The 67,189-nt window shown below is 41.6% G+C and overlaps 2 protein-coding genes across 2 annotated transcripts; one reads left to right on the top strand and one right to left on the bottom strand.

Annotated features, from left to right (window-relative positions):
- Window positions 1-26,996: 26,996 nt before the first annotated feature.
- Window positions 26,997-35,485, bottom strand: dohh (deoxyhypusine hydroxylase/monooxygenase). Its single transcript, XM_070832555.1, has 6 exons — window positions 35,436-35,485; window positions 34,163-34,269; window positions 32,932-33,099; window positions 31,046-31,122; window positions 29,595-29,847; window positions 26,997-28,088 (listed from the first exon to the last, which is right to left on the bottom strand). Exons 2-6 carry the CDS (start codon window positions 34,266-34,268, stop codon window positions 27,778-27,780), a joined length of 915 nt encoding a protein of 304 aa, XP_070688656.1. The 5' UTR covers window position 34,269; window positions 35,436-35,485; the 3' UTR covers window positions 26,997-27,777.
- A 1,915-nt stretch (window positions 35,486-37,400) lies between these two features.
- Window positions 37,401-55,252, top strand: cherp (calcium homeostasis endoplasmic reticulum protein). The gene is made up of 20 exons (XM_070832553.1): window positions 37,401-37,561; window positions 38,662-38,835; window positions 42,564-42,602; window positions 43,895-44,061; window positions 44,424-44,561; window positions 44,676-44,827; window positions 45,018-45,129; window positions 46,119-46,208; window positions 46,732-46,939; window positions 47,243-47,406; window positions 48,601-48,855; window positions 49,034-49,229; window positions 49,353-49,597; window positions 50,181-50,314; window positions 51,233-51,319; window positions 51,585-51,737; window positions 52,153-52,266; window positions 52,364-52,458; window positions 52,629-52,814; window positions 54,238-55,252. The coding sequence occupies exons 1-20, from the start codon at window positions 37,537-37,539 to the stop codon at window positions 54,273-54,275; spliced, it is 2,772 nt and encodes a 923-aa protein (XP_070688654.1). The 5' UTR covers window positions 37,401-37,536; the 3' UTR covers window positions 54,276-55,252.
- Window positions 55,253-67,189: the final 11,937 nt, after the last annotated feature.

The following is a 67,189-nucleotide window of genomic DNA, read 5'->3' as shown; positions in this document are numbered from 1 at the left end:
AAAGAAGTCTAAGTCTAAGTCTAAGTCTAAGTCTTTGTGATAAAGCTTGGACCAGCCCCTAGTTCTGCTGCTATAGGCTTAGACTGCCAGGGAAGTTCTGCAGCCAGTACGCCTGGCAGCATGGTGGTGCTGTCGTTTGAACCCGATGTCTCTCTGGGTACTCTGACTTCTTCCCACATTCCAACTTTAGGTTAATTGGCTACTCTAAATTGCCTGTAGGAGTGAGTGTGAGCATGAATGGTCTCTATGTGTTAGCCCTGTGATTGAGTGGCGACCAGTCCAGGGTGTATCCCACCTCTCACCAAAAGTCAGCTGGGATAAGTCCATATATTTAACATTACTGTTACATTTCACTGCTGAAATAATTTTAATTTTAGGATGTTTTGTCTGTCTTCTAGGTTTCACTGCCACTGGTTTCCATTCATTTCACCACAGCGGAAAATCAACTTGCTTGAAATAAGTCATCCATCCCAGTAAACAATAGTTTATAGAAGGAAGGAAAAACATTTCATGACACCAATACACCACAAAAGTAATAACTCTGGTGAGCACAATGTTATTATTAATGACTGAGGAAGAGCGTATTTCTAATACACCTTAGTTTTCCTTTAAGAATGAGTCAATAAATGAGCATACCTTTTTCCACAAATAACATTCATTTTTAGCTTACCATTGTTATAAAATAGCAACAGTGCAGCCATTGGTTTCCATTCATTCAACCATAAAAAACGTCATACAGTAGTGAGACGTGGAAACCACTCACTGCTCAGGAATGGTATATGGTCTGTATCTGTACAGCTCCTTTCTAGTCATTTCACCTACTCAGAGCTCTTTTACATCACATCCTCATTCACACATCATTCATTCAGGATGAATCTAAGTTGGAGGAGACTGTTCTTTCACACACATTCACACACTTCAGGAGCAAGTTGGGGTTCAGTGTCTTGCCCAAGGACACTTGGACATGCTGACTCATAGGAGCCGGGGATCGAACCAGCGATAATTCCAATTGATGGACGACCTGCTCTACCTCTGAGCCACAGCTGCTAGGAGCAGGTAACAACACATTCCTCCACTTATACCACTGAAGTATATTTTGGAGAACTGAACTGGCTCACAGTAGTAGACAGATATAGTCAGCCATAGTCCATGGCCCAGCTGATCAGTCCTGGCTGCTGATGCTCTGTACTTGAAGTTGGAGTCTTTACTCAATCTCTGCTCTCCAAGAAACCATTCCTGTGCTGCATCTGCAGAGGTGCCCTAGCCCTGCGTGTGTCCAGGCACTGAAATATGAGTGCTGCTAGGGGAAATGTTGCTTTTGATCCCAAGTTTAGATTGATTTGATTGACAGATCAATCTAAGCAGCACTCATATTCTGTATGGCAAAAAGGATCCAAAGTAAAGTTTCTCTCAATTGTTCAATGCTAAAAGCATATCTCATATTTTCAGAACTCTGCACACAAATCCGAAAACACACAGTAAAAAGCCAAAACTCTGCATATCCCCTGCAAATTGAACCTCTGCATTCAAAACATTGTTAAGTTTTCTCAGAACAGTATTTTGTGCCCTAATGAAACACATCCTATCATGAACACTTACTATGAATGGAAAACACTAGTATGATTGCCTCGACCTTTCTTTACCAACAGAATGATGGCTTAACCCTTCAGAAAGGAATTGATGGCTGTAATAGTTTTATTTTAATACTCATTTAAACTCAATTTAGCCCATGCCATTATGATGTATTTTCAGGTGTATGGTTATCAGCTGTACAAACAAAGTGTCAGCACAGGATGAATAATGCAGAGGAAATTGGATCTCAAGAGAGGTTGAACAAACTGTAACCTGACCTTGTATCAAAACACACAGGGTTATTTATTGTACTTTTGCTTGTAAGCTGCTATTTACATGTGACTTCAGAACCAAGAGCAGCACATATGCCTGTATTTTAAAGAGCAAAGTGGATGAGTGATGAGCCATGCAAGCTGACTGCCTAACCCCACGTGCTTCTTCAGTCATGGCCAATTACAACTGGCAGCTGATGCTAGAGAGCTGGCAGGCACAGACAGAAGCATCCTGACAAAACAACCCTAATAATCAGTGTGTGTTTGAAAACTGAACATTACCTTGTAATCAGCACACACCCTGGGCGCTCCACTGCTTATGTCTCAATGCGACTCTTTTATTCTCACAGAGATACACTGCTGTTTGTGCAACCAAGGACTCTCACAATAGCTCTGAAGGACCTGATACCTTAATGTCACTTTGTTCAAGCAAACCTTATATCACTGATTTAACTGGCCTACTGGGAGCGGAGCCAGAGTGTAGGGGGTGACATGGGGTCCCTGTTATCCTGGGTGGTCACTCAGAGCTCTAACAGTGTCCAGCTCGTGGCAGCATGCAGGCTGTGGTCAACATTTCTGCCCAGGTCTACATTCCTTGCTCAGTGAGGATGTTAGACTCAAGCACTCCTCTACTAAAAACTGTACACTTAATAGACTGGACTGTGGCACTCAACTCCAGTCCTCATAGCTTTCATGACATTTTTGAAGCCCCTTTCCATGTTCCTTATGTCCTAATGTCAAATGTGTCAAAAGTAATTTGATGTCACAACACAAGATTAGAAACCAGGACTTTACAACTGCATCGATTTTAGCCATAATGTATAGCATGAAGACACTTTCATTTCATTTTGCAACCCTGTGTTGTAAAATGGCAATAAATGAACCTTAATACGTTGATGTAGATAGAACAGATGAGAACACATGTTAAGAAAACCAACATGCTCAGGCTTCATTAGTGTTTGTCCAGAGCTGGAGTCAGTGATTAAAAACTAGAAAAGATTTCACAGCAGCTGGCAAAATGAATGAAATGCACAAACAGTACAGAGAAACAATTTAAAAGAGATTGGAAACCATAAAGGGGTTCAATGACAGAATGGTCATACTTACCTCTTTGTTGGCCTTCGTCACAGCCTTCTTCAAAGGTCAGCTAACAGGAAGGCCCAGGTTGGCTTGGGCTATTGTATTCATTACTATCTCACATTTAAATGAACTTGTTATTTGTGGATGTTGATTTAAACTTTTTTGATATGTGCAGAAATGACTAAGTAATGTTTTTAGAAAGACATATACTACCTTTACTCAGACCTTGTATTTCATCCCACCTGTATATTTCATATATATAGGAGACCAGGGTTTATTGTCACACTTACTTTCATGTGAACTGCTCAACATGAATCCATCTCATAATAATCATTCCTACATTAGAGGACAGCTTGGGTTCAACTTAAAATCCCTTTCATCTTACAAATGATTTTAAGAGCAAGCTATTAACCATTAGACACACTTTATGTTAGAAACCAGCGTTTGGTGGCTGTGATAAAAACTTTGACAACCAACCTGTGAGACTACTAACTCCTCTCTCACCAACTAACTATATTGTCAATGATCACATTTCAAAAATAACAAAATCAAGTAAACGAATGTAAATAAAAATCACTTCATTTTTGTGTGTGGTGTGGATACATCTCTGCACTGTTGAAATGAAAGAGCCCCTACAACTCAACATGCATAAAAGTGAACGTATGAAGTTTAAAGCGAGCACAACATGGGACCTTTAAGGGATTTTGCACATGTAAAATAACATGATGCCTGTCGGGGTTCGGGTTGGGTGGAGGTTGGAGAGAGAGAGAGAGAGAGAGAGAGAGAGAGAGTGAGAGAGAAAATAAACAGCAAACCAAATACTAACAGCAACTATAATACTGACAATAAGAATATGACTAATAATTATGGTAATTATGGTATATGGTAACACTGAAAAACATGACAATAGTTAATATATGACTAAAATTACTAAATTCTATTCTGGATGTTACTGGAAGCCAGTGAAGAGCCAGTACAGGAGAAATATGGTCTCTTCTCTTAGTTCTCGTCAGAACACGAGCAGCAGTGTTCTGGACCAGCTGGAGAGTCTTTAAGGACTTATTGGGGCAGCCTGATAATAAGGAACAGAAAGTGATAAATGTGTGGACTAGTTTTTCTGCATCATTCATAGACAAGATGGGTCTGATTTTAACAATATTACGTTGATTGAAAAAAGCTGTCCTGGAAATATGTTTTATGTGGGAGTTAAAGGACAAATCCTGATCAAAGATAACTCCCAGATTCCTCACAGTGGAGCTGGAGGCCAGAGTAATGACATCCAGAGCAGTTATATTGTTAGAAAAGGTGTCTCTAAAGTGTTTAGGGCCAAACAGAACTTCAAAACTTCAGTTTTATCTGAGTTTAGCAGCAGAAAGTTGCTGCTCATCCAGGACTTTAGTCCTTAAGGCAGACTTGGAGTTTAGTCAACAGATTGGATTCATCTGGCTTTATTGATAAGTATAATTGGATATCATCTGCATAACAGTGGAAATTAATGGAGTGTTTCCTGATAATATTACCTAAAGGAAGCATATAAGGTAAATAATATCGGTCCAAGCACTGAACCTTGTGGAACTCCATGTCTAACCTTAGTGTGGACAGAGGACTGTTAACATTTACAAACTGAAATCGATCTAATAAATAGGACTTAAACCAGCTTAGTGCAGTTCCTTTTATACCAATGAACTGTTCCAGTCTCTGTAACAGGATGTGATGGTCAATGGTGTCAAAAGCAGCACTCAGGTCTAACAAGACCAGTACAGAGAGAAGTCCTCTGTCTGATGCCAGAAGGAGGTTGTTTGTAACCTTCACCAGTGCTGTCTCTGTGCTATGGTTCGCTCTAAAACCTGACTGAAAATCCTCAAATAAACTGTTAGAATTTAGAAAATTATAATGGTTTGAGGAAAATCACATGTGAAATGAACACCACCGCAGTCCACTGATTATCAGCTCTAATTGACACTTTTGGGGTGAAGTCCAGGCTGGACTCAGTAGACCTGCTGAGTCTAGCGTGGAGCACTGGACTGCACAAGCTTGTTTCAACTTCATGCTGTGCATTCTTGACATTTAATCTAATTACAAATGAGCATAATGGTTATCTCTTTGGACTTTGTAGGAAAGAGGAGCACCTGAAGTAAACCCACAGGAAGGACATGCAAACTCCACACAGAAAAGGCTCTGCCCACCAGTTGGTTAAAACACAAGGAGGCAACTGTGGGGGCCACTACACCACCAATTCACTCCATGCATCTGTCTGTATGACAGGTAAAGACAGATGCATGGATTCCATTTGCAGTAGCCCCCACATGTACTTCTATGGAGCGCAGGTTTTCACAGGGGGGTATGTTGTGGCCAGTGCAGAGATGCATTGTCAGTTGGAATGTAACCTGAGCCTGTGCAGCCACACTCAGCTGCAGAATGGAGCTCAGCTTGTCTTCAGCTCCAGGTTTAATTAAAACAAAATGATGTTCGACAATTGGCCTTGGTCAGGTTCCAAAGATGAAAAGAGCATGAGAGCAAGCAAGACGAAAACTTGAAACTGGAGCTGGGCTGGCCATTGCTATTGGTATGTGGATGCTGTCCCTGTGTCCTCACCGTTCCCATGTTATCACCCCCAGGCCACCTACATAGTAGTGAGGAGCTTTTGTTTGTGTGCAGTCACACAGTGACCCCACCCAACACACAGCATGAGAACACCACCAGGTCAAGGATCCTCTTTTTATAGTGGCCACCTGCTCCTTTTGCCCATCGTAAAACTGTTTGTAATCTCACACTTACTAAATCTGTTTTCTGTTCACTGTAATGCTACAGTACACAACTAGGATAATGGCTATAATAAGACACTCTGCTGTCTGATGGCAGATTTTTAACATGTTTCAACTGTGACAACATTTGTTGTTGTTTGATAAAGCATGTCATAGCTCGTGCTAACCCTTTAACACCCTGCTGTTGTAGTGCTGTTATCTTGGCTAATGAAAGAGATGTTTGATCTCGGTGACGCCTTTTCCAGGTAAAAGACACTAAATAATGTTAACAATAGTTTTTTGAGTAATTCCTTCACTGCAAAAAACCCTTTACTGAAGCAGGATATGTCGGTCAATTTCGTTTTGTTGAGGAGCCAAGTGCCTCCCTGGTTACCTCAAGTTCCACTAAGCTGTGACTGTGGTCCAGGGCAAGACACACCACTGCCACAGAATGATACTAACCTGGGGGTACCAATCACATTTGTCACTGTACATGTATTAACATTAAAAGTTTTAATCACTAGTGATGTACACAGTGACCCTCCTTACTATGAGTACCTACTGTATGTTCCCCTTCTGCTAACATTCTTCTGCTAACACAGTGATGCCAATATTATATTAAAAGTTGCAAATCACTGTTGTGTATCTTAATACTCAGCCACCAAGACAGAGTTAGTTTGATTGGATTATATTTTAGGTGCACAAAACTAATAATATCAATATCAATTGTTTTATGTTTCACATACATTTTTCTCCTTTGTAAGTCTTTCAGAGGCTATGACACTGTGCCTAGACACGGCGACACTGTCTTTCCCTGCTATCATGAAGAACAGAAGGAAGCTGCCCAGGGTCTAGGCTCCTCTCTCCTCTTCTTCCTCTCAATCTCTATTCTCCATGTCCCTTTAATGTCTGTTACTAACTTGGTATCTACCCCGGAGCCTTTTTTCTCATTTCTCAGGCTCCTGTGGATCGAACACAAACCATGTAGGACAGAGTGCATAAAGCAACACAAACACAGATACATTTCACTACACTTCACAGTGCAGTTGATCTTGGTAAATAAAATAACATTCATAAAGCTCAGTTGCACAGAATGCGTTTGGTTATAACACTGATCATGACTGATGACTGATGTCGGTTCTGCTGATGTGGTTCTGGTCCCGCTGATGTGGTTCTCTGGTTCCTGTGGATCCTGGTCCTGGTTCTGCTGATGTGGTTCCCTGGTTCCTATGGATCCTGGTCCTGGTCCCGCTGATGTGGTTCTCTGGTTCCTGTGGATCCTGGTCCCGGTCCCGCTGATGTGGTTCTCTGGTTCCTGTGGATCCTGGTCCTGGTTCTGCTGATGTGGTTCCCTGGTTCCTATGGATCCTGGTCCTGGCCCCGCTGATGTGGTTCTCCATCAGCCAATGGATGTGCGTCTGTCCAAGGCTACAGCCTGTCCGTCCTTGGGAGCTGGATCTCTCCTTCACTGTGGTGCTCCCGGAGGTTTCTCTTTTCCCACTGCGTTTTTTGAGTTTTTCCTTCCCGAAGAAGGAGGGTCATAAAGGGCAGGTGATGCCTCGGACTGATCCACCGGACTGATCCATTGGCCTCATCGACTGCTGGACTCTTTATTAGATTGTTTGTTCGCTTACACTTGTTTATTTCAGTGAACTTTGTAAAGCACTGTGAGACACTCTGTTGTGATATTGGGCTATACAAATAAATTGAAAATTGAATTGAATGTCTCGTCAAATTTAAAATCCCCTCATAATTTATTGATAATAGATCCAGGTTCGATTAGGATGGCATCTGGGTCCAGACCTGGACCGCGGCCCGCCAGTTAGTGACCTATGTTCTAGTGTATTTTACATATAACTTAACTTAACATATAACTTTAACTTTAACTGTATTTACCGTATTTACCGGACTATAAGCCGCTACTTTTTTCCCACGCTTTGAACCCTGCGGCTTATACAACGATGCGGCTAATCTATAGATTTTTCTTCGCTAACGTTTCAGTGACGGTTTCAGTGAACAGGATGAATAAAAACATTAATGACGTTTCTGTTTTGTTCGATCAGCTGTTTTACTGCCGTGTTACAGGCACCGTTTGGAAACAATTAAGGTATGTAAATAAACATTTACAAAATCTTTCTGTGTAAATATCTCATTTCATAACGTATATATCTGCGGCTTATAGTCTGGTGCGGCTAATATATGTAAAAACTTTTTTTTCTTTTAAAATTTAGTGGGTGCGGCTTATATTCCGATGCGCTCTATAGTCCGGTAAATACGGTAACTCTTGCCTTTGATTATTTTTTATTTTTACTTGCATGCTTCTCTTCTTTATAAGAATTGCTTAGGCATTATTGGAGGCATTATTGGAGAGATTTCCTTTGCCAATAACTGCTTCACTGTTACTTGACAATAAAGAGTTCAAAACTTAAAACGAAAAAAGACACACACATTAAACTAACTCTGATTGTTTCCATGTGCTCAGATGTCAGAGAGTGGTCCAGGATGGCTGATTTATGAGTGTGCACCCTGTTTAACACGGAAACTGGAAGTCATAAGTACGTGGTTATAAACACTTGTAGAGGTATTTTTGAAACAGGCTCAGTGTTTAAACCCAATATCTTCATCCAAACCTCCTCTCTCCAGCCTGCAGCAGTTCTAGTAGAAAGACAACCTAGTTTAGTTTCTGGTTTGATTCTCAGCACTGCTAACATACCCCTGAGCCAGCGTACCAAACCCATGTAAACATATGGCAACCTGCAGCTAATGAGCTAAATGAGCTAAATACTGTGATACATGGCAGAGGCTACTTGCTTGCAGTATGTCACTATGCAACTCTGGGGCAATGTGTCCTGGTCAATAAGCCTCATACACTCACAGGCACTGACCACACAGTGTCACAGCTGCTGCTCTCTGCTGTGAACTTGGCCTTGTCATGGAAAAATCTCCGCCTTTTGTCTTTTATTCTTGTACAAGAAGAGCAAACAGAGTCTCTGCGGAAGTGTGAGCTGCAGAGTTTCACACACAAGATATTTACAGCACACGGTGCATAGGGTTGACCCTCATGACGAACACCAAACCAACTTATCTTGTGAGTACAGTAGAGATCAGTTCGACCCACTACAGGAGGAACCTGTAGTTACGCATGTACAGGAAGTACAGTACAGCCGATAGAGCCTTGAGTTTCTTCTCATTGGTGCTGTTGGAGGTGGAAGTGAGCACAGTGCTGCATCCAGGGGCTTTAAAGTGGAGTGCTGACTGTCAGCATCCTTTACCACAGACTCAGATGGTCCAGCCCTGGATAACTCCAGCCTTCACCAGTTTTACTTGGAACTCCTTTTCTTTAGTTATGTTGTGAGACATATGTTTTGGTGTGGACAGCACAGTCACTCACAAATGGTTTTCCTCATTTCTCCTTTTCCATTAAAAAAATATCAAAAAAGCATTTTCAACGAACTGAGCACAATTGTGTAAGGATCAGGGGCAGTGAAGCACGTTTCTGCCTGAAAGAAGTCAGGCTTAGGTAGTGATGTTGGTTGGTCAGTCTGTTGATCAGTCAACACTTTGACTCAGAGGAGACGTTACTGCTACTGACCACCTGGTTAATTCTAGAAAGGCTTCACTGACATAGGAGCTTACATATATCTATAATTGATAATCAGTTATTGTTACATGTTAAGTGTTGTCTTGGACCTAGAGAGCCAAAGTGCAACTAGAACTTCCGAGTTCTGTTTCAGAACTAAGAAAGCCTCATCGACATTTGTAACAACACTAATGACTAAAAATGCAGCCTTGGAACATAGCCTTTCTCGACTGTATGCTGTGTGGCCTGCTTTAAATGTGTTGAGGACCGTAGCATTTTGAAAAACGTAGTAGTCATGTTTTTTTAATTGATAAACACCATTTCCCATAAGCTCTTGTAGTTTGTGAGCTCAACAGGTGAGTCGAAGAGCCATGATTAGCTCAGATATGTCTGTAAAAACCGGTAGACTTCGGCTCTCCCAGTTCTTGCCTGGGAACTGCATGATGTTCTGTTACTGTACCTTGACAGGTGTCTTTTTTAGCACAGGTGATACTAGTTTAAGAGTTGAAAGGGGGGCGCAGAGGGAGACACATAAGGTAAAGATACTGTGAGAGGTGAATGGGACAAATGCAGTTTTAATTCAGTCAAATCTGAACACAAAGACATGACACACATATTTCTAGACTCAGTGTGAATAAAAACCCATATATCATAGAACCATAAAAAATGCTTCTTGCAAATCCAGAACTTCTTAAGTATCAAAATAGTCCCAAAGATAGTTTGCCTGACCTGAGAGGGGGCAAAGGGACAGACTTTGAAAAAACAAACTGAAACATATGTATATACTTTGTTCTGCTGTATTGCCTATTGTATTGTTTTATTCTATTCTACTCCAAATACTTGAATATTTGGATCTGGATATGTTACCTGGATAATGACATCTGATCACAGGCCTTTGCATTTTTACATGGCATTAGTGCTGTAAGAGAATGTTTAGCCTTGTTCCTTGTTTCTTGTTTCTGCACGGTGATAAGATCTCAGCCTGCAAGGTGAGATCACGTGACGGCTGCAGACAGGATCAGCACACAGACAGCATCTTTAGGATACTTTTCAGTAGCTTTGCTTTCTAGGCTAATGTTTCATACACTTGAAAGAAGGAACCCGTTTCAAGTATATTTGGGATCTGGACAATTGTTCAAACAAAACAAGACAAATGAAGACTTTGACTAATCGATTAATTGGGAAAATAAAAACCAGATTAATCAATAGTAGTGGGGCCATTAAGCTTAACAATTGTTTAACAAAATTATTTAAACAAACTGACATATTGAACAACATTGAACGTGTCTGAAAGATCAGCAACATTTATGTGGGAAACTTTTAAAGCTTTACTGAGAGGTCAAATTATCAATTTCATTAGCTTCAAGTCTGAAAAAGCTAAACAAGAAATGATCTTAAACATTTTTTGATCAGGGGGAAAAATCTGGGAAAATGTTGGTTTTGCGTCTAAAACAACAACACCATCATAAATCCTACGGAGCATTCAGAAAGTTTTATGAAAAACTGTATAGCTCTGAAAGAGACCCGGATATTCTGGATCAAAATATATTCTTAACAATTTGAATATCACTAAAATATTAGAAGTGGGCAGGATGTTCTTATGGGAAGACTTGACTTCCTTGACAGCTGCGGGGCCAGATGGCTTGTCCATTGATTTCTATAAGAAATTTCAAGATAAACTTGCAGAAACCTTCCAGGAGGGCATTCTTCCACTCTCTAAGGGGCACATTGATAACACTCCTTCCTAAACCTGGAAAACCAAACGACAAATGTGAGAATATGAGACCTATTGTCCTTTTGAAGTCAGATTTTCACCACCATTCCCTTGGAAAATGACCAGATACTGGCAAAACTAATCACATTCCCATCAGCCTCAACTGCACTTCGTAGTTACTGCTAATGTCCTAATGTCAGCACGCGAACATGCTAAACTAAAATGGTAAATGCCAAATATCTGATAAACATCAGCATTGCCATTGTGAGCATAATAGAATTTCAATGGCAGCATTTAGCTCTGAGCAGAGTATAGCTAAGTACGGCCTCATAGAGCTGCAATTAAGGTCATTATTGGTACATTGACACAAGGTCTACTGTTCAAATACACAATTAAAACTTGGAAAAAACTTTTACCATATCCCCCATATTTGAAACATTGCTGAAGATACCACAAACTACTACCTGATAAACTTGTGAATACATTCATGTGTATAAAGAAAGCAGTTTGACAGGGACTGTTCTATGTTGTCTTGTTTGAAAATGTCTGTGGGGTTTACTAGCATGTTTGGCAGCAATAGCTAAAAAAAGCAACTCAACAAAACAACTTCCAATGCAGACAAGACATGAGACTGTAGACAAGAAAGGATAAGGAGACACACCGAACTGTCAGTCAAAATAACGGACCACCCTGGTGATAGCAACTTGTTGCCTTGCCAGTGCCTTGGTTGACATATGATATGACGAAACATTTGTGTTTGCCTACCACAGCAACTTGTAGGAATAATAGTGACAATGACTATGGTGACTATGGTTCAGTCAACTCTGAGTGCTGACCATTACTTTTACATCAGCTATAACTAATTTCTGCGTAAATCTGTCCAAGGAAAAGATTGTTCGTAAGGAAAAAGAAGCACCACTCTCTGACAACAATGTACAACCTTACGTGGAAGGTGTGCTTTTGTATTCCAGCAAAACAGAGCGATTGGATGAATCTCCTTCACAGAAATGTCCAGTTGGTCTGAGTAGCAGCCCTTACTTCCTTTTATTCTCCTGTTCAGAACTATTTGAGCATTGGGATCCATTTGCTTTCCTGTCATGGAGGAGGAGAGGCGAGAGAGTCCAAAGCAGGTATGTTTGGAATGTAAAAATGTGTTACATACCACTCAAGCATGCACAGCCATAAAGCTCGCATCCACAGCAAGTTGTTAGAAAAGACACGGGCTGATGTGACAGCAGAAGAGGCAGCCTCGGTATTGTTATAATAACAGAGGACAACATTGACATGCAGATAGGTAATTATTACTTTCATAAATATTGGTAACCCTCCATCTCTACTACAATCAAAGGTATCTGAAAGTATGACACTGGTCACACCCTCAGTCTAGACTCCACATTCCCGCCATCTGGCAGAGATACAGGACTTGAAAATGGGGAACTCACTTCAGCAGGGCTTTGATACCATAGCATCATTGAACAAACTGCCTCACTGACTCATGTGCTACAGCACAACACAAATCAGTCCTAAGTACAAAGCGCAAAGTAAAATGCTGTTAAGAAAAGTTAAAGGCAGTTTTTAAGCCACTTGACGTTTGGTGAAGTGACTGTGTTCATAGAGTGCAGCCATGTCCTTGAGTTAAAGATACCAGTGGTAACAGTACCTCTAATGTGCTATGCAGAGCTTCAAGAATAGAGCGTGTGCGTGCACACACACGCACACACACACACACACACACACACACACACACACACACACACACACACACACACACACATTAACACAAGAATAAAGCAGACATTAGCTGCCTGAGCCACATAATCAGACTTATCAGATTCTTTTCTCCAAAAGAGTCTTTATCTTAGTTTCTAAGATCTAGATCACATCTACATGATAATAAAATAGTTTTGGCACAATCCAACTTTTGTGTCCTGATTAAATATTTTGCTAGCACAGTTCAGAAACACACTATTACTATTTCTGGTGGCAATTTTAGAAAGCGATGCTTCAGTAAAGTGCTCTGGACACTCTTTACCAGCTGATTAATCTCTCATTCAAGCATTCAAAGAATGACTAGAAACACAGTCACTAACTGATGAAAGGCGTGTAGTTAACACACATTGTTTACACCACCATTCATAGCTTCATCATTGTGGACTACGGCAGACTCATTAACTTTTGTCCCACCTCTAAAAGAAAAGCGGAATCTAATGGTGGAACTCTCATAACTGTAACTCTAATAACTTTTTGTATAAGAAGCTGTTGTTGTTGTTGTAGTGCCTTCCTGTCAGCCAACATTTGTTATTTCAATTTCACAAGAATTTATTGAACTAACTATGACTCCTGTAGACCCCATCCAGATGGTCTGGGAAGCCTTTCAGACAACCTGAAGGGGTTGTATCATTAGCTTTACATTATATAGGAAGAGTTGAAACATATGGAGGATTCAAATAAAAGAAACTACTTTTGGAAAGGGCAGAGGTACAAGCAATGTGCCTGTAAGTCTACCTACGCAATGAGTCTACCTCTGCACTATATCAATTGAGAAGGACCATAAAATAGGGAAAAAAAAAGTGCTTACAAACCAATTGAAAAACTGAAATTGATCAACATGTATTTTTAAATACCTTTTCAATATTGATACATGTCCCCAAATGCAATAATTCAGATTTGTGTTGTCACACGCATTACAGCATTCAAACACCACCAAATACAAGTATGAACCTGAAAATGTGCATATGTCTCCTTTAAGAGATAGCAGTGGTACCATCCTAAGGGATCATGATGTATAATTGATGCACTAAAGACTTTTTATCCATTACTGTATATCTTAGCCTTAGAATCATAAGCATGTGCAATCCAAATGGCCTGGAATTTACACGCTTTGATTGGCAGTTGATTTGAAACTAAATGAATGAATGAACTATGAATGCAGATGATATTTTATTGACCATGTCACGTGTTATGTTAATTCATGTGTGATGTAAATTCATCATATTCTATATGAAAATGTAGTTATATATGATAGATATAATTAAATTATTTAGTTGTTTCTCAGGCTATATAATAAATTGAACCACAAGTGAAGCCGTACCATTAAATCATTGTGTATACATTGATGATCGTAGACCAGCTCTTTTATCTGGATGGCAGAGAGGATGAGATATTTGGGTGTTATTATTAGAACACACACATATGTGTATGTATATATACACACACACACACACACACACACACATATATATATATATATATATATATATATATATATATATATATATATAAGAGACAAAATTAGAAGTCCTACCCTTAATTAACACGTCTTACTGGATATGATCAATCAGTCTTTACTAACTGCTTGGATACTATTTACCTTATATATGCTTCCTCTGGGAAACACTTGAATCCAATCAGTTGACTAAACTATAAGCCTGCCTCTAGGACATAAACTCCTGGATGACCAGCAATTTTCTGCTGCTAAACTCAGAGATAACTGAAGTTACTGTGCTTGGCCCTAAACACCTTAGAGTCACATTTTCTAAAATATAGCTACTCTGGATGGATCTCAGGTTCCTATGGATCACAGCGGTTCGCCTGGCTGTGGTTCTCTGGCTTTCATGCATTGCTGTTTCTGATTGCCTGCTCCTGCCAAATTTCACTTTTTACTACTATCAGTCATGTTATTATTATTCATATCTTCATTATTGTCATGTTATTTGTTGCCATGTTGCTCATTATTGGTCTTATTCCTATTGTCAGGAACCACACATGTAGATGCCATTATTATTATGGTGGTTGTTTGCTGTCCAAACCTCCAATGCTGAGCCAGGTTCTGTCCAAGGTTTCTTCCTCTTAAAGGGGAGTTTTTCCTTCTAATTGTCACCTGTTGTTTGCTCATGCGAGGATTTTTGAATCCTTTTGATTGCCAACTGTCTGGAGTCTATCAACTGCCTATACTGACGCCTGTCTAAATACTGCATATGCTTGACTTCGGAGTTCCATTTGTTTTGTTTTTTTTCTTTTCCAACATATACATACAGGTGGGTGGAAACAGATTTAGTGTTAGCCTGGGGGGTGTGATGCTTCATGCTAAGATGAAAATACGCGCTGCATGTTGAATCTGACTCTGTACTTTTATTTATTTCAAAGTATGATGTATGAAGCACTTTTCAGAACAGGTTTTCATAATTTATTTTACCATGACTGGGAAAAAAGTGATGTTTAAAGTGCTTACAAACTTTTTTTATGATTGTTTCTTGCATATTGTGGATTAACACGTTCCTGTTCTAAGATTCAGATTGAAGGGATCAGAAAAAATCTGGCTTTTCTGTAACCTGGCAAAGTTGCTTCATGACTGGATATGGTGTATCACAGCGCTTAAATATTTATTATCACACTCACAAAAGTAAGAGGGCAGCAGACCAAGACCAGACACACTTTGTTGCTGTGGTGTTTCGCTTGTCGGAGCACATCATGAACTTTTTGGAGAGTTCCAAAGGGTGCTCCATCATTCCTGTGAGTATGATTAATTGTGTCAAGACTACAAGGAAACACAAAAGACAATTCTTGAAGAGAGATCAGAAAGAAAGTGGGATGCAGTCAGGAGGATTCTGTGACAGCAAGCTTTTCACCCCGTCTACAAATGTGGCCACTCAGAACATCTAAAACACTTTCGTCTTCCAATGTGGTCGGACATCCTGATGTGCAGACTCGTTTCTTTGAAGCACAATGAGGCCTTGACAGTGCAGACATTGAGTTGATCGGTATAATATTCAACTGCAAAGACAAGAATATGTAATGATACACATTGGTTTTACACCAAATGGAGGCAAATAATCACCAATCTTACACATTTTTTTGTAATTTGAGTCAAGGAACATAGGCACCACTTTGTCGCATGCGTTGATACAAAATACAGCATGTTATAACAAGTAAGAATGAAGGGGTATACATCAATGCAATAAGTGTCCAAAGCCCGTATTGCCCTGATGTTTGTAGATGCAATAATGACAGAATGCTTAAGAGGATTTAGAGCATCATGTTTCTCATGTGGGAGGAACAGAATGTGGGACTCTGTATTGCATATAGTAACGGTAGCAAGTGGAGAGTGAACACACACATAATGTGGCTGTTCTTTACAGTATTTCAGTACTACTAACTCCTCTCACAAGTTATTTTTAAGAACAGCAGCTGTAAGTTCTGATGGATGTTGTTCTCTCAGGCTCCGTATGAGTGGATTACACTCATATTAGCACTACATGTGCTTTCTCTCATAGAGAGGATAGGTCACACCTCTCTGCCCCAATACCAATGGGGATCAGACATGCTAGAGTTCAGTTGCTGAGGCTGATTGGAAATATGGAAGTGCAGGCAGGGGTGATGCACTCCAGTGCAGTGTAGAGATAATGGTATATCTGAATTTTGGTAGCTATAATAAAAGAGGATTAAACAACCCACTTAAAAGGAAAAAGATTCTGGAGCAATTGAAGAAACTGCAATGCTCTTTAGCTTTAATTCAGGAAACTCACCTATCTGAAATAGAACACTTAAAACTTAAAAAAAGAATGGGTAGACCGGGTCTATGGAGCATCACGTCGGAAAAGTAAAAAAAGAGGGGTAGCTATCTTATTTGGCAAGTCAGTATACTTTATAACAATGAGAAATCCTTCCAGGATACGCAGGGACGCTATGTTGTGGTGATAAGAAAAATTGCAGGAATAATAATTATTATAACTATTTCAAATACTGTATATATGCACCAAATAAAGACTGTCCATACTTTTTTTAAAAGATTACAGACCTCGTGGCAGACAAAGGAGAGGGGACTAATAATAGGGAGGATTTCAATTGCACACTTAACAAATTAGATATACTACCTGCAGCAATGAAATCCCAATCTAAGATGTCCAAAAATGTATTGGGATTAATCGAAGAATGGCGCCATCGTCACCCAAATGACAGACTGAGTGAGTGAATGAATGAATGAATGAGACTTCACATTCATGTCCCAGGTACAGGCACACGAGGAGAGACTACTTTTTCATGTCAAAAAAAGATATACATCAAATTAATGAAAGCATAATTGAGCCAATTACAATTTCAGATCAGAGTCCTGTTACTATGAAAACTGATTTAGAGTTAGACAAGTGTTTTGAGAACTGGAGACTTAATGTGTCATTGTTAGCAGACACCCGTATAAAACAGCCCTGAATGATGGTATCATAATGGTATGGGATGCAGGTAAGGCCACGATGAGACTAGCAAACTGCTGGCCTTTCCCAAAAACCCCAATCCACCAGTATAATCCCCAATTTAGACATCCAGAAAGTAAACAGGTTGAGACTGATCCTGAGAAAATATCTGATGCTTTCGCAAAACATTACGAACAGAAGAGAAATAAAATCTTTTTCCAGACTTCAGAAACAACCTACAAATGAAAACTGATTACAAGGGTTATTGTAATTGAACTGTACTATAAGTGAATATTCTGGAAATTGTCTCCATGGAGTTTGTCCTGTGTCCAGCTCTGCTGAGGATGCCGGTCCTCACGTCAATGCCCTTTCTCACTTTAGTTTTTTTTTTTTCCTCGAGGCCTGTGTCAGGGTATGTATTATGGAAAATGAAAATCAAAAATTAAAAATAAATAAATGGTAAAATAATTTGTCTGATCTTGAAAAATGGAACCTCTAACGATGGCGCACATAAACCTAATTGGGAATGTGTTGAGGGAGAAGTGCAACAGTGAGGGAAAAGTGTTTCTTTAACCGGGTCAAACCCCACAGCTTCAACAGCGTGTTTTTCCTAACATTTGTAATATCACATAATGAAATGATAATGAGCTCTGATTTGTCAAAACAAAACAGCTGCTCAGTGAGCGGACTACATTATAACTGAAAGAAAAGAAAACCCTGCAAACACTTAAACATAGTTAAGAAATAAGCTACTAATGAATCATCTTTTATTTCTAGCACTATACTGTGTCAGTGATGGTGTGTCGATGTATTTATTGTGCTCAAATACAAATTAAAGAGTAAAATAACAATCTGGCCATTATTTAAAATGACTTTGGGTGCAAGGCGCGAAACATTGACAGTAGAGGGAAAGGAAAGGAAGAGAAAAAGAAATGGTGGAACTGAGACTTTAAAAAACAAAAAGCCCTTGAGAAAAGGGAACTGAATTTTGCAAAATTATAGACATGTTGACTAGCAAAAGGTTTTAGTGTTGACATTATATATACATTCTAGAAGCACATCGTAACACAACAACCCATCCTGAGTTCTTTCTATGTCTTAAAAAACAAACAAATCAATCAAATCGATCAATAAACAGACTGATAGATGGACAGACAGACAGCCATTCCAAAAACCATGGCGTTAGCATGGCTAAAAATATTGTAATCAAAGTGAATCAATGTGCTAAAACACGATGGTTAGTCATTTCAAATCAAGTTAATTAATAGATTTAAATTTGCTTTTTGAAATAGTTTTACAGCGACACAAGACAAAGCATTTTAACGCTCTTTTCTCCTCAACAAAATCCTGAACACACTTGATTAATGCTGCTGTCTGAAAGTTCCTAGTGGGTTCGTGGGTTGCGTGTCTCCTGTGCTCACAGAGTAAGTGGGTAAGTTAACCGCTCGGAGGTTTTCTCACGCACTGGGACAACAACAGAGCAGAGGAGGACAAAAATAGATCTGTACAACACATGGGCCCATTCAGAACACTGCATCTTCTGACTCATTTTATAGATGGAGCTAAAAAAAAAATAAGCAGGCTTTCATGGTGTGTGGACTTTCAGTTTTTAATAATGCAGGGGCAGAAATGGGATCTATCCTCTATCATACCACTCTGAGCTCAGACAACTTCCTATAAAGTAGCACTGTCTGACTGGGAATAGAGCACCACAAGCACCTTTACATTACATGCCAAATAAAAAGCTACAGATATATTACGATGTTTAGACATAAACTCACACTTAACCTGCAATGACTTACATAACACCATCATTGTGTAGAGGGGATGACATGCATCAAACATTCCTGGCAGGGTATCAAAGCAGTTGTGCTGAAATCGAAATAAATGGTACAGGTCTGACCCACCTAAAAGCAAACACACTTAGATTTAATGGATCTACACGCAACTGGCTTTTTACGTACAAGTGAACTATGCAAATACAAACATAAGGCTCTGTCGGCACAGTAGTGGAAAATATCCAAAGTAGCATCTCATATATCATCCTATACGGGATATAGGATGATACCTAAGACACTTTGGGGTGAGAACACAGGGAAAACATGCAAACTCCACGCAGACTGGCCCTAGTTGGCTCATGGTGAGGTTTGAACATGGGACTTGCTTGCTATGAGGCAACGGTGGTGATCAGTGAGGCACTGGTGATCATATCCAGACAAGTCAGAGCACTATGGCGAACCATAGCACACAAGGAAACCACTTTCAGCAGGGGTTTTGCTGGTCGGACTCACAGTCAGTGTCCTGTGAAGGAATCTAGATCAATTATTAATCTATCATTTTTTGGGTAAAAAAACACAAAGGATGAGACGTCACAGCTGAACGCTAGACTGTAACAGAGAACTCTGGTTGCACGTGGGCTAGGAAACAAAGGCAAATCCACAACTGTGTACAAAGCAGGAACTGGTCAACTAGTAAGGAAAATGTAATGAAGATTTTATTCATTTATTCCATCCAAAGTGGAATCAAAAGTGACAGTCTTGCTCAGTTCTTCTTTGTAACTTGAACACAAAACTTCATTTTCTATATTTAATGTCTGCACCGACAGTACAGACATTACAGTACCTGTGTCCAGCTGACAGCATGCACCAACTGTCTGTGTATGTAAAGGGTATCATCATGGAAACTCCCCTCCCCGCCTCAGATAACGAGTGCCTCTACTAATTTTAAGAGAAATTATTACATATTTATGAAATATTAAGCTTATTAGGCACCAGGAACAATTGAAGAAACTATGTCACATAGCAAAGGGCCCATAACTTATGAGTGAGGTAAGTGTTTGAACTGTTTAAACTGGTAACTCCACTGATAATGAGCATCTGTCTGATTCATCTCAGTGGGTGCAGTGTTGATCCATGCAATGTTGGTGAAACAAAGCGTAGCTCTGCTAACCAGTGTCCTGTGGAAACTCTGGCCTGTGTGTGTTTCTGTGGCTAACTCAGACTCAGTGTTCTCAAAAACACCCGTCCTTCCAGAGCTTTTCTTTATCACTATCCTACAAATTTCTCCATTTACATTTGCTTAACTTTGTCCTGCTGAAAGCAAATCCTGCACCCACTTACATCTATGACTTTGCATGTGGCCCAGCATTCTAACATTTGCTTTGTGAACACATCTTGTTTTGTACCAGCATTCTTCTCCTGCTGGTACGTTGGCCGTGCTAACTTAGTCAACTATACAGTACAGAGTGGACTAAGTTTTTGTAACAGCACTACTCCAACAGGGATGGAAGGGCTATGCTGGGCAATTTAGAATGATGCACCGTATATGTAGCAGCACGTCCTTGTAGCTCTTGTGGTTCGTTGTATATGAACCCTTGTATGGTGTTCGGATCTGTGGGACCCGTTTTCATTTTTTTATCAAGGGCAAAATGATGCGATTAATTCTTTTTTCAAACTCAGACTCATTGGCCTTGGCTCATATTGATGAGTCTGAGTTTGAAAAAATGATTAATCGTATCATTTTTCTTTTAATGAAGAACATGAAAACGGATGAAATCGGGTCCACAAACCCGAACACCATACAAGGGTTAAGGTGCGTTTTTTTTTTCATGTTTTTTCACATTATTTCAACTAACTCTGTTGACTACATCTTGGGAGGAAGCACTCCTTGAGCTGCAACAGACTGGACAAGGAGTCCAGCTGAGCTGAAGAAGCTGTACCATGGGTGCAGAGCTGATGCTAAGCTAGCAGCTAGGGGAAGGAGGTACAAGTCGGCTTTACCATCAATTATCATGGGTAATGTCAACTCTGTGTCCGACAGTGTGACGGGGTAGAGGCACTTGTGAAGAACCTACAAGCATATCGTGAGTGCAGACTAGTGTGTTTTAGGGCAAGCTGGCTGAATCACTGACTCTCTCAGAATTTACCTGGCTTCAAGGCGGTATGAGCGAGTGAAAAGAACAAAGGCGGGGGACTGATGTTGTTTGTGAACAACAGATCATGCAACCCTGGTCACATTACTGTAAAGGAGAAGATCTGCTGTCAAGATGTTGAACTGCTGACAGTCGGTCTCAGACCATACGATGTACCGAGGGAGTTTTCTCACATCGTCGCCATTGTTGTTTGCGTTCAACCACAAGCCGGGCCTGGAGCTGTGTGAGACGTCATCCATGACGTTGTTGCAAGGATACAGGATACATCTGGATGCATTCATCGCGATATCAGGAGATTTTAATCATACTAGTCTCACCTCCCATCTGACTCGAGGAAGAAACAGCTGGCCTGGATGGTGTGTGTCCAAGACTGCTTAAAGTCAGTGCAGCCTAAATGGTGCTGTGGAAAAACTTAGTGCGAATAGACAGAGAGGCACTAAAGTGTGTTTTATTCTTGTACAAGAAGAGCGGACTCTCTGCTGAAGTGTGAGCTCCAGAGAGTCTCACACACAGGATATTTATAGAAGACAGTGTGTGGGGTTTATCATCATGACGTACACCAAAACATCTTATCTTGTGAGTACAGTTTGGGTAGAGATCAGTTTGACCCACTGCAGGAGGAACCTGTAGTTGATACAGACACAATCAGCATATGCAGAAAGGCACTATCAGCATACATAGCAAGGCGCAGTCAGCACATACAGTTTTCTATTACAATGGTGGAACCTCTCCGGTCCTGAGCCGGCAGACAGGGAAGGTTCCAGTTCCAGGGAAAACATCATGTCTTGTTCCAGTAGGCCGCCCAACCGAGCTACTCGGCAACAGACTGGAGGCCCTCACAGTGCACATAATGGAACGGCTGCTTCCCCGCCTCCTGAGACCACATGCAGTGGAAGATGCTCTCCTCTACATACTCTACTGGGCTCGCTCTCATTTAGATGGGCCTGGTGGTTATGGGAGCATTATGTTCTTTGACTTTTCTAGTGCTTTCAACACCGTTCAACCACCAACGCTTAGAGACAAGCTTGAAAAGAAGGGGGTGGATCCCTCCTTCACTTCCTGGATCACAGACCACCTGACAGGATGACAGTTTGTCAGGTGGTGAGCAATACAGGGCTCCTCAGGGGACTGCTCTATCTTCCTGTTCCCCCTGCACACAACGAACTGTCACTCTGTCAACATTCAAAGAAAGGGTATGGAGGTGGTGTAATCCTACAGATGCATAGGTGTGCACCTGGACAACATTATTATTATTATTTAATAATTTATTCTTTTTATTTGAGCTGGTGGGAAGCAGTTTCACATTAAGTGTCAACATTTGTTTTATTCCTCCAAGAGAAGTTCAAAATGGACATTTGCCATCACCACCCAAAGTCATCATAAAATCTGGTCCAAACTATTTTAACCTTCATCCTTTAACATTCTCAGAGTGTGCAGGGCACAAACCTGTGGCTGACATCTTGTGGAAAGTTTTACATCAAGTGTCAAAACTGTGTTTCTTTTACAGACAGAGCTTATTTATCTGAGAGAAAATCAAAATGGGCATTTACTGTGAGCACACAAAGTCATCAGCAAAACCTTGTCTTCGTCTTTTAACATTCTCAGAGTGTGCGGTGACCAGACATGTGGCTGACATCTTGTAGAAAGAATTTTGGCATCAAGTGTCAAAACTGAGGTTTTTTTTTTTTACTAAGAAAAGGTCAAAATGCACATTTGCTATCAGCACAAGAAGTCATCAGTAAAACCTGTTCCAAACTATGTTAATGTTTATCGTTTAACATTCTCAGTGTAATGTACAAGTCTGTGGCTGACATCTTGTGGAAAGAATTTGCTTATCAAGTGTCAAAACTTATTTTACAGAGAGAAGGTCAAAACGGACATCTGTCGAGGGCACCCAAATTAATCAGTTAAGCCTGTTCGAAACCTGTTTGTTACCCTTGATCATTTCACATTCTCAGGATGTGCAGTGCACAAACCTGGGTCTGATAGCTATTGGAAAGCAGTTTCAAATGAACTGCCAAAATTAAGCTTTTTTATCCAAGAAGTGGTTCAAACTGGACATTTCAAGTCATCAGTAAAACCTGATCATGGTTACATCCACAATTTAACATTCTCTACTAAATCATGCAGAACTTTGTATGTGACAGCTTGTATTAAGCAAAATTTGAAATTTGAAATCATATTAAAACTATTCTCAACTCTTATTAAAAAAAAGCTTGTGTTAAAAGTGTCAAAGTGCCACAAATGAATGGGCTAAAAAATGACTCATATCCATATATATTCACTGTTTTGTAATGTAGGAATATGTCTATCAGAGCCTCTGGAGGGAAATTCCACCACAAATCGCAAAAGAGAGACCAGGGAAATTCACTTGTTACAGCAGCAGAGACAGAAAAGGTGCAGAAACAAAATGTCAGTAAGAGAGGTAGTTCAAAAATAAGGCACATAATAAATACAAATATAAAATATATGCATGTGTGTATTGCACAGGCTATTGAAAGTATCGCACAGTATTAAGAAAACAAATGACTACTGATAAAGTGCATGTGGTGGCTGCGGTATTGTCGTCGCAGATTGCAGTAGTGCTCCTTCTAACAACACGGGTGCATCAGTCTGCTGCAGAGGGAGCTGCTCAGGGCCTCCATGCAGGTGGTGAGAGGTGTTGGCCGTGATGGATGTCAGCAGCTGGCAGTCCAGGACAGAGGCGGCCCTCCTGTCCCTGTCCACGCTGCCCCCTCCCCAGCAAACCACAGCATAGAAGATAGCCGAGGCAAATTTATTTGCCAAATCTCTGACAGAATTTTCCTACAAGCCACTTGTGGCATTACATGACCAAAATATATGATTGTGGTTCACCATCTGCACTCCAGCATCTTGTAGTTACATTGTCTTTGTACTTACTTTCAATTTGAGGTTTGATTTACTATCTTCCATGTATATTCTTTCCAGTAGTTTGTTAGTTAGTTGTGTCATGTATGTTTTGACATATTTGTTCCCATCAGCTGGAGGTATACTGCATCTCATTTATTTTTTGCTTCAACATTAATTTGTTTATCATGATGGTTAGCTTGTTTCATTTTAACCAACTTTGATAAAACCCCACAGCCATACATCTTAACCCCTTGAAGGTCCTCAGAAATAATCACGTTAAAGATCCTTACACACATAAATGTGTATGCATAAAAACAAGCCATAAAAATGTTAAAAATCTTTCTTTTTTTAAAATTTTTTTTAAATAGTTTTTTAGACCAGCATCAGCCCTAATCATACATATCAAATTTTAATTAGTTTTTTAAAAAATTAACCCTTAAATTGCCATGTTTTTGTCATGATGCGCATCATTTTATGGTCTAAAATACACAAAAAATACATGAAAAAAATTGAGAACTCTGAAAAATTCACCATCTTGCAAAATTATAAGCAATATGCATGAAAAACTGATAAAATATGCTAAAAATAAAAATCATAACACACTAGAAAGTGCTGAAGACCCTCAAAGGGTTAAGCAATACATTTGATAAGCTTCACCAGCTTTAAACACAAATCTCACACACTGGAGATGGAACAACTTGAAAAACTAATAGAAGAAACTGAAATCCAAATCTTACAATCAGCTAATGCCGAAGCTTCACAAAGTCAGAGCTGGGTATCATGTTTTATCTACAAATACAGCAACAAAACGTTTGATGAGATGAAGACAGACCTATTATGAGCAAGGCCGAAAAGCTGGCAGGTCAAACAGATAAGGGAGCAACAACCTTTTCACATTTCTACTGTAACTTGTACAGCTCTGAATATACAGACTTAGACTCTTAGACTCTTTGTCACATGCTGTGTCGCTGTGTGCTGCTTCTCAGGCTGAGCGGAACATCATTTTTCCAGTCTCGAGGAAAACGTTGAGCTTGAGTAGATAGAGCAACTGGAATCTAATATCCTTCTGCTTAAGTTCAGAAGTTCCTGTTCAGCTGTCAAGTTTTTTTGACCATTTCATTCAGTCTCCTCATGTCCATCTAATCTCAATGTTTGCAGCCCAGAAATTAGTACCTCAGAACCTCCTGGAAGAAATTAAGACATAAATGATAAAAAAAAAGCCCTGTGATTGGCTGGTGACCAGTCCAGGGTGTACCCCGCCTCTCGCCCAATGTCAGCTGGGATAGGCTCCAGCTCCCCCGCGACCCTGACGGATAAGCGGTATAGAAAATGAGATGAGATGAGATGATAAAAAAATCAACTCAGTTCATGTGAATGTTTAGACAGAAATGAGAGAAACAAGAAAACAGTGCTGAAAAAGCACGAGTGGTTTAAAGACACATGGACATCAAAATAATAGAAGACAGACAGACATGAAATAAACACTACATACAGTTTGGTATGGGCCGTGTCAGAGTTTAAAGACTGCTTATCCAAAAAAAAAAAAGTTAACAGACTTTGTCCAGTAAGGGGCAGAAAACTTCATTTTGGCATTGCAGTCATTTTATCTGTCTGTTCAAAGTTCCAATGGTTAAACTTACTCGACGTACTAAATACTACCATTTACATTCAGACTACATGACACTCTCATACACGACACTGTGGAAAGCATTGCTTTCAAATATATATATATGCTCCTGTAGACCAACTTCTCTCATCTTGTATTATCCCTTCTGATTCAACACACGTCGGCATGATTAACTCTTCTGTCCTCAGTGTGTTTGGGGAAGTGACCTCTTTAAAAGTGCATGTGGCCCGATTCAAGTCAATAATACCTAACTTCATTTTAATGTGCTAATAAACTCCTGGACTTTAATAGCTAAGATGTGTTTCAGCAAGGTTTCCACACTGATCTATTTCTATATTGTAGTCCGTAGTTTCTGTATTGTATTAAATATATATAATATCTGATGCTGCTCATGTGGGGATTCTTGAATCCTTAATGTTGAATTCCTGAATCGTTGGGTCTCTCTCTAATTAAAGAGTTTGGTCTAGACCTGCTCTTTATGGAAAGAGTCTGGAGATAACGCTGTTGTGAATTGGTGCTGTATAAATAAAGATTGATTGATTGATTGATATTACTGGAATAACTTTAGTTTGATTTTATACACTTACAAAACTAAATGAATAAATAACCAGCAGCTGTGGCTCATAACTTTGAGCAGCATGTATGGGAATATATTACAAAATATTCTATATTTTTCAATTTCCCCCTGATAGTCTGAATAACTAGCTTTGTAGAAATCAAGTCTGTCTCATCTCACTTTTGGTGGATGGTGTCCACTATATTCCTTTTCATTTGAACTCCATCTCTGGTAATGAATTCATCATTTTCATCAGGTTATCTGCACTTATAGAGCTTGCATGAAACAACACGGTACGAATGCACAGGGCTAACATGTGCTTTTAGTAGTTCATTTTTGGAACATTGTAGTTTCAGCAGCAGGTCCACATCAAAAAATCTTTTTCACTCAATCCACACTGTTCCATCAATGATAATGCTGTACCTCTCAAATTCAAATCAATGCACTTTAGAAGAAAAAGTATTCGCTCTTGGAATTCATTTCACTTCATTCATTTTTTGTTGTATTGTAAAAAATAATAAAAATGTTGTATTCAAAAATACTGTTCTATGTTTAGTAAAACTTCCTGGGTGGCATTTAGAATGACTTCAGATGCTGAGTAAATTGTGACCCTTCTGGCTTTCAGCAGCATAATCCACCTCTCCACTGTCCACCGCTGTTATTTTCTGCTAGTATGCTCCACACTGATGAATATTTCCATCGTTCGGTGTTTTGCTGATGGTGGTGCTGATGCTGAGGTGTTCGAACTGAGATCTGGTGACTGTGAACGCCACAGAATGATCCCCATCATTTTCATCAAACCATTTGTGATAGAAATCTTGACTTTGGTTAGCTCTGACCGTGAGAGAAAGTGAAGACCAATAACCTTTTGCAGTGATGTTTATTGACGATTGGCTGAGAAGAACAGACACAATGTGAAAACTTCCAGATGCCGACTCAACTCTGGAGGCTCTAAACACAGAACTCTGATTAACGTTCCCCCTGATCACCATGTATGAATCTCCAGGCTGTCGGCACGTTTCTCCAAAAGGAGACAGTCTGACTTTCTATCACCTGAGAGCTTCGTTACTAGAAGGGCGGCCTGCACTTGATCCAAAGGCAGACACGAGGCTTTCCCCAAGTTTCAGTTTCACAGTTGGCCTGAATGAAGCCGCTTGACAAACATTTGAGCCTCCTGCATGGAGAGGCTAAATTTCTCTCACACCATTCAGGTAGCCCTCATGTCCTGTATGGAACCATCTGTATTCTGTTGTTTCATTTGTTTTTCATTTACAAAAGCATTAACTGTGACAACACAATCAGTTAGCCCAGGCACAACAGCCGCTCCTCAGAGCTGTGAGAACGAAAGGAGTTAAAGGTTTATTATGAAATCGAAATCGCAGCAACGTAAATGTGCACAGCGTGATTCAAATGTTGCATAACAAACACACCTGGTTATAAATGATGAAAGATACAGATCAAGTGTGTTCTACAGTAATCGAGTAACAAAGCAACCAGATAAGCAGGATTGTATGTGCTGAGTATCTTTCATACTGTGAAGATTCATCCCAGAGGACTAAATCATTGTACTGATGTAGCACTGAGCTGTCCAGCTGTCTCTGTTGTATCGGGTAACACAATAGTAAAACAACCACATTGACCTTTAACCCTGTAACCTGACCAGTCCGTCTGCATACTGGAACTGGTCACTGTTTTCATACTCCAGCATGTCCAGAGCGACCTCACAGCTCTCCTTGACAACACGTTCTCTGTCTCCACGGTGATGCTGCAACACAGCCAGACACTCCTCTTTGCCTATGGAGCCCAGAGCCTCCGCCGCCTCGTGTCGGACCATGGGGTTCTCACCGGAACGCTCCAGAGCTGCACGCAGGGCTGGGACCGCTGCGGGGTGCTGCATCTGACCCAGGACGTAGCCGATCTCATGCCGGAACAGGGCGCTGGAGCACTGCAGGCCTGCAGACAAAGACATTAAAACAGAAGTTTATGTGAGCCAAACATCATGGTTCCAGGGCTGAGAAGCAGCAGTATGAAGCAGTGTAACTGGTAACTAGTTCTTCACAGACCTGCTGTCCATGCTGGGTGGAGCTTAGAGAGCGAGAGTTATTTCTCTAATGTGGCAGTGAACACAACGGTCTTTAAGAGACTTTTAAACTGGAACCTGAGCTTATATACACATTTTATTGCTGACTACAATAACTTAACTACCCCTAGTAGCATACACCTTTAAGTGGCTGCTGCAAAGTGCTAAGAATTCTCTCAGGCATCAGGACAGACATCTTGCAGTGGGGTTCTAGCCCATTCAGATGCTTGTGCTGCTTTTGGATGTTCTAACCAAAGAAATGCCAAAGCCAAAGAACAGGGTTATCATGCCAGAGCTTTGTTTGGCTCATATAAACACAGCAGAAGAAAGTTTATCAAAGCCATCATTAGCTGTTTGGGTAGCCTCCTTTATCATTTATCTTGAGTCAATTTACCACTCCATTGTCATGCCTCTTCAACAAGCCGGGGTAAATTACCAGGCAAACTGCCCCGCTGCCAATGCCTTAGTTTGGCATCATTTTGGTAAGAAACAGCCGTTGTGTCTCAAGCTCCTCCTCAACCTGGCTTTATCGTCTTATTTTGTCACTTTCTTACCATAATCAATGAACAATAAGGAATAACTAATATCCTGCAATACTTGGAAAACAGATGAGACAAAGGAGAAGAGGGTTGGGGTCAGGGCCCCGGATAATAATCTAGATTAACAGGATGACTTTTCAACATGACACTTAGAACTGTGACTTTATGGTTTCCATAGAGTCTTGGCTCGCCCTTTGGATCCCAGACTAAAGCATCGTTCCCAAGAAACTCTCCTTTCATTGCCAGGAGCAGACAATAACTTCAGGGAAGAGCGAGGACGGACGTGTGGGGGGAGTTCATATCCGTTGTTCACACCACCACACCCTGAAAACAACCAAGCCCTGGACGAGCTATCGACAGGACAGAGGCCTCGCACCTTCAGGCTGCCTTTATTGTCAACCTGAAGAAAGTTCTGCTGAGGTATCAGACGTACTGAGGATTACTGCATGTGCATCACAACCCTGGATTAATGTGGTAGTGTGTGCCATACTTGATGCACAGAAAGGTGCTTATAACTGGGTTGATTTGAACGAAGGCCCAGGTATGTGGAGTCTGAAATGTTTCTGTCCCATTAGATGGTGGTCCAGGACTAATATGTGTGCTATGATAAGATTAACTGTCTCTGACATCTCTCTTAAATACAGTGCAAACTTCTGCACAGCATTGTTTTTATTTCATCTCACACTCAAACAGTTTAACAAGGCTAATTGTTCAAATGTTTCAATTCACAGAGAACTCTAAGCTTAAAACTGAGCACAAAACTAAAAGTGACTAAAAGATATCTTTAGTTACAGCTGGTTTTATGACGAATGCAGTGAAAGCTATAGCGTTGTGTCCTACCGTCTCCCAGAGCCAGCACAGCCTCCTCGTTGCCCAGGTTACGCAGAGCAAACATGGCACGGTAGCGTTCGAAGAGTGGGAGACTCTCGTCCAGCAGGATGCAACGCAGCTCTGACACGCTCCTCCTCACCGCTGGAGGGGCTGGGTCCACAGAGCAATATGGGTTCTTATCTGTAATGCCATCCAGTTGTTTCTCTCCTCCGCTCTGCAGCCACTCCAGCCGATGAACAGCCAACTGACATGTCTCTGCGACCTGCAGGGGAGCACTGACAATTACAACTGATTTCACGCCTCATACACAAGACATGTCTTTGTTGACATGACCTACAAATGATTTGAAGTCACAACACAACCCGCTGAGAGGGGATGAGAGAAGCGTGTCCTTATGAGACTTTGGTTATATGATTATCATCAGCCACAGACTGAACTGTTTTTATATCAAAATTGTGATTGCTACACCACAAGCTGTGATGTTTTTATTTATTACGACCCGAGCACCAAGCGGTGCAGGGACCCTGTTGTAATGCAAGGAATTCTTCTTCTTTTCTTTTGCGAACATAAATTGCAAGTTTGGGGGCTGAAAAATTCTGAGAAACTCATGAAACTTTGTCGTGGTGAAAATGTACGTGTTTTATGGGCCCTGGAATTGCGTTTTGCAAACATTTTCAAAATTTGGTAGACGTGTGTATCTCCTCAAGACCTACAAAAAAGTCTCTTGACCGAAACCCACCAGGAAATCGGCCATATTGGATTTTTCAAGCACTTTTGGCGATTCAGAGGGGTCGTTTATCGACAAACTAGTCCGAGAGGGGTTGATCCGATTCATCTCAAACTTGGTCAGCATGTCTAATCAGAACCAAACTTTAACACGTTTGATAAGAGTCCCACCCTGAACACATGTACATGTCAATATTCAGTTCCAGTATAGTCATAGTGCCACCTGCTGGCAACAGAAAATGATGTGTTTTCCACTATGATATCTCAAGACAAGCTGGTTCACCAGATCCACCTCAAATATGGTCAGAAAAGCCTCAACACCTTGATGATGTTCCACGGTGAAAACTGAGTTTTTGTCAAAAAGTGTTGCCGTGGCCGATTTCAATGCTTCGCCATGAACAATGACCTATCTAATGTCCTATCTTTACCAAATCCAATACAGTCCAGGTTTGAAGACATCTTCAGGCCAATTTTGCTCAACGGGAAGTGACATTTTATACATTTCTATATATAACCAGCGGGTTAACCAGAGCCACCTCAACTTTGGTACAAAAAGTCTCAAGACGTTGTGGATGCGAAATTGTGAGGTTTTCGTCAAATGCCGTTGCCATGGCAACTCATTGTTCACCATGAAACAGTAAGAATCTAGGAGAAATTAGAATCTGATCCAGTGTTTTGAGTACTTATTGGCCTGATACCGCTTGTCTTTGTAGCTACAGTTGTCATGCTCTTACCTCTATGACAGGATCCTGGCTGTACTCTTTCAGTAGGTCCAGAACTACAGGATCACCGATTGCTCCCAGAGCCTCCCCTTAAGACAAATGCACAGTGCAGAGTGACAGGCATGCAAACACAGACACTAACATGGTTTCTTCTGATTTTCATGCAGCTTCGTATTGTAAGTATTGGTATCCTGTGTATCACTGAGGAGTAAACACTTGTGTTATGTGATCATTATGTGAATTCCCTGCCATGGGACTAATAAAGGAATACTTTATCTTATCATATGCTGTTAAATCAACACATCTTTCCAACATACTGTAATCATCTTAAAGAGCAACTTACAGGTTTATTTTTTTCTGACATTCATCTTTAACCTTGTCTGGAGGTTTAAGGGTAATGCATTATTTGATGTGTTTTACAAGATATGAGGGCAAAAATTCAGAGGAGAAAGTGGCTCCTAAAAACATTTCCCCAACAAGTCATATGATGTAACATGAGGTTTTCAGTAGGTTTTAGGTTTCACCATATATCATCTTGGTAAATTACAGGTGCAGGTTGCACAAACTCTGACCTGTCAGCACATGGAGTCCACAGTTTTCTCAGCAGGAAAAGGAGAGCTGCTAGCTTTGTGCATGGGTACGTTTAGTGCAGGTGACGAAATAGAAAACACACTTTTAGACTGGAGAATTCTCTTCAATGCAATATGGAGTGTTAAAACTGAAAGCTGCCGCTGTTCCTTCAGCTTCTGGTTCTGCCACCACAGCGGGAGGTGGTCATGGACCCCCCAGAGACTCCGTTCAAATCGCGCTCTGTGCACCGTAAGTCTGTTTTTCACACCTTTGCCAACTTCCACATTTCTCAGCACAATTTCAGTAACGAGAAGCAAAATGTAACACGCAGTAATCGTAATCAGGCAGCAATTTATTGTTCGATCGATCTCTCTCCCTCTCTCCGTCCTCAGTATCAAAATTAGTTTCAGATCCATTCATTTCAATAAATCTACCGCTCTCCGTTATGTTATGTCTCTTCGGTTTGGCTTTTTCACACGCGGAAGTAAAATTCTCACACAAAAATGCGTGAGTATATTTTCATGAAAATCTAGTACCTATATCATTTTCCTACACATTGATTGGATGGGGTCTCTAACCTGTAAGTTGCTCTTTAACATTTTCTGCTGCTAATGAAGGTAGTCTGGCTTGTGTCAGGAAGGGAGGGGGTGAGTCAACTCAATACCAGGCCCATATATGTGTTTCTGTACATGTATTAATTTGAGGTTTTTTCAGTGGATGTTTAAGTCAAATGCATCATGTATGATTTACTCCCCAAGGTTGTTTCCATTGCACTTTGTCCCATTCACTGATACAAACCTGTCTTTCCTTTATTCAGTGTTAAATGTGAGAGTAGTTCCAGATGGAAATATCCATATATACTTATATACAAGTTCTTGGGGTATCTCAGTTTCTTGAATAACTGATTTCGGCATTTCGAGCCAAAGATAGTTCAGAAGAGCCATGCAAACCTTTGTGACCTTTATTTCGGCTCGACTGTGCGGTTAACTGAGTTATGACTCCAAGAAGGACCAATTTCACCCCATGCAGAATCTCTGCCTCACCTCACGCTCCCTTCACACCTGCCTGCCAACTCTATGGTGCCCTTTAATTTTAATCATTATAGCTTGCTTATCGCAGTGTAGACATTAGTGAAAGAAATCTGAGCTAGAATCAAACAGCCTGAATAAATAATAGCCTGTGCAGGAAAAAGGACCACCAACCTACAGATATGAAATATTCAGACACATGTTTATGTGTTGTGTATTATGTTTGAAGAATCATGAACATATACACATGTGCACTTTTAGTACATACACAAAGACGCGTTTGGTAGTGAGCTTGCTTACCAGCTTCGTGCCTGACCATCGGCTCCTGCTGCGTATCTTTAAGTACAGCAGTCAAAATGGGTATGGCCCGTCTGTCCTGCATCTGTCCCAAGCAGTAGGCCAGCTCATGCTTCAGGAGCGCAGACTCATCAGTGAAGGCCTTACTGATCCATTCTATAGATTCAGCACCTGACACACAGGTTTGAGCTTCAATCAGTTCACGCAATATAAGACATCACACAGATTTCCTGTTTGAAGTGAGCATCCTGCAGACTGATGGATTGGACTACATGTCATAACTGAGAGAAAGCAACAATACTTTCCCATTATGTAACACAGAGGTCAATTTCTAAATCAGTTAATTGCCTGTGAGAGACAGTAACATGCTGCCTCTGTCCATGGCTGCATTTACATGACTGAATGCATTTCAATAGGTCAACAACACCAGCGTATGCAAGCTGTAAACAGTAAAGGACCATCATAACTTTTAGTAGTCTTGTTACCTTAATCCATACAGTTAATGACTGAGTTATGGACTGTGCAACAACTGATGTGCTTCGATGTCTGAACTGAAATGTTTAACTTTTAAACACTGGCATGACAGAGGGTTACGGTGGTGAGCACTGTTGCCTCACAGCAAGAAAGTTCCAAGTTCGAATCTGCCGGCCAGTTGCTGGCTGGTTTGCAGTTTAAACAGTTTGGGGTCTTTCTGTGTGGAGTTTGCATGTTCTCCCCCTGCTTGCAGGGGTTCTCTCCAGGTACTCCGGCTTCCTCCCACAGTCCAAAGACATGCAGGTTAATTGGTGACTCTAAATTGCCGGTACGTCACAATCAGAATGTGAGCGTGCATGGTTGTCTGTCTCTATGTGTTGGCCCTGTGACTGACTAGCAACCAGTCCAGGGTGACCCCACCTCTCACCCATTGTCAGCTGGGATTGGCTCCAGCCCCCCTAAAGGATAAGTGGTAAAGACAATGGATGGATGGATGGTTTCAAAAGAACAGATCACATCATTAAATTTAAAAACATTATGACATTTCGTCATGAATGATTTAAAAATATGTGGCCTCTTAGCAGGGTTCCATCTCCAGTGACAGGCTCTCTCTGCCAGAGTGACTGTCAGATGTTTGGAGTAAAGGAATAAAACATATGGGAGGTACTGATCAATCTGACTAATCTTTGAACTAAAAGTTACTCTGCCAATATTGAGCATGGGCTGAGCACGTTCAGTTTGTGTCTGAGGATGTGTTTACCTCCAAGGCTCTTCAGGGTGAATAAGGCTCTGAACCGCCGGGTCAGGCCCAGTCCTGGGTCCACCAGCGTCTGTCCTATAGCTGCCACCTCCACCAAACTGTCCATACTGTGACACAGGGACACAGACCACTGTATGCATTAGGTTTACTGATGTGAAGACTGCACTCTGACCCTGTTCCCTGCCATTGTTATCCAACCAGCTCATATTAGCTGCTTCGTCTTCTTTGAACCACTCCTCCCTTTAAATATTTAAAGCTGATTTACTGATTAAAAAAAGAAAAGCAGCAAAGATTAATCAATTAATAGATTGACAGAAAATGAATCACCATATATTTTGATAATCAATTAAACATTTTAAGCATTAACATTCTTCTTTATGCTTGTTGGTAAGGCTAAACAAGACATTTGATGACCGTCATCTTGATGTAGTTATTTGTGATGGACATTTTTTGATGCAACAAAATAATTAATAAATCAATCAATACAGTAATCAGCAGATTAATTGATTGTAAAAAAAAAAAAAAAACATGAGTTGCAGCCTTAAACAAGCGTTCAAAATAAAAATAAAAAAGCCTGTATGTTGCTCTGCATGGTTTGAAAAACATTCCCCTTTCTTTAGTTGCCTGTATGACACATCCTACTTTACCATGAACACCAGCTCTGAACTCGACTGGCTCCATGATGGTAACCGGTCTGTGTCTGCACAGCTCCTTTCTAGTCATTTCAACTACTCACAGAGCTTTTACATCACATCCTCATTCACACATTCTAAGCTGGAGGAGAGGATGGAGCTTGAGGAGACACACATTCACACACTGAAGCTATGCTTGACCCACAGGATCGAACCACCATTTAAAAGTAACTAAGAAACTTGATTAAACTAGTAATGACATTTGGTGTGACTGGAAGTCTTTGCTGAAAGTAAGTCTTTACCAGTTAAGTTGGTCTCGCTGAATGGAAGAAGTGTATCTACATCTATCTACTGTGAACTGATGTGTCGTGTCATTAGTCAACAGCCCAGCGTTTCAGTCACATAACAGGGCTCCATGTTTGAAGCTGCTGGGTGTCGCTACCATGTGTGGTATTTGTGAGGCTAACTATTCTAGCTAGCTTACCGAGTTACACCATCACCTAACTACATCTTTGACGTTCCTTCATCTTACGCCATGTAGAATTTACAAATACCAACACACTACAGTGAAGACAGAGAAACATAGCGAAGAGCCGCATTCACTTTCCAGGTTTACACATTCTTTTCCGCATTCTGCTGACCTGCTCTGACGGTCCGCCGGCCACCGCTGCACACGCTGGAACTCTGCAACTTCCGCTGGCAAGACAAACTTCCGGGATGACTTTTCAGAATAAAGCTATTCCCTCCGACACTTACAATTTTAGTGATCAGTGATGAAAATAAATGAACAAATTAAAAGGAAGTGGCTGCTAAACAGCTGTTTTCAGCATATTACTGTGCATTCCGTTCTAGGAGAATGGAATGATGGGTATGCTTTGCTTTGACATTTTTATGTTACTAAAAGCTGGCATTAGTGAGGAAAAACAAGTCTAGACTTTGTTTTAGGAGGTTTTCAGTGGACAGGGACAGATAAAGCCTGTTAAAGGGTTGGAGGAGGTCCTATGGTCCACAGATCCCTTAATGACATCATAAAGGGAGCCAAGTCTAAACAGTGTTTTCACACATATTTACTGATGGTGGAGCAGGAAAGACAGAGGATGGTCTGCAATAGTGTGGCTGTCCCCAGGCACACATATTTACATTCATATTGTCATTCACATTATACTGTGCAATTTGCATAATATGGGACCTTTAACCCCTTGTTGACTGTTGTTGCGAATTCGCCTCAAACCTCTTCCGGTCTTGATGCAGCTGAGGTGGCCTCTGTATCCCACTAATGCTGGTTGATGCATATTCTATGTATACATTATATATACATAGATGCATACATACATACATAAATATATATATATATATATATATATATATATATATATATATATATATATATATATATTCTATGCGTATATACATATATAGTATATCATACTATTATTGCATTGTACTATTCTATGCTATGCTATATTCAAATTAACAATCTCCACTTAATTTAGCATCTGCTTGAACGCAAAAACACAAATCGTTTATTTTTTTTTATAAAATTGTAAATAAATTCAGGCCTTAAGGGGTTAACACATTAGCTTGCATTGCTAATCAATCAATCAATCCATTTCTTTATTGTCGTTTCTATGTGCAAAACAAAAACAAAATAGCATTTTGCACAAAACCCCAAAAAGTAAACCATTTAAAACATTCAGTGCAATGATAGAATAAATACGGGTTACAAACACTTTACCCTCTCTACCACAGATCCGCTAATGATCAGTGATGGGTGGTGACTGGAAGTGGCCCCTCTACAATCCACAATCATCTTCTTAGTTTTGCCTGTGTTGTGTACCGGGCTTGCAGCTGCTCCACCTCACTTCTGTATGCTGTCTTGTCCCCAATGAATGGATAACATGAGCCGATCTGTCCAGACCAGCTTCTTGTATTTCACATCATTAACGTTTTTTAATAACTTTAGTGTTACCCTGCACATCCGGTCTGGTTTATAACATTTGTATTTATTTAACTTACAAGATTTTGTACATTTTTATTTTGCTTATTTATTTGTTTGTATTCATGGTGGTGGTCACTGTAACTTCTATGCTATTGTAACACCAGAATTTCTATAGAATCTATCTATATCTCACATAATATAAACGGTAAATGGTCTGTAGTGATCTGTGTATGTACAGCAACTTTCTAGTCATTTCACCCACTCAAAGCTCTTTCACATCACATCCTCATTCACACGTCATTCATTCAGGAGGAATCTAAGTTGGAGGAGACTGTTCTTTCACACCCATTCACACACTGAGGAGCAAGTTGGGGTTCAGTGTCTTGCCCAGGGACACTTTGACATGCTGACCTACCACATGGGGCCAGTGACAGGCTGAAGATGTTAGTCAGGGCCTCAGTAAACTGCCCACCACTGGGCCTGAGCACAGTCCCTTTCAAAGCAAGCATGAGACCTGTTGCCCTGGACGAACTGTGGGCCTGTGCACCTGATCTGAACGACGCAAATAGGAAGAAAAGACAAAGCCGCCATCCTCCACCTAACTCCGCGTGGCGCTGTAGGCAAACCAAACAGCTTTCCCCCGTGCCGCTGTCTCTGTGTGAGAATACTTCCGGTGTACGAAACAGGACTCTTGTATGTTTCTTGCTCACTTTCACAAACCGCTGAGTGACATACAGAGCGAGTAGAGTGATTTCTGGACTGTGTATGAAGAATTAGCGGGCTCGTCGTAGCTGAAGCTAAATATGGACATCCCCAACCCCCCCGACGGTGAGAAATACGCGGCAGCGCTGTGCTGTGTGGGCTTCATTGAACGTTAGCTAAAGCTAAAGCTAACGCTACAACGCAGCTACTATTACCGCTGCATTTAGCACTGGGGCTAATGTTATTACCGCCAGTAGCTTCATGTGTGACGCTAACTGACATGCTTCTGTGGACAAATGTGCGTCCAATGTTAAGCAATTCGAACCATAATGTTAGAAGAGCAGGATAACATCTTTGTTAGCTATTTGTTGTGTCGAGGTGGTTTTGAAGTTGGCTAACTTCCACGGCTAAAGTTATTCATTTTTAAATCCAAGTGTGCGATGTCCTTTCCGTGTTATTTTAAAAAGTGTTGCCATCAATTCCCGATTGGTCCGATAAAGTCACCTAGTTAGCGGATAGATAGATACGGATCACTTTTTGGGACACGATCCCCGCGTGTTTTACAGTCACTACTGTGTACTAGGACTGGATCACTCCACTCTCTCTGTGGAAATGAATAACCAGCTCACACTAGATGCCTGTCGCACAGTTGATTATGTGTGATCAGATGTGTGATCAGCTAACAAATGCATGCCACTTCTACAGATATCCGATTTTGCAAAGGGGGTCAACATTTTCATTGGTTTGTGCTTCTTCTGGCAAACCCAGAGGTTCATTTCACTGTGTTGGACCACTGTTCTGTCCCCAAAGACTCCTCTAAGGATCTGAATGAAATAGTGCCGAGAAACATAGATGGTAGCCTGAAGTGACATTACTACAGATGTCAGGTTAGGAAGCAAAATAAGAACATATGGTAATATGGTTTTATCTTGCAGTAGGTGGCATACTTTTTGTTTATTCAGGTTGGCAAAGAAGCCTTTGAGGATACTGAAAAAAGATCGAAAGAAAGAAAGAAATTATGTTAAACAACCTCCTATTTTTTTGAAATATAACCGGATATTTATCTTAAAGAAAAGTGCTTACCTCTGTGACAGGAATGGAATGTCAAAAAAGCCCAGATACCATTGTAATGTCTTCCTCTTTTTTGATCTATACATCCTTTCAGACAGATCACCAGCTGTCTCATCTCTGTATTTTGTCCCCTCTTCTTCTCTTTCCTGTTGCAGATCAAGAACTGAGGAATGTCATTGACAAGCTGGCCCAATTTGTCGCTCGGAATGGGCCCGAGTTTGAAAAGATGACAATGGAGAAACAGAAGGACAACCCTAAGTTCTCCTTCCTCTTTGGGGGAGAATTCTTCAGCTACTACAAGTGCAAGCTTTCTATGGAGCAACAGCAGCGTATGTAGTTAAAGGGACAATCCACCATAGAACTGTTTTGCACATAGATATTTGTATGATGTTGGAATGTTCAGCTCATTTGATATTCAGGATCAGAAGGTTTCCCACTACTTTAGATACATTCATGCAAAAAATTAAATTACTTCAATTGACATTCAACTTGCAAAATTGAATGAAAAAGAGGAGGCCCATAAAAGATAAATATGTAATTCCTTCAATCAAATGAACACATGCCCGGTTTCAACTTGTATTTAAGTGATATCACCCAAGTAGAACACCTTGTGCACCCATAGACAGAAAGTCTGGACTGTATTAGTTCCTGTTTTTCAAGAAAGTGTTGACTGGACTCTCCAACGTCATAATAATAATAATAATGTGTATTGTGTTTTAGAGTGGATTTTCCTTTTGTATTCAGAAGTATCTAAAGCCTGCCTGTCAAGCAAATACTGTTTGCTACTCACACTTAACTAACTTCATCATTACACACACACAGCACAGGGTAGCTCTTGATGTGTGCTGCAGTGTCGGCTGTGTTCTACAGTAGAGCAGCGGCACGACCACAAGCTGCCAACGTCTTCTTGTTTTCACAGCAAAGCTACGTGGAGCTGACCAGTGCTGAACTTAACTGAACTTCTTCATTTGACACACGAATAGGGAAGAGTGTGCCTTGATATGTTTTTAGTACAGATTAGACTACAGTTTATTTCTTAGCACTAAATAATCTAGTATATATACAGTTACACTCAAAATTATTCAATCCATATTGCAAATCAGGTGTATTGCCAAAATGTACAAACTTTCAGCTGTGTTCAAATCTCAAACAAGAAAAATTTAAATAGCTCAACACTACCAATATTACAGGTGGTTTCTCCAAATTCAACACAATATGCCACTTTTAATGACTAATGCAGTCTCAAAGCTATTCAACCCCCTGAATAGAGTCCCTCAGAAGTGAACTCATTTGCAAATCAGGTGTTGTCTCAAGCACATCTGATACAACGAATCAAGGGCCTCATTAGTTGCATCAGGTGTGTTTGAGATAGAACACACCAAATACCCGGACTAGCTAGGGGCTTGTTCACAGTGAGGTTTGTTTTCATCTTAGAAATATGGCTAAATCAAGAGAATTGTCCAAAAAGTTGAGGCAGGATCTCATTGCCAACACCATTACCAACAAGGAAAAGGATACAAAAAGATAGCAAAGGCACTGAATGTTCCTAAAGATGCTGTTGGAAGCATAGTTGGCAAATTCAAAGCTACAGGAACACTGGCTACACTACCTGGACGTGACTACAGAAGACCTGCAGCAAGACTTGGTGGCAGCAGGCTCTGAGCATACTAAACACTGAACTCCAAGACGTTCACCACTGCTGACCTCATTGAATGCCATAGAAAATCTCCGGTGGGATTCGAAGAGGGCGGTTGCAGCACACAAACCCAAGAATATTAGAGAGCTGGAGGCTGTTGTCCATGAGGAATGAGCTGAGATTCCTCAGGAACGCTGTCAGAACCTGGAGTGTGAATATGCATCACGTTTGCAGTGGGTCATAACAGCAAAAGGCTACTCTTCTAAGTACTCGTCAAGAAGGGGTTGAATATTTCTGAGACTGCAGTAGTCATTGAAAGTGGCATAATGTGTTGAATTTGGAGAAACCACCTGTAATGTTAGTTGTGGTGATCTATTTAAATTGTTCTTGTTTGAGTTGTTCATTCATCACAGCAGAAAGTTTGTAAATTTTGGCAATGCATCTAATTTGCAATGGGGGTTGAATAAGTTTGAGTGCAGCTGTACTGTTTTGAGTGTAACTGTAATGGTGCCTAGAAAATCCAACAAACTGTCCATACCTGAGGCACTGCAGTCTGTCAAGCAAAGGCTCAGCACGGGCTACCTGACTGAAGAGATACAGGAGACACATGAAAAGCAGAAGCCAGGAGAATAAATAGGATAATCTCCACTGAACCAGCAAAAGTGTCCTCTCAGTGGCAAGAGAATACTACAAGAGCCCAGGACTGAGACTGAACAGTACAGGAAGAGCATATGGGAGACATAACACCAATGCTCAGTGGCTAGTGGCTCTAATAGTCATTTGGACTAGATAAGTGTGGTCATAGGACTGGTGAGTGTCAGAGCCACTGTCTGGGACGAAACAACCAAGAAATACACCAGAAGAAGAAGAATAAGGAAGGAAGAAGGCCCCCAAAGATGAGCTGTTTAGTGAATACCTCAGGCAGCAGAAACCTGGCGATGCAGAAGAGGCGGATGAACCATCTTGGGACAAGCCCGTTCACGGCATGCACCACTGGCAGACAGACATTTTTTATACACCCGTCTATTAATCTAGGGTATTGTTAGAAGCACACGTATTCAGGGTTCTGTGACCAAATTCAGATATACCATGATACCCAGCCCCAAAAAAGAACCCTGATTACCAAATTGATGTCTTAAACCTCTCAAAACTTGGCTGCATGACTTGGTGACATGAACTCTGAGCCGTCCTTCGTGGCCTTGTAGTGGAGCCCAAGTTATTAGTTATATTAACCAGCCAAAAAGTCTGTCGGCCGTAGTTTTATCCTCCATAAATCCAGCCGTACGCTACCCAGTTCCCAGTCCATAACTCCGGTGTTCACAGAGCTTCACAGGCATCGCTTCATTTTGTTTTTCGCTGGTCAAGTTCCTGGAGCTTTGCCAAGCTTGTTTATCAGCAGCAAGACGCATCCCTCCTTTTTTCGCTGGCCAAGACTCAAACTTAGCATTTTTGAAGTACTCAGAGAAAGTTCTAATTTTTCTGTACTTTCTTGTATAGGGTTGGTCATTTTTGGACCCCATGTGTGGTAGTGCATGTGTAGCAGGGTGTCCCCCGTTGTTGGTGTGGGAGATGATCCTGTACCACACCATCATTATAATATTGGCCTTTAAAAACCACTATTGGTCAGCCTCTACTCTTTGTAATCACCACGATAGACACTGACGATAGATGATGGACACTGGACACACTCCTAAACCTAACAAGTACTGTGCTTGCTTGAGCCATTTGTAAGAAGTTTCCAATCGTCTTCACCGCAGAAATGTAGCGCACGTGCCAATTATGCTCACCTGAATCGTGCAACAAGTGAACAGTCTTGCATTGCAAAAGATATTTCACATGGCTGAATCCATTTAGAAAAGGTACCTTCCGTGCTGTAAGAGAGGAAATGACAGTTTACCACCACATTTCTGCTGCTGGTTTGATTTATCAGCTGATAGAGATTCAACATCAGACCTGCCTCCTCCTCACTCCATGAAAGTGGCATGCCAACAGGGGCAAATAAAAAAAAAAAAAAAAAAAGACAGCGCACTGACCAGTCCTGTCTTGGATATACAGTACTGAGACACAACCAAAACAACGGTGCTGTGAGGAAAATGGACATTGCTCTCTAAATAAATGACGACACGTGTTTGGACCAAGGATGTGAAGAAGGGGGAAGTAAATGACTGTACATCCAGTTTTAATTCACTGAAAGCGTCTTATTGTTTTACAAAGTGGTGAATTACTTAAACTGTAGAATTACAGTTTGACTCATCAGATGATGCCATGAAAGCTTCTTACAGTATCTACAGTTAGGTTTTGGTCCCTGAATGATATTCAGATGATCAACAGCTTAGAAATAATAGCACAGTGTTGTGTAAAGTTGCATAGAATTCATGTAATTCCACTGAAATGCATTAAAGTTTGCTTTTCTCCACTCAGATCCCTCTACCCACGATGGGGAGGAATATAAATCTGAAGGTATTTATTTGGAACCAGATTAGACAAATTCAAAATACCAGCTGGAAAGTCATATTTTGTTTTTGCACATTCTTGCTGGACATTATCACACCTGTGCTTGAAAGCTTTTTGTCTTACTTTCAGTTGCATTTTTCATGTTGGTATGTCTTTCTTTTTGAGTTTGTGCTGTATTACTGTCTTGAAGCTCAATCGAAGATATCCAATGTATATCTTCTCAATGGTGCTGATCAGAGTGTGCTTAAGCCTCCACCTTGAAGCTGTCAGGTTTGTTCAGACAACCAGAAGGAGGAAGCTGGTGATGGGTCTCTGAGCAGGGTCTTGTTCTTTAATCTGTTTGTCTCTGGAATGCTTCTTCTCAGTAAAAGTAGTGGATGGACTGCATGAGTTCACAAAAAAGTGTTTGGTTTGGCATGTGCATAATTTTCTCAGTTCTTGAAAAAAGTTTTTCACTAACAAAGTCTCCAGCCTAGTTTCACAGCAGTGCTTCTGCTGTGAGCTGGGCTGGTGCGTCATCTTGATTTGGATGTGTTATTTTACTATGCCTAGTCTTGTTGTTATATGAAGAACTCCTGAATAAGATGTTCCTATGTATTACATCTTTTGATATCTGTCAAGTAACAACAGATGTGAAGGAGCAGCTCCCTCTGGATGTCTGAGCTCCTCACCTTATCTCTAAGGCTGAGCCCAGACCTTCTTTGCGATCTCGTTCTTTCGGTCACAACCTAAAGCTAATGACCATAGGTGACTTTTTTTCACGTGCAGCTTGATTTGTCAGGGATCATGTCTGACATAAGAGTTTTATTGGTTGTAACTTATCTCCCCCTTTTGATTTCCTGACTGTAGTTGAGTAACTCAATATTTCTGTTCTATGTATTCATACTATGTTGATCCTGATCTTTTATGATTTTCGGAGATGCCGACATGTTTCCTTTCAGCAACTGTTGGCTATGCAGCAGGGTTTAGGAGTTATAACAGTGGTTGTGTTCATGTGGGTTACATGTCTTTTAAATTGTGTTCACTCTGTTCCTGGAGCCTTTCATTTACTCGCTGTACGTAAGCTATTATATCTTATTTGACCACCATTATCGAAATAGGTTTGCGTAAACAAACAAAGAAAGATCTGCGTTGTATACGATTTAGGGAATAGATTTTCCTCTTTGGGCACTTGTATCACATCAGCAGTTGTCCAGCACCAGACCCTCCAGCTTCAGCCCTGAAATGTTTAGTCTTACCAAACCCACAGACTTCCAATAGTCCTATTCCCTTCTGTTTTCCTGTTGCTCTCTTTGCAGAAATGTACAACCCAGGTGCTAAAGATGTGGTTGATATCCCTCCACCGATGCCAATGATTGGTCCGCTTTCCATTCCTCCGCCTGCCGCGCCCTCTATTGATGAACTCATCCAACAGAGCCAATGGAATCTGCAGCAGCAGGAGCAGCATCTGCACACACTCCGACAGGTAGAGAAGAAAGAAATCTTAATTAATTTAAACCCATACAGAAGAGTAAACTGTATTGCAAACAAACAATACATGGCTCAGATGTTTTGTACATGCATATCATCATGAAATAAACTAAAAAACCTCCTCTAAAGAATATGCATTGTTGAAGAATCTTGTTTTTATGCCTGTAAACAAGTGTCTTGTATGATGACCCTACATCCTCTGGCCTTCCCTGAAGTGAACCAACTTTAGTTTGGTATTTTCTGCTACTCTGTTTCCTTCCTGTTAACTCCTGCAATCCTCATGGAAATATCATAAGGACAGTTGGAGGCTTGAGAAGAATGGCTGATAGATGTCTTTCTTTGCCTTAATCAATGCAGGAACAAGTGACGGCAGCCATAGCTCTGGCCACGGAGCAGCAGACCCAAAAACTGCTGCTGGAAACTCAGTTGGACATCACAGAGTTTGACAACCTGCTGCAGCCTATCATAGACACTTGCACAAAAGACGCCATCTCTGTAAGCCCACCATAATGTCCAGGGATTATTACGCATGACGACGCCTAAGATGATAAAAAAAAAAAAAAACCCCAAACTTTTTATATCTCTCTCAAATGTTTGTTGTTCTCTTAGGCTGGTAAGAACTGGATGTTCAACAATGCTAAGACTCCACCGCACTGTGAACTGATGACACTGCATCTTCGTAACCGCATCACTGCTGATGGAGCGCATTTTGAGCTCCGCCTACATCTCATCTATTTAACCAATGACGTTCTTCACCACTGGTAAACAGACCTTAATGCATACATAAATACATGTTGATCACTTCCTCACTTCCTATGTAGACCTGATTACATCTCTGATCTCTGATTATGAGAACACATACCAATAGTATGTGAGTAGTGAGAAGAAAATTGTTGCGCAGCATTTAATATATTGATTTTGTAACATGATGTTTTTTTATACCCCCCCCAGCCAGCGGAAGCAGCAGAAGGATTTGTTGGCAGCACTGCAGAAAGTTGTGGTTCCCATCTACTGCACCAGCTTTCTGGCTGTGGAGGAAGAGAAGCAGCAGAAGATCACCAGGGTAAATCCCACCTGCACATACATACTGAGCTAGGGTCAGACCAGTGTGGTTGAGGACTGGAGCTCGTCAGCAGCGTGTCTATGTCTATTTTCAGCATCCTTACCTCTTTACAGATTACAGGAACTTACTGAACTCACAAACACACGCACACACACACACACAAAATGAAGCACGGGTTTTGATAAAGATCACAGACCACAAAACAGGAAGTAAACAAAATGCAGCTGCATTAATGACATAAATTTTTAATGGGTCAAAATGTATTTCAACAGCACTAAATAAAACATATTCACTTAAATTTGATCTTTGAACATTTCTTACTTTGAGTCAGTGCAGTTCAGGGGTCTTCTATTGCCAGTGGATGGTGTAGTGGTATATAGCATTATATGGAGTGTATCTTATGTTCAGTAGGATGGCATCAGCCACGGCGTATATCAGCAACCGATGCTGCAGTGTCGTGCTACTTATCACTCATACACGTTATACTGGTCAGTTTGGACACACCTTCTCATTCAATGCTTTTTTCTTCGTTTTTATTGTTTTCTATAGAATTATGTCGTAAACAAACAAATGTTGAACAAACCAGAATATGTTTTTATATATCTTTGCACACTCTTGGCGTTCTCTCAATCAGCTTCATTGGCTACATATTCTTGCTTAACACTTTTTTGTTTCCTACATAATTCAATATGTGTTCCTTCATAGATTTGATGTCTTGAATATGAATCTGCAATGTAGACGATAATGATAATAATAATGATAATAGAATGAATGAGAAGGTGTGTGTGAACATTTGACTGGCACTGTACATAAATAGCTAAATATACAGCCTGGGTCAGTACATTTCTCAGTAGTGTCTACTTGTCCTGATCTTATCTTATTGAATTGGAAAGCTGGGAAGAATCTGTATTTCTGGTTGGTTAAAACTGTTGTCCCTGCATCTAAAGTAACTTTTTTCTGATTCCTCCCACCCTTTTGCTCCTTCCCAGTTGTTGCAGCTTTGGGAGAAGAACGGGTACTTTGATGAGGAGACCATTCAGCAGCTTCAGAATCCAGCACTGGGCCTCGGCCAGTACCAAGTGAGAGAATTAAAACTTAAGGCACTATTTTCCTGCTGGTGCCAAGCCAGCGATAGGGTGAACACAGCTTTTATAACATTTCCATCGGGTTGGTCTATTGTTTGAGTCTGAAAAAAGTGGTCTAGGTAATTTCCTGGCTCCAAACAAAGTGTTTGCGTCGAGACTGATAGATGCATCACAATCCAGAGAATCAGAAAGTTCACATGTGAGTTTTTCTTGTTTTGTTTTAGACATTTCCAGTTATTTTAGGAATTTTAATTGAGACAGTTGATGCGTTTCTCTGCTAACAACCAACTCCATGGCTGAAGATCACACTCAGACCTTTCCGAAATACTCCACACTTACTGCCATGCATACTTTGGTTTTTGCAAATGCGTGTGTTCACCAAAATGATTGAAATGTGTTGGTTAAGCCCATTTATGTGTGCACCTGGAGATTTCGCTTGCGTTTCCATCCTATTGAAGAAAACCCTGATACCACGGTGGCTGTCTCAAATGTTCCACTCCTTTGTTCTCTGCCTTAGGCGTCTTTGATAACGGAGTATGCTGCGGTGGTGCAGCCAATTCAGCTGGCCTTCCAGCAGCAGATCCAGGCTTTGAAGACCCAGCACGACGAGTTTGTTAGCAGCCTGAAGCAACAGCAGCAACAACCGCAGCTGCAGCCTGCCCCTGTACCGCAGCTTGCTGCCCCCACTGACTCTGAAAAGGCCTCACCTATGACCACACAAGCTGGTGAGAAGACGATCCCAGAGGCACAGCCTGATGCAATACTTGAAACCAGATTTTTTTGTTTACCTGAAAACAAAATCTAAATCTTATAGGTACTATTAATGACTACAATGCAGTTGAACGCTTGTTCAATTTAAAACCTGCTATTAAAGGAAAAGAGTTGAATACGACATCAGTGAAGTGTCAGAAGTTGCAGGGAATTTTTTTTATCTTGTCTTTTTAAGTTTTCCTGTACATGTTTGTGACCTGCTCTGTTGAGAACAGCTTGTTTGTAGTCTAAGGTGTCGGTGTGTGTGTTGTGTGCAGGGGATGTGAAGCCTCCCATGTCAGGTCCTCCTCCAGTGGAGTTTGATGGAGCTTCGTCCAGACCACAGGATCCTAGCAACTCCAGTGGACCCTCAGATATTCCCTCCAACAAGCCTGCGTGGTATGATCCCCAGCACATGGGCCCCTGGAATCCTAACCAGCCGGTAAGTGAGTGAGAGTGAGAGTGAGAGTGAGAGTGAGAGTGAGAGTGAGAGTGAGAGTGAGAGTGAGAGAGAGAGTCCCTGCCCTTCCCTTCCCAGAAGCACTGTGAAAATGGCTGTCAGAGGGGCACATACATCCAGTGGCTCTTTTTTCTTGAATATTATCATGCATGCCTCCATTAGCTATATTGGATTGGTCACCAAATACGCATTGGATTTGAATATGTTGTGAAACAATATCTTAACGTTATCTTATCTTATCTTATCTTATCTTATGTATTTGAACTGTAGGTTGAATAGGCTTCAAACAGGGTAGGAGTGCAAATTGCTTTAATGTTTGAAAAAATCAGGTGCACGTCAAAGCATTGTCAGCTACTACTAATTAGGTTAGAATTCCAAAGTAAGAGAGTTGATGAGAGAGAACTGAGTTAAGCTGGTGGTGTCCATCCTCAACCTGCTGGGGTATATTTCAAACGAGGAGATCCTCGAGAAGCTTCACAGCTGGGGGCAGTGGCCACCTCTCCCTTTAAGTGCAGAACGTGGCTGGGAGCCAGAATTACTGACGGGACTTGTTGCATTAAAGCGGGCAGGCAAGTACAGAGGCTGACTAGGAGGCAGCTGCTGTGGTAGTCGGGGATGGGGCAGGCAAAGATGGCCCAGAGCTGATCTCCAGTCTCAGGGTTCCCCACTCCTGCTGGGCCCACTTCATATGGGACACTGCATGCTACCTGAGCACAGCGCTCTCCCAGTGTCCGTCTGTTACTCAGCCACTTTATTCCCCAGCATGAACTACATTGTGTAATTACTAATAAGGTTTTTGCTGCAACCTTTTGGGCTTGCATTATGTATTTACGATTCATAAAAACATCGGTGACTATGGAATCTGGATAAGTGATGGTGGCCCGACATTGGATGAGTGAATTATGTCAGGATTGGCAGCCAGTCCCACGGTCTTATCTTGTGTTACCTTGTGTACAACGATGCAGCTAAAAGACAGACGTCTGAACATTTAGGGGGCGGCCCCCGTCTGGCCTGCCTCCACCACTGATCCTGACTCCCTTTGTGTGCTCTCCCCTTCTGTAGTAACAGTGATTCTGTCCTCACCCCTTGAAGTAGCAGCAGGCTCCTTCTGGGTTTGTGCAGTGACCTCAGGCAACATTTGACTTGATGCCCTTTCTAACTTTTGTCACTCCCTAGCCTCCTTTTGACCCAAACCAGCCTCCCCCTCCTTGCCCTCCCTGGAATAGCCATGAGGGGATGTGGAATGACCAGAGGGACCCAGGAAACTGGAGTGGAGGTCCACCCAGAGAAGGAGGCCCCTGGAGTGGTCCAGGTGGGTCAGACCCTGGCCCTCCATCTTGGAACTCATATGACCAGCAACCACCCTGGGGAAACCAGCCTGACCAGCCTCCCTGGGGGCAGAGGGAGCCCCCATTTCCTCCACGCATGCAGGCATGTGGTAGATGGTTACTGTGGTGTGATTTCTTTCACCAGGTTTATTGTGTTGCATCGCGTACTCTACATTCAGCATCTGTGATTATAGTCTATCTGTCTGGATTTGACCTGATTGTCGCAGGGATGGGGTTTTGCTGCTCATTTTGACAGCGCTGTCTAAAATGCATTTTTACAGAGACCCCCTCATTTCAGAGGGCCCTTTCCTCCCCACCAGCAACCACCTCCTTTCAACCAACCCCCCCCACCACCGCACAATTTCGGACGCTTTCCACCACGATTCATGCAGGATGACTTTCCACCCAGACACCACTACGACAGGCCTCCGTACACCCCACACCGCTTTGACTACACTCAGGGAGAATATTCTGGAGGTATGAAGACATGGATGAGTAACTCTACTCTGATACATCTGTAAAGTCACCAGCTTTTGCACCTGCAATTGTATTTGATTACTTTTTGTGTGTATCTTAACAATTTTCACCTTCATTTGCCAGACATGCCAGGTCCTCCTCCTCATCATCATCCCAATCAGAGGCTCCCTCCCCCAGGTATGGGGGCTGACCATCCTCCCTGGGGTGGAAGCCAGCACCCTGATTTTGGCCCACCGTCACATGGCTTCAATGGCCATTCACCCCACATGCGTCATCGACAGCAACATCCAGTCCAAGATGACCCCAGTCTGGTGCCCAACGTACCCTACTTTGACCTGCCAGCTGGTCTCATGGCGCCGCTGGTCAAAGTGAGTCTCCACAACGGCATGCAAATGAATTAGAATGTTATTGGCTGGGTAAACTTAGAAAGGTCCTTTGTACTGACTACTTTCTACTCTCCACTGTCTTGAAAAATCCAGCATCATAGACAAGTGGCAGAGGAGGAAAGAACATTGCTAAAGTCTGATAGAGCACGGCCACATTGACTCACAGAAGGGATACATTCCAACACTGTGGAAGTAGTTCACCGAACACTTAACTGCCAGTAATGTATGGAGTAGTACGTGCTAAAAAGATAATAACAGAGAGAAGCCATTGCCAACTGCTAAGCTAAAGTAACTACTAGCAGATCTGAATAACGTGTAAACAAGCTTGGGATTAGTGAGGAAGTCGCTAAAAGAAAGAGAGAGCTGTGAGTGCGTGTGCAATACCCAATACATCTGTACTTATCAAGTGGCCTCGCCCATGAAATGACGTGCCACTCTTGTTTCACTGTAAGTTTCAAAGTGACTAATCCTCTACAGGAAGAATTTTAGAATTGCTTTATGGACTCATGCCAACAAAAGTCAAAGCTGCTGTCTCATGGCCTTCCTCGTACTGTCTGTTACTTAGCTTGAGGACTGTGACTATAAACCTCTGGACCCTAAAGACATCCGACTGCCCCCTCCTATGCCACCTAGTGATCGGCTGCTAGCTGCTGTGGAAGCTTTCTACAGCCCTCCATCTCATGATCGGCCAAGGAACAGGTACACACACACACACACACACACACACACACACACACAGGACAGCTGAAAACACTAGTGTGGACATAACCTTGTATGACACAAAGTTTAGATGTTTTTCGATTTTTAGTTTTAGTTAGTTTGACCTGAATTCCAACTGTAAGATGGCTCTTCAATATGTTAATGCCAATAGTGAGCTGGGATGGAAAAAATATAAAAATAAATTATTTTCAGTTGTCCCTCAGTAGAACGTAAGAATTTCTACTTAGACTTTAGACATTTCATTGCCAGTCATTGTGTTCCTCTTCAATTAAAGCACTAAAGGATTAATTAGATTAGATTAGATCAGATTCAACTTTATTGTATTATTGTACAAGTACAAGGTAAAGACATATGAATCTCATAAGAATTAGAGTCCATTGACTAATTCGCCCGTCCAAATCCTTTCTAGGGACTGTTAATGTTTGTTCTACAGCTCCTCTTCCACAGGCAACATTTATAATTTCAATTTGTGACAGCAAAGGTGGGTGGTGAGTTGAAAATGAGAATCCTAGCAACATTTCCAGTGTTTGGTGCACTGCTCATTAAAAAGGACAAGGAGGAAAAAAAGAGTTCATGAGAAGTTTGTTGGTGAGAGATTTTATCAACTTTGAGCCGGATTCAAAGTGAAACCGGCAGTCGGGACGCAGCCCAGCAGCAGTCACATGGTGCCTACCTGGCCTGCTTTTCACTATTGACCTTCCAACTCCTACATTTCTTCTTTTCCAGTTTGTGATTTTATTAGCTATGAATTAATCTTTGTATTTAAGGATTTAATCGTAAAAGTAGTGTAGCGGCAGTAGTTACCACTAGCAGCATCTGTGTCGTTCTTTAGCTTATGATAGAAAGCGCTGTAGGTCATAGAGGTGAACAGCTGCCTGTGGTGTGTTCCTCTTCCAGTGAAGGCTGGGAGCAGAATGGCCTGTATGAGTTCTTTAGGGCCAAGATGAGAGCCAGAAGGAAAAAGGGGCAGGAGAAACGCAACAGGTGAGCTTGTCCATCGGGATCTTTCTTCCTTGTTCTGTATCAATGCGTTTGACTATATTCAGAGCATATAACTTATATTTTACCTTTTGACAATAAGTCCGTCAAAACGGGCTTTCAAATTGCTGTGTGAATGTTCATTCAAGTTATTAGTTCTAATATTATATTAGTTATTATGCTTCCACATGCTTTGTGGTGTGTGAAGGGATGGAGACACCTGACCCATATGTTTCATCCCCCTCCTCTCTCTATGACTCCCTCCTTCCAGCGGTCGTGGAAGCAGTCGCTCCAGGAGTCACTCTCACAGTAGAGGGCGATCTTCATCCCGCTCCAGCTCTCGCTCCTCCAAGTCCTCCAGGTCACGGTCCCGCTCGTCTCGATCCCATTCCCGAAGCCACTCCCGCTCCTACTCCCGCTCCAGGTCTGCAAACGCACAACGCACATATCTCACGCGTATATAAGACACACACAGAGGATGCTAGAGTGCGCAAAGACGCCATCAAAGCAAAGCTGGCCACTTTGAAGAATCTAAAATATAAAACATATTCTAGTTTTTTGTTTGCTACGTAATTACATATGTGTTCCTTCCTCCTCAATAGTAACATACTATGTAGAAAATAATAACTAACTACTGAATCCATGTGTTGATGCTACACCTCCTGTGTAGACACAGTGTCAGATCCAGTGCTCTCCACGCTTACTGTGAGCAGAGTAATACATTCCACCTTGCCTCCCTCCCGCCGTGCGTCAGCTGCGTTCTCTGAAGCTTTGTCTTCATCATATCGTCTTCATCCCGAGGCGGTTGATCTAACATGCTAATATCTACCTGTATGTAGGTCCAGGAGCAGATCCAGGTCATCTCGGAGTCGCTCTCGCTCCAGATCCAGATCCCGTTCACACTCGCCCACGAAGAGACGCAGAGGCGCCAAATCCAGGAGCTCCTCCCCCCAGTAAGTCCCCCTCACTGCTCTTTGTTAAATGCTTTCCTAAAAGACTCTTTTTATGCTTCACTGTGGTATAGATGACCACCTCACCTTCTCCTTGCAGGCCTGCATCAGGGTTGGGCACCCCTCCCCCCAAGCTGCCTACAGATACCAGGCTAGGGGAGGAGAACAAAGGCCATCAGCTACTAATGAAGATGGGTATGCTCTTTGTTTTTTCTTTTTATTTCACATGTTTTGCTGCTTATCTAATTTTCCAGTTAGAACATTTGAGATGTTTAACACACAGGCTGTGTTTGGGAACTTTACATCAACCAAAGATGAACCACAGTTTTCCTTCAGCTATTCTGGTGTTGTCCTGTCTCCTGCAGGCTGGAGTGGTTCCGGTGGTTTGGGGGCCAAAGAACAGGGCATCCAGGACCCCATCAAAGGAGGAAATGTCAGGGATAAATGGGACCAGTATAAAGGTGTGGGGGTGTCACTGGACGACCCTTACGAGAACTATCGCAGGAACAAGAGCTACAACTTTGTTGCCCGCATGAAGGCACGAGAGGAAGGTACGTATCTTGGGTTGGTGGAGTTCCATTATGGCTAAAAAGATGAATTGAATTCAAACTGGCAAAAGCTGCAATTTAAAAAGTCAGTTGTCTGGACATATTTTGGATTTAAGAAGATGCTAGACGAAGTCACACACATGCTAACACCACACATCTGTCCCACCAATTTAAAAAGCATCATTAGGCCTTGTATGAAAATTTCTAAAAATCTAATTACCACCCCACAGGGGGGGCCACTGACCAGAATGTCCAGAGCTTAACTCCTTTTGAATGAAATTCAAAACAGCACTGCAAAATGACCCAAGTACTGAAAGCAGCCGTGCTAATCTCTAAAGTAAACTGTTCTAGAAAACACTCACAACTAAGAAATCAAGTGAGGGATCATAACCCTCCCCCCTCATGATAATTGGGTGCCAACAGGGAAGCAATAACAAATTCTCAAAACAAAATATACAACCTGCAAGCAGCTCTCCCCTGAAGCCCAGCACCAGAGTCCTGCTCGTACGCTCCCTAAGGACGAGGACAGGCTTCATCACATCCGAGGGGTGTGTGGCTGTGTGTGCACTACCACAGCGTCTGAGCCCTTGACGTGATGTATGTCCAAACAAGAAGACTGCAATAACAGAGACCACCTGACTAACCTCCTGTTAGGGCATTGCCAGCAGTTCAGAATGGTAGTGGTGGCTTGTGGTCAGTAACAAGAACTAACACTCTTAGTTCAGCTTTGGGGCAAGTATCAGACAGACATTAATCAACAGCAGCCAAATATCCTGAATACAGATGGAGGAATGTCACAATTACACACACAAATCCATTTCTTCTGAACACTGGGCAAGTAGCTATAAAGATCATGCAGCTAAATGTATTCTCTACATAGAGGTAACCTTACATAGCAGCCACAAAACCTAATGCTGTATTGCAGCTGTGGACTGTTCAGAGCGGCTGCTGCAACACTACAGTTCCACTATAACCAATGAAACTGGATACATCTGCTTGGCCAACAGACTGTAGTTGGAAGAATAGGGGAGATGTTTGCTAGAGGTTGTGGCAGGCAGTAAATCAGTAGGTGGGCATGTGTGCATTAGTGACAGTTATAGTGAGTGGTGTGTTTAAATGACAACCAGGTACAAGACTGGGGGGTGTGGAGCAGAGGGGGCAAAGTCCCCCTCAGTACTACCGGGCCCAGGTTTTCTCAGTAAGCAATAACCCAACCACACCTCCTGGCGTCTGCAACACAAAACACGAAGACGCAGCCAGAGCCAGCCAGACTGAGTGCAGTGTTCTGACCAGGCCTGCCGTTCGGTCAGACTATACAGGGATTTATTGCTTGAACATAGTGAACACACGATTAGGTTACCGTGCTGTTTAGATCATTTTCTTAAAACAAAATCTAACTGTTGTCTTCTGTCTTTCCTTGATTTAGTCAATCGGGAACCTCCGGATGCCCCTTCCACTGACTGACTGTCATCAAATGATGTCAAACAATCTCCTCCTCTTCGCTATTTGCCCCCTCCACCAAGGACCTGAATTTCACTGTCTGTTTTGCATCCTGGATTCTAGTCAGCAGTCCCAAATCCTCCCTTTTTCATCAGAAGCCAAAATGATGACACGAAGCACCACCACACCTGTGAAGCTAGAGAGGGAGTGTGCCAGGCCTCACTGTTCACATGGGGGAGCTTTTCCACAAAGCATCAGATTAACCGACGGAACAGTCGGCACGCTAGTGACACCGCAGGACTCAGCCATGCAGACACCGGAACTACAGTCTACTGACAAAGATGGACTGCAGCACTCACTGTTCAGAACCAGTGTTTCAGATTTGGATCTCTAAAAAGAATGTTTGGGACAAATGGTTAAAAGTGTGAATAGAAAAGAGTGTCAAGGCAGCTGAAGGTGAACAGATGCATCCATGTCAACAGTTGAAAGAGGAAGTATGCAAAATAGTTTTCATTTGGGTTGTAAATGATTGTCTTCATTATTCTCCCTCAAGTTATTACAGGATCAGTTCACCTAATTCATTAAAACATGTGATTTGCTATTCATGATATCTCCAATAAAATGCTTAAACATCATTCTACTTGCAGATGGACAGTAAAGAAACCCAACAGTAGGATTTGCAGGCTCCTCAGTCCTCCACATTATTACTAGGGAGGTGTTTTCTACTGAATAGTCTTGATGGAACCTGCCCGCTGGGGGGGGGGGGTCAGAAATGTTCTTGGTGGATATCTTTTAAATTCTGCAAATCATCCTGAAGATACGGCTAGATATCATCAGGAGTGACCAGAAACACTTTTCAGTCATTTGTGTGAACAGAAAGCAGCAGGAGGAGGTACGGTGGCTCCTCCTTTTCAATCTTGTTTGTCTTTTGTCGCTGACTTCTATGGGGGTGTAATTCTGTCATTTAGTAGTAGTGTTAGAATAAATCTCACCAAACCAAACACGAACATGGAACCAGTTGTATTTTCTCCTCAAACACAGAGTAGGGACATAACCCAAATAAACAGAACTACCACTCATACACGTGCTCTCTCTTTGATTCATATGAATATTAAAGGAGAACGCAGCATTCAGTGAGCAGTTCTTCTTTTGACATCAAATTAGAGAATTCATTTATTTTGTGAGATTTTGCTCTGGTGCTATTATTGAGCAGTCGGTTACTACAATGGCCTGGTTCATCACCACGTGTCCTCCAACATTTGTAGTCTCTTTTTTTTTTCTGCTCTGTTCCCTGAATTGAAAGAAATAAGACTGAATAATAATAATGTGTGTGAATGAAGCCAGTTTCCACCAGGAAAATAAAAGAGGAATTAAAGGTTAGACATAATAGAAATAAAAATAATACAATCTAAAAATTGAGAGTTTACTTCTCAACTGTATGTCATGATTTTGTCTTGCTTAATGTCATAACTTATTCAGTTATTTGAATTAAGGATCACTTTGAATTAACTTAATTTAGCTTTTCTTTCAATTATCTTGATGGAAAAAAAACTTTTATTAAAGATCATCTAATACCAAACGGGCATTATCAGGAGAAAAGAAGAAGAACAACAAAGTAAGGGGGTTTTAAGGTACTCTTCTATACTTTTCATTTTCAAATACCACAAAGCTTGAAGTAACTCAACCTAAGAAATCTACATTTGTGTATATCAATCAATCAATCAATCAATCTTTATTTATGTAGCGCCAATTCATAACAGCATTATCTCCAGACTCTTTCCATAAAGAGCAGGTCTAGACCAAACTCTTTAATTAGAGAGAGACCCAACGATTCAGGAATTCAACATTAAGGATTCAAGAATCCCCACATGAGCAGCATCAGATATTATAATATTAGATATATAAAATTAGTCAATAATTATTTCCCCAAAATGTTTTTAATTCTGGAAGCCGGATGTTTTATAGTTGCTAGCGGAACACGTTACTTACTTCAGCGTACTTGTCATGACACCAATAATAACCTGTTTGTTGTGGTGCTGAGAGCAACATGTGTCCACCGTGGTACACGTGTTGGATCTGGAGGGGAAGCTAAGGCTTAACATGGGCAAAGGTTTCCACAGCAGTCTCTGTGTATGAACGAGAAGAAAATGTGTTCAGTAAATGAAGGAGACTTTTTGTTAATTGACATCAAACCTGACGTCAGCTGTTGGACCACTGTTAATGGATGACACAACGACCTGTGCCATATCTTTGAAAGGTCCTCACTGGAGAATTAAGATTCTCTTTATTACTTTGTTCTGAAAACACATAGAGTTTACCTATTGAACGGCCAAATACATCAATACATTTTTATCATTTGCAGTAGAGGTTTCCTCTATTAACCAACACTGATAACCAATTTCATAACAAAGTGTTATTTTTTTAATTTATAGAAATCAATTTACACATGGGACAACATTCACATATTCTCTTTTTTTTTTTACTGTTACTATTGCTCAACTTAACCTGTGTCACTAGTTGTCTTCCTGTTTCTCTCTTTTCTATATAAAATCATCCAGGTGAGATTTAGTCTTTTAACAGCATGCAGTGAAAACGTGTGTAAAAATGAAAGCGCATGTGGAAACGCCTTTTTTTGTGCCAGCTCTTAATCGACACACATCAGTATTTGTAGAAGTTAAATGCAGTGGTTTTGTGGACCTGTACATCTTGTGGAAGGATTTTCAAAGATGCTGATGCTGCATGTCACTGATTCAGCATCTTTGAGCAGATTTTCACATCGTTGGACCATTTGTGCAAATCTAGGATTTTTAAGTTTTATTACGTTTTTAGATGAAGTTGAGTTAACTTTAATAACCACACCTCTGTTCTGGACCTACACCTACACCTCTCAGACAGCTCTGCTTCAGGTGAGTGCTGATGGGAACGTGCAACGCAGTGAGATTGTGGGCTTCACAGGTCCGCCGTGCTGGACCTGAGGCTGGGCCTCAGTGACAAAGTCCTGTTTGAAAACACCGGATGTGAGTAACTCACTGGAAAACAGTTCAAGAAATCAGCTTATTCCTAATTGATTTCCTTTAATTGTTCATTGCACCGCAAACGTGTCGTCAGCCTCCTCTGTCCCCCCGTCTGCTGTCTCCTCTCACTCCATCATGACTCCAGGAGGAAAGAGCAAGTCAATAGAACTGGAAGACGTGTTTCCCCTGTGTCCATCTGTCACGCTTTGAAAATGCGTCTCCTTTATTCCTCCTGATGGGGAGTTTGAGCTCATGTCCCACCACCTCAACACACATATGAAACACCTCATGATTCATGATATGTTTCTTTGTTTCTTCTGTCAGACAGCTGGATTAGTATACTAACATTGTTATATAATTTGATTGTTGCTCAAAAATCATTTCTGTCTTTAACCTGTATTTTGGTTTATTTGGTCTGATGATGTGAAACAATCATTTCCCCTGCAGCTGAGCTGTATGGTACTGACTGCTGGTCAACACAGTATTTATGAGCCATTATGTGGTGAATTTGGCCACATTAAGACACAATGATGGTTAAACTACAGGAGGTGTTCTCCCTCACTCTTCTCCCCTCTAGTTCACTAACTACAGACACAATCAACTAGCTTTGGTATTTCTATTGTTATGGCCTGACTCTTAGGCACGCTGTTGTAATGGGAAAAACAATTTGATTTATTTTCTGAGAAGACGAAGAGCTGAGAAACTCAAGTCTATTAGTCAAAACAGTAACTATCCACAAACTATGGTACTATATGTTATATGAGGTCCATATCCTGATCTCCACTTATGCCGACTTGCCTAAATTTAAGACCACTGTGGACGGTGTCAGGTGAGTCAGATGACGTCCTTAACCGTGTGTCAGCAACACATTTTACTGTTTACGAACAACCAATACAATCACTGAAATACTCCACCGTGACAGTGTTATGTATAGTTGGTTATTTCGAACAAAAGCAGTTAATGTAATGCAAAGCAAAGCGGATACATTTTTAAAGCACCCCACTGTGTCCTGGTGAACTTCAGGATAAAGGATACCTTGAGAGGGGACCACTCTGGCTTCCCCAGTGTGGAACCAGAGGACAAAGAGGGCGAGCCTCCTGTCAGTTTCAAGTTGGAGACCCCCTGCTTCACCATCCCTGGCATCCAGGTAAGAAACAGTCCCACTATAGGAGGTCTTTGTTACGTCAGCAGTCCAATGTGGAAGAGAGGCTTGTGTTCAGAGGATTCATGGTCCCTCTGAAATGCTGTAGGTGTCACTCTGGTGTTTGTGTAAATGTATGTGCAGTGCAATATGCGACCACAGAGAGGCAATGTTGTCAGAGGAACATAGACTGATGTAAAGTCTGACAGAACGAGGCGCGCCAGAAACGAGAGGAATAATCACTAAAGACTGATACTTGGATTCACCAACGAGAGAGCACCATCATTACACCCATTACACCAAGTCTGTTTCCCTGTGACTGAACACGGCCATAGAGACATATTCAACACAGCAAGTATTTCTGATGAGATTAAGTTTAACAGACTCGTTTTTGTGCGGCAGTACACTGCATACACATTCATTTGGTCATGTTAGTGTCACTGTACTTCAATAAAATGGAAATGTTAGCAGCTTTGAGGATCATCATACAGTAGTATGAGCCCTGAACCCTGTTGCTGTGCATCCACTGTTATTCAGTCTGCTGTCAGTGTCAAATAGGATGCATTCAGGCACAGTATGGAGTGTAGGTCATACACGATTTGGCACAAGTGTAGCCCGTCACACAATGGCTGTGGTTGCGTGTGTGAAATAGGCTAGAAGTAAAAATATGCTTCAGGTTTCAGTTGCACACGTATAGTGCAAGTGAACTGAGAGCTGCTGGGTGGACACCTGCATTGATCCAGCAACACGAACCAGTCTGCAGTAAGACTCCACATGATCCAACTATTTACAGATGCAAAGACAGAAGCTACACAAAAGCAAAACAAAACACAAAAAACCCTCAAAAACCACAGCGCTAACACAAGTTTCCTTTCCGGTAAAGTAACCTGTAGGAGCAGCATGTAATATAACTTCCTATACACAGACACTTTCAGTAGAATGGCACCACAGCTGACGGGAGTAGACAATGAACCGTGCTGCTGACATGAATTATTAATATTACTAATGGTCAAAAAGAACTGTTACAATGAGCTAACACGTACATAAACCATGATATAATAATAAACAGGAATGATCATATGACATATATGTGGGCTGAACAGAAAAAATGTCCTATTTAATATGTTCACAGTGCCAATACTAACGTAAAACCACGGTCTAGATTCCTTGTTTACCACTTTTACAAAGCAGAATGTTTCAGTGCATCATTGAAAAGGCAACACAGATATGACCAAACTTACATTTGGTGACTTTTAAACTTCAGTACCATTAGATTAAAAGTAGAGCCCCACCTGCTGTAGATGGTCTGCAGTACACAGGACCGGCACCAGATTCCCGGTACCGTCAAAAGAAAGCAGCATGCTGCTTGACTCTCCCTGGAATTAGACGACAAAGAGGTGACGCCGAAGAGAACAGACGACAGGATACGGGACAATCACTTCTAAGTTATAAGAAAAACAAATATAATGATGGTTTTGTTTTCAAGCTGCTTAGTGGAAAAAAATTGCGGATGTCAGAGAAGCCAGAGTTTTCTCAAAATAGCTGCATGGACTCGGCTCAATGGAGACGTCATTAGAGAGGTGCATCCAGTAGCCGCTACAAGGCCTGCTATTACTGAGAGATCACTTGTGATGAGGAGCTATAATGTGGCCTGAGGCGAGACAACCCTGCTAGTACCACATACTCACATACGCACAAGATGGCACAGAGACGTAGTGGCTGAGGGAAGCACCTCTGCAGGCAGTTCTTATTAAAGGAAGCACACTGTTAAAAATGTGCTTGAGTGTGTGTTCGCTCATACATCCCCCAGCCTACCCACTGATCCCAGCGTGGTAATTGTTGCCATGTCCCCAGAAGCATGTCCTCTTATTACCATCAGGGAAAAGTATATTAAAACTCAGAAAGCAGTGTGTTAAAAAGTTCATTTGTAGAAAGTGTGTGAAAGAACAGCCTCCTCCAACTTAGATTCCTCCTGAATGAATGATGGGTGAATGAGGATGTGATGGAAAAGTGCTTTGAGTGGTTAAAATGACTAGAAAGGAGCTGTTCAGATACAGAACATTAACCAAGTATACAAATAAACAAGTAAGAGAGCTCTTGTTTTATTTGAGCATTTCTTCCTGATAATGGGATGGACATCAGTCTCATGTCTGTGTGTTCAGTACAGAGCGGCAGTCAGGATGTGTTGTGACAACAAGAATTCAAGAAGCCAAGAAAGAAACAGAAACATATAATTGTCTCGTAGCCAGCACGTCCCCACAAAGGCTCGGTGAGCTTTCTGTAGGATCTGTTCATGCACTACCTGATAAATCTATAAAACTTTGAGTCTCCCTTTTAGGAAAAAGGAAAAAATGATATTTCTCCTCTTTTGGTTCTTACTGTTACCTCCAGAGCTGGTTATTTCAGACAAAGATCAGTGCAGTGGGAGAAAAAAAGCTTTTCAAGATCTTAAATTAGGAATTGGGCCGCTGAATTTAATAAGTATAAGAAAATGGTCAATGGTAAATTCTTCAATTGATGTTAAACTGAACTGAAGAGGTGGATCTGGAGTTATTCATCCAGAGAAGTGAGCGTGTACACTGTCCTGGCCTGTGAGTTTCTGTTGCATTGATTGTGTAGATAAGTGTTCCCCTGGTGTTCAGGAACCTCATTTCACGGAGCTGAAAATCATCCACCTCCATATGGAATGGATAAAAATATCCGCGATATGTGATGTGAACTGTGCTATGGGAGGACATTTATACAAAGTGTCAGATATCTGCAGTGCTGGAACTTCCTGAGCGACTGGCTCCAGCATTTAATCTTTAGCAGAGATTTAAGAGACAGTTCTTCCTGTGCCTCTGCTGTTCCTTGATGTCTCTATCTTCTATGAACACTCTTATATTTGTTTTCTTTATTGCCTAAGCGATCATGTTACCACTGTGTTTATCTCTTTACCCTTCCTGAATTCTATTTTTTGATCTCTGCTCAGCATTTACCCTTTTCTTCTTCTTCATTCTTCTGCTTCTTCATTGTCTTCTGTTTCTTCCCCATTTTATTCCTGTGTTGTCTGTTTTTGTCCTTGTTGCATTTTACACAGAAGCCTAGAGTTATACAGAGGTTTGAACTGGTCCCAACAAGCTCAGGGCTATTTACTGTACTATTTTACCAATTCAATTCAATTCAATTCAATTCAATTCAATTCAATTCAATTCAATTCAATTCAATTCAATTCAATTTTATTTGTATAGCCCAATATCACAACAGAGTGTCTCACAGTGCTTTACAAAGTTCACTGAAATAAACAAGTGTGAGCGAACAAACAATCTAATAAAGAGTCCAGCAGTCGATGAGGCCAATGGATCAGTCTGGTGGATCAGTCCGAGGCATCACCTGCCCTTTATGACCCTCCTTCTTCGGGAAGGAAAAACTCAAAAAACCCAGTGGGAAAAGAGAAACCTCCAGGAGCACCACAGTGAAGGAGAGATCCAGCTCCCAAGGACGGACAGGCTGTAGCCTTGGACAGACGCACATCCATTGGCTGGTGGAGAACCACATCAGTGGGACCAGGACCAGGATCCACAGGAACCAGGGAACCACATCAGCAGAACCAGGACCAGGATCCACAGGAACCAGAGAACCACATCAGCGGGACCGGGACCAGGATCCACAGGAACCAGAGAACCACATCAGCAGGGCCAGGACCAGGATCCACAGGAACCAGAGAACCACATCAGCAGGGCCAGGACCAGGATCCACAGGATCCACAGGAACCTGAGAGATGAGAAAGCACAGAAACGCTCCGGGGAAGATAGCAAGTTAGAGGCAGACATTTGGCTGACGTGAGACATAACGATGGAGAGGAAGAGGAGGATAGAGAATAGAGGAGCTCAGTGCACCATAGGAGTCCCCCGGCAGTCTGAGCCTATAGCAGCATAACTAGGGGCTGGTCCAGTGGTACCAGTGGTTTGGTGTGATTTGTTTGATACCATTGACCATCACATCTTATTACAGACTGGAGACTGGAACACTTCATTGGCATAGAAGGATCTGCATTAAGCTGGTTTAAGTCCTATTTATTAGATCGATTTCAGTTAGTACATGTTAACAATGAGTCCCCTGTCCACACTAAAGTTAGACATGGAGTTCCACAAGGTTCGGTGCTTGGACCAATATTATTTACCTTATATATGCTTCCTCTGGGTAATATTATCAGGAAACACTCCATTAATTTCCACTGTTATGCAGATGATACCCAATTATACTTATAAAGCCAGATGAATCCAATCAGCTGACTAAACTCCAAGTCTGCCTTAAGGACATAAAGTCCTGGATGAGCAGCAATTTTCTGCTGCTAAACTCAGATAAAACTGAAGTTATTCTGCTCGGCCCCAAACACCTTAGAGACACCTTTTCTAACAATATAGCTCCACTGTGAGGAATGTGGGAGTTATCTTTGATCAGGATTTTTCCAGGACTGCCTTTTTCCATCTACGTAATATTGCTAAAATCAGGCCCATCCTGTCTATAGATGCAGAAAAATTAGTCCATGCATTTATCACTTCTAGGTTGGACTATGTGTACTCCTAATTATCTGCTCCAATAAGTCGTTAAAGACTCTCCAGCTGGTCCAGAACACTGCTGCTCGTGTTCTGATGAGAACTAAGAGAAGAGATCATATTTCTCCTGTACTGGCTTCTCTTCATTGGCTTCCAGTAAAATCTAGAATAGAGTTTAAAATCCTTCTCCTCACCTACACGGCTCTTAATGGTCAGGCTCCATCATATCTTAAAGAACTCATAGTACCGTACTACCCCACTAGAGCACTGTGCTCCCAGAATGCAGGCCTACTGGTGGTTCCTAAAGTCCTCTAAAGTAGTGATGGAGCCAGAGCTTTCAGCTATCAGGCTCCTCTCCTGTGGAACCTCCTTCCAGTCTGGGTTCGGGGGGCAGACACCCTCTCTACATTTAAGAGTAGACTAAAAACCTTCCTTTGTGATAAAGCTTATAGTTTAGGGCTGGATCAGGCTTTGGAGCAGCCCCTAGTTATGCTGCAACAGACTGATACTTAGATTTCCCATGATGCACTGGGCTCCTCTCTCCTCCTCTTCCTCTCCATCCTGATGCTTCATGTCTCTTTAATGTCTGTTACTAACTTGGTATCTAACTTCCTAACTTACTAACTTCCCTGGACCCTTTCTGTGCTTTTCTCATCTCTCAGGATCCTGTGGATCCTGGTCCTGGTTCTCCTGCTGTGGTTCTCTGGCTTCATGAATCACTGCTGCAGATCGTCAGCCGCCGACACTTTTTACCAATATTAGTTGTGTTCATATATTAACTATTGTCATGTTTTTCACCATATTGCTAATTATTAGTCATATTCTTATTGTCAGTATTATAGTTGCTTATTTTGGTTGCTGTTTGTTTTGTCTCTCTCTCTGTCTCTCTCTCTCTCTGTCTCTCTCTCTCTCTGTCCAACCTCCACCCAACACGGACCCTGACAGAAAGCACATTTTCAAGGTAGCTAAAATGAACAAGTCCTACTTTCTGCTTCACCACATCTGTCCAACACCTGCATAGCTGTGTATCATTTATATAAAAACACAGTCACATCAAACACGTGCATTTTTGGGCCATCTTTAAGTAATTACAACTTGCGAAGATGAACCCTTGACAATTTCAGCTGAGCCCATAGAAGTTAAGTTTCCAGTGTCCACGACTCTGTACAAGTATGCAAGTAATTGTAGGAGATAGTGAGTAGAAAATAAACGATAAAAAGGGCACAGACATGCTTTTACAATACATACAGTTGCACAGCCCCCATTGCAAATTAGGTGTATTGCCAAAATGTACAAACTTTCAGCTTTGTTTAATGGTTTGTTCACTTCACTAGGTGACGCAAAGATGTAAGTCTGCAACTTTGTTCAGAAACATCTTCAAGCAAATATACTGCAGTTATCTTACCAAATTTTGCCAAAAAGACAAGAACTATGCTTCATTCAGCCTCTCCTTTCAGAAAAGGAAACTGGGAGTTACTCAGCAGCATCTCAAAGTGACCTTAGAGAAAAACTGCCAGCTCCATGTTAAAACCCTGTGTCTAATTTGGATGCCAACAACAGAAATCAACATGGTATGTATAGGTTTGCAAACCATTTCCTAGTACATCTTCCAGTCAAAAGTTACCCCACCAACACTTAAGTCACATGGTATTTGCATTGCAAACTTGCCAATAATAAGGCTGCCTGCCCTACCTTATTCATAACAAGAAAGACCACAGCTCAGTCATTACAGGACTGTCAACTCTCACACATTGGCCGAGAGACTCGCACTCTCACGCCACACATCCATTTTCTCCTATACGCAGTAAAAATCAAATTATAACTGATAACACGTCTGTTACAAAGGAGCGTTCACATTGCTGCAACACACTGTTTCTATGGTCTTCAGCCCACAGATAGACAGCTGCTCCAGGGGCGCACAACTCTGATTTCAGCTCCATGAGAAATGTTTGAATCCCTTGATGGACAAGGGCCCCTTATTGGGATTGAAGAGCAGTAAGCAGTCCCAGCAATGCAGCTTGTTGGCTAGCTACTGTAGCTGCTAGCTTGAAACTTTCTGGTTTATTTCAAGTTTTTCCTGAAAAAGTCATCTTGAGGATAGAGTCAATTAATCCAGTCACATTGTCATGTTTGCTAACTTCCACCATTTGTTACACTCTAAATCTTAATTGTTGTTCCTTGTTGTTTTCTTATTTTTCCATTCATTCATTTTTCGTGGGTCGTTTATCTTCTTCTTCATTCTCTTTATTGCTCAGCATTAGTGAATTCCTGATGATGTTAGGAAATGATCCCACCCATTCCTCGACAAAATATAACTGGCGAAGAAGGCTGTTAATATCAAATTCATGCCCACAGGTGAGGGTTGGAATGAAGATCGCCTGGTAAAAAGAGAAGTTGGCCTTCCGACTCAGCTCCCTCTTCACCACAATGGTCTAGTACAGTGCCTACATTACTGCTGACGCCGCACCAATGCGTCTGTCCATCTTGTGCTCCATTTTACCCTCACTCTTGAACTAGAACCCAAGATACTTGAACTCCCTCACTTGGGGCAGCAGCTCGCTCCCAACCCGGAGGGGGCAATCCACCGTTTTCCGGCAGAGAGCAATGGCCTCAGACTAAAAGGTCTGAGTCTCATCCCAGCCCCTTATCACTCAGCTACAAACCACCCCAGCACATGCTGGAAGTCATGGTCTGACGAAGCCAACGGAACCACATCATCTGCAAAAAGCAGAGACACAATTCTGAGTTTCAAAAACTGGACAGATCTCCTCACCTCAGCTGTGCCTTGAGACCCTGTCCATGAATATCTCAAACAGGATCGATGACAAAGGAGTCCACCCACCGAGAATGTGCTTGACTTTGTGCTGCGAATGTGGACATAGCTCTCACTTTGGTTATACAGGGATTGGATGGCTCGTAGCAACAAACCTGGTACCCCATACTCCGGAGCTGGTCCACTGTTCCACAACCAGGATGGACTTGGCATTGTTCCTTTTGAATCTGAGGCAGTAGACTTTTTTCCAGGGAAGCTAGGCAGTGTGATAATTTGAGCACACCCTTTGGCCCCCCTTTTTTGAAAAAGGGGAACCACCACCCTGGTCTGCCAATTCACAAATACTGTCCCTGACTTCCTACCTTCACCTGAACCATTGTGTTTATACTACAGGTCAGAGGGTAGGTCAAAGGTCAGGGGTCAGTGTTGTTGATAATTAGGTTTGATGCTTAGGAGTGAGGAACATGGATCTGGAGAGTAAATATTTCAAATGCAGCAACATTTTGTTCATATTCAGACATGCTGTTACACCCGGTGTAGGGGAAACCATTCTACTCACACTTCATTCATATCATCCTGTAGTTTTCTAATAATCTTATTTCCTCTGTGAATTTAATTAATATTATTTGTTAGCACTCAATGGTCTACCATTTCCCCAGTACTATTGATGTGAGTGTTCTATCAGTACTATCCTCTACTTGTCAAATACCTGCACTTAAGACACTGCAGAAGTTAGCTGGCTGAGTGAACATCACTGTCATAGCCATTGTAGACTGTGTGCCAGTGAAACCAACTAAAGCCACCAAGCAGTCCACCATAGACCACAGTGTGGAGTGTGGACTGGTGGCTGGAGAGGTGCGAGCTCATCTTTTCGGCACTGTAGAGGAACTCCTTTCTGCCCTGGGATGTTCTGTGTGTTTGTATTAATTTCCCCCAAAAGGGGAATGTGGCCACTCCAATAAACCTGTGGTGTCACCCTTGAACTGTTGAGACTTTTTTGTGCGGTTTTGTTTTGAATGTTTGCACACAGATGCAGTTGTGTTTATGTGACTTGAATCAGCAAATATCCGAAAATGCAGAATGTGGAACTACACACACATAAAGTGCACTTGTGTGTGTGCACAATACACGTGCAGAACACACACAAAACCATAAATGCCTGCATTTCATGCGTCCTCACTTCTTGTGATGGGTAGAGGGGTGTATTTAGTAGCTTAAATTAAAGATCTCCCATGAGGTTTTTCAACTGTAGGACCCCCCTTTAAAGTTCGAGCTACCAATTACCAGCAGCCTTCAGTCCAACCCATCTATTACAACAACCTTTTATGTTTCCCCAGCTCCAAAGCCTTGTAGGAAGCATTGGCAGTGTTTGATGGTTACAGGACAGGCAATTAAAGCCTTGGTTAGATGGGGGGAAGAGCCTTGCAGTCTGTTCATTGTCTGGCCCGGCAAATTGCTTTGCCACAATTAGA

Source organism: Pempheris klunzingeri, chromosome 6, assembly GCF_042242105.1.
Source record: "Pempheris klunzingeri isolate RE-2024b chromosome 6, fPemKlu1.hap1, whole genome shotgun sequence".
Lineage (NCBI taxonomy): Eukaryota > Metazoa > Chordata > Actinopteri > Acropomatiformes > Pempheridae > Pempheris > Pempheris klunzingeri.
Note: the sequence above shows the minus strand (reverse complement) of the source record. Positions and strands in the feature narration are given on the sequence as shown.

What these genes read in the sequence shown, in the direction of transcription:
- dohh (XM_070832555.1), bottom strand. Translation starts at nt 34,268, where the DNA reads ATGGACAGTTTGGTGGAGGTGGCAGCTATAGGACAGACGCTGGTGGAC. An exon ending in GCCAGGATCCTGTCATAGAG is followed by an intron (nt 29,848 to 31,045) that starts GTAAGAGCATGA and finishes GCTCCCCTGCAG; the next exon opens with GTCGCAGAGACATGTCAGTT. An exon ending in TGTGCTGGCTCTGGGAGACG is followed by an intron (nt 28,089 to 29,594) that starts GTAGGACACAAC and finishes CTTTGTCTGCAG; the next exon opens with GCCTGCAGTGCTCCAGCGCC.
- cherp (XM_070832553.1), top strand. Translation starts at nt 37,537, where the DNA reads ATGGACATCCCCAACCCCCCCGACG. An exon ending in TTCTATGGAGCAACAGCAGC is followed by an intron (nt 38,836 to 42,563) that starts GTATGTAGTTAA and finishes TTCTCCACTCAG; the next exon opens with ATCCCTCTACCCACGATGGG. An exon ending in GGGCAGGAGAAACGCAACAG is followed by an intron (nt 51,320 to 51,584) that starts GTGAGCTTGTCC and finishes CCCTCCTTCCAG; the next exon opens with CGGTCGTGGAAGCAGTCGCT.